This window comes from Triticum urartu, chromosome 3A (assembly GCF_056163025.1).
Source record: "Triticum urartu cultivar PI428250 chromosome 3A, HENAU_Tu73, whole genome shotgun sequence".
Taxonomy (NCBI): domain Eukaryota; kingdom Viridiplantae; phylum Streptophyta; class Magnoliopsida; order Poales; family Poaceae; genus Triticum; species Triticum urartu.
Genome location: NC_141875.1, coordinates 622,910,824 through 622,982,912, shown reverse-complemented (window position 1 = coordinate 622,982,912; position 72,089 = coordinate 622,910,824).

Sequence of the window (72,089 nt, the reverse complement as noted above, 5' to 3'; positions counted from 1 at the left end):
GCCAACACGGGACGATGATCGTCGCGCCGGATACGCCAAAAGCAAATCCGGCCGGGCCGAATACAGCAGACAAGACCCAAATGAACTGCGTCGGGATATAGCCCGGCACAGAGACACCGCACACCCCCTATGCTTCACTGATGAAGTTATGGATCATGAATTCCCGGAGGGTTTCAAACCCGTAAATATCGAATCATATGATGGTACAACAGATCCCGCTGTATGGATTGAGGATTTCCTCCTTCACATCCACATGGCTCGCGGTGACGATCTACACGCCATCAAGTACCTCCCACTAAAACTCAAAGGACCAACTCGGCATTGGCTGAACAGCTTGCCAGCAGACTTCGTCGGCAGTTGGGAGGACCTGGAAGACGCATTCCTTGACAACTTCCAGGGCACTTATGTGCGACCACTGGATGCTGATGACTTGAGCCATATAACTCAGCAGCCAGGGGAATCGGCCAGACAATTCGGGACTCAGTTCCTGACTAAGAAAAACCAATTATCGACTGTCCGGACGCATAGGCCCTCGCGGCATTCAAGCACAACATCCGTGATGAGTGGCTTGCCCGCCACATTGGCCAGGAGAAATCGAAGTCTATGGCAGCCCTCACAACACTCATGACCCGCTTTTGCGCGGGCGAGGATAGCTGGCTGGCTCGCAGTAACAACACATCCAGGAATCCGGGCACTCCAGATAACAAAGATGCCAACGGCAAATCACGACACAACAAACACAAGCGCCGCAAATATGGTGATAAAACCAATAATACGGTAGTTCATGCCGGGTTCAGGGTCTCAAAGCCCGATCAGCGGAAAGGGCCCCACAAAAATACAAATCCGGGTCCATCCAGTCTGGACCGCATACTCACTCGCCAATGCCAAATTCATGGCACCCCAGAAACGCCAGCCACCCATACCAACAGAGAATGCTGGGTCTTCAAACAAGCCGGCAAGGCAGGCGCCAAACATGAAAAGGGGTCTCAAAGCGACGATAGCAACGAAGAGCCCAGATTTCCGGACACAGGAGGGCAAAAGAAATCCCCCCCGTACTCAATCGGTGAATGTGGTAAATACCACCCAACCGGCCCACTTGATATAAGCTAGGGCCGGTCACCTTCAACCACACGGATCGTCCGGTTAAAGCCAATTGGGGCAATCCAGCCACACTAATCCTCGACCCAATAGTAGACGGGTTCCACCTCACTAGAGTCCTTATGGACAGAGGTAGCAGTTTAAATCTGCTTTACCAGGATACAGTGCGCAAGATGGGCATCGATCAGTCAGCGATCAAGGCCACTAAGGCCACTATCAGAGACATCATACCAGATATGGAGGTCAGCTGTATAGGCCCCATTTCCCTCGAGTGACTAGCAAGCACTGCTCGGGCGAACCGCGTTCGCTCGATCCAACGCGGTACCACACGGTGCCTACCGTCAGTTAACAATGCCCATCCACGCGCCATCATCACGGTTCATGGCAAGGCCGAATTTTCTTTCGATACCAACAAATATATCACTGCCTTAGCAGCAGGAACACCGAGCAGCACCTCGCAGCCGAACCTCGAGTCGATACCTAGGCTCCCGGACAATGTCAAGGGGCTCCTAACTACTTCGCGGAAGGATACTCTGGCTCGTCCAGGGTTCAATTAAACACTCCGGCAAAGGCCACGACCGGCCGAACTCAGCGGCTCAACCGCCCTCCGGCACGAAAACATTTCTTATATTTCCTTCGCAGGTCCACCTTTGCACCAACCAGGACGGACTCCACAGAGGCAGCTCGAACGCGCCTGGGGATCCTTAGACACTTCCCGCAGCGACCTTCCGGGTACAATACGGACCCGAACTCAACCTTTTCCCTCGGTCACCGCAGGTTCTGCTATCACAACTCCTTTTTTTATTATTTATCACATTACTTGTACCATACGCATAGACATATTATTTACACAACATGTGGATTCATATGATGTTTACCTGCTAGTTATTTCTTATCGAAATCATTTCGTCAAAAGGCATCCGTACACAGAGGTATGCCCTACATATGCCAGGGGCTTCGTCTTCCCCGTATCATGGCAATAAAAGTCCGAACACCTTCACGGAAGTTCGGCACCCCAAACTTATAGCATTATATGTATCAGCTCCGAATCATGTCTTGGGTCAATAGTTGGGTTTGCTCGGCTTCTATGTTTTGGTACCTTACGTTCCGCTATATCGGCTAAGGTAGCACTGGGAGAACTACTGCGATTGTGTCCCGGTTCTTCCGGACAAGCACCTCAGTAGAGAAAGCCGAAAACTGACTGTCATGATATGGAGAGAGCTGGTCAGCTGTTTGAGCGGTCACAAAATCTTTAAGAATTTCTCCCGCACAATGCCATAACCAATACAGCGTGCGATGGATCGTTTTTTCGATCAGGCTCTTATAGAGCCCCTAGTACGGTCTTCTGAACACAAGGGGCTGCGCCGACCATACTAAAGCTCCTCTGGCTAAGTGAGAGTGATAAAGCCCTATAGTCTGATTGCCTGGTTCGTTGTGCTGAGAACCTCCCTTGGAGGACCCAAAACTGGGATAAAGAGTGCTCAGGTTTATCCCAAACACCCCCGTACTCCTTACGCAGGGGCAGAAGCCGACGACTGGCCAACTCTCAACCTTAATATACAAACGGCCGCACAGGAGGGTAAACTCTTATATAACAGTCGACATATCAACGGCCTTGTTTAAACATTACAACGGACAATATGATCCACATTCAGGAAAATACACTGTCCCTGGTACATAGTGAAAGTGCTAGTGATCGACTAGAGGGGGGGTGAATAGGTGATTTTTATGAAAGTCTTCAAAACATGGAAGTTTCGAAGACAAACGATAGAAATAAACCTATTACCATGCAGCGAAAGGTAGACTACACTAGGCAAACCATAGTCAAGTATTCAATGAAGTGAAAGCACAATGACTAATAGCAGCTAGGCAGTAAAGATCAAGTAGGAAGATATTGTGAAGCCAATCAGAACAAGCAGTCACTCAATGAAGACAAAAGATAATGCAATCAGGCAATGACTTCACCAGGGCCAACAGTAAGTAAAGGAGTGGGAAGGATGAAACCAGTGACTCGTTGAAGACAATGATTTGTTGGACCAGTTCCAGTTGCTGTGACAACTGTATGTCTGGTTAGGGAGGCTGAGATTCAACTCAGAAGACCGCGTCTTCACCTTATTCCCCTTGAGCTAAGGACACCCAGTCCTTGTCCAATCACTCTGGTAAGTCTTCAAGGTAGACTTCCAAACCTTCACAGACTTCGTTCACCGATGATCCACAATGACTCTTGGATGCTCAGAACGCGACGCCTAACCGGCTGGATGATTCATAGTCCTCAAGTGTAATAAGTCTTCAGATCACACAGACAGGAAGACTTAAGTGATGCCTAACACTCTTTGGCTCTGGGTGTTTAGGGCTTTATCCTCACAAGGAATTCTCTCTCAAAGGCTTCGAGGTGGGTTGCTCTCAAACGATAAAAGCCGTGCACTAACTCTAAGCAGCCAACCGTTTATGGTTGTAGGGGTCGGGCTATTTATAGCCACTAGGCAACCCGACCTGATTTGTCCGAAATGACCCTGGGTCACTAAGGAACTAACATGTGTTCCAATGGTCAGATTTCAAACACACATGGCAACTTTACTTGGGATACAAGCAAAGCTGACTTATCTAACTCTGAATAAGATTTCCTCTCATAGTCTTCACTCGAAGACAAAGGATTTTGGTTAAGCATCACTTCAGTCATTCTAACTAGTTCTCTTGGACCCCACTTAACAGTACGGTGGTTCCTATGATTCATCAAAGAAAAAACAAAGAACGATGAAACTGCTAAGTCTTCGCGCTCCATAGTCTTCATGCGATGTCTTCTCTTGTCACAGTCTTCAATGTGAATGTCTTCACATACCACCTTTGACTTCAATGTCTTCATACATTTTTAGGGGTCATCTCTGGTAGGAAAACCGAATCAATGAGGGACTTCTACCTGTGTTATCCTGCAATTCTCACAAACACATTAGTCCCTCAACCAGGTTTGTCGTCAATACTCCAAAACCAACTAGGGGTGGCACTAGATGCACTTACAGTCTCCCCCTTTTTGGTGATTGATGACAAACTGGTTGAAGTTTTCAACGGGGAATAAAATATGTGAAATTGTAAAGGATAGGGTATTGTCTTCATAAGTTGCAAGGGCTCCCCCTGAAGATGTGCATATAAGTAATTTGCTTTTGGAATGCAAATGCACATGGCAGGTTGTACTTGTGGAGATCCTCTTCAACCTATGATGACAAGTCATTATGCAAGATATGATGTAACGAAGATAATGACGTCTGCAAAATGATCTAAGTGCGGAATTTATCGTCGCACATGCGGAATTTATCATCACATCACAGAATAGCAAATAAGTAGCAGACGACCATCGAGTTTAAGTGTTACAACTCAAAGAACCAAATGTATCAAAAACGAGAGTTGTAAGCACTTGGCAAAAGTAGCAAAAAGTAAATTAACCACCCATATGGACCCGCTTGAAGACTATCAACTCATATGCTTCTCCCCCTTTTGTCAGTGAGGACCAAAAAGGTTTGAAGACATAGAGCGCCTACTCGTTCCCATGAGGTGCAGGCGAGGCAGCAGGGTCGTCGTTGAGATCCGATGGTGCAGAGGAACTTGGTGCAGTGTCGACACATGCTGAAGTTGGAGGAGGTGAAGTTGCATCATCTTGGTCATCGATGACTCTGGCATTTACGGTCGCAGCTGAGGACGAGTATTCAGAGTCTTCAAGTGAGGGAGTCCGACACAAGTGAGCATTTCTGGGAGGAGTTGAGTCAAACTTGAAGCATTCGGTGAAGCCATCGTCATGCAGATCAGCTTCAGCACCGAGTAGGGTCAAACTCTTCCACGACCTCCGACAGGTTTCATGAGTGACAAAGGCATTCTTGGTGGCAAGATTGCGAATGCGGTTGACATCCACCAAGAGGCTTTGCATCTGACGCTTAAGCCAGTCGTGATGTTTGTCCTGTTTCTGATGCAGCGCGACTAGAAGCTCTCGGTCATTTAGGACACGAGATCGTCGTCGAGGCCTTTGTGCAATGGTGCTACCAGTGGCATCAGTTTGAGCATGAGGGGCACGTGTGTTACCAGCAAGGGGATAAACACAAGACACTGCTAGAATTCCTTCAATGGGCTGGGTGAAGCTTTGGTGATCAGCATTGTGAAGATAAATGGGATCCTTAGAAGGCTCTGGGTAAATGGCTTCAACTGACAGATCAACCTCGGGCAAGAATATAAGATGATTGCGCGCAGACGGCTGATAGTTGAAGGCTGAGTGACGCTTGATCAGACGCATGACCCATGGAGCATAGAATTTCAACCCAAAGATGTCGGAGCCAGACGCAGCCAACTGCCTGATGAAGAAGTCTTGAGCATTGAAGCTGATGCCATTGAAGATATAGAAAACCAAAGTCTTCATTGCTCCTTCAAGCTTCACTGCAGATGAGTGTCCTTTGACAGGCCATAGAGTCTTCCTGATGATGTGGTAAATGGTGCGAGGCAGGTACTCTAGGTCTTCAATGAAGAACTCAGATGGGTATTCAGCGTCGTGAGGCAGAGGCTTCATCATGCTCATCATTTGACTCATGTTGGGTTCTGGCTTCTGAAAGATGCTTTCCAAGGCATTTTGATGTTGTTGACAACCTGGTTCATAGTATTCACTAGGAGTGTGCAGGCCTGTGAGCTCAATGATATCAAGAGCTTTAGCTTCATGATGGACATTGCCTGTCATCCACTCAAGGACCCAAGTCTTTGGATCCCTGTTGTAGCCTCGAATATGAAGAGTGGCATAGAATTGAAGCAGCAATTCTTCGTTCCAGTGCTCCTCGTCAGTGACGAACCGCCACAGACCAGCATCTTTGAAACAATCCAATGCTTCTTCAAGGCAGGGCAGTCCAGCTATAGCTTCAGAGTCGAGGCGCATATGTGGAAACATGCGCCCTTGATTGTATAGGACACAGGAATAGTAGTTGCGCTGCTGATAGCTCCAGAACCGATCTGAGGAAATGCGCGGTCTGGTATAAGGGTTCTTGGAGCTGTTGAAGAAGGTATTATGTGCCACGAAGCCATTCGCATTGAAGACCCCAGGTGAAGTGGTAGTGCCTGGGAATCGTGGAAGTCTTGGCTTGGGCTTTTGGACTTGAGGCCTGTGCTCAACGTGGTACTCAAATTGTGGACCAGCAGCAGGCGGAGGAGTCAGAATGGGCCAGCGAACCATAACTGGCTGACCATGATCAAATGCCAGCTCCATTGTGTGAGGTCTTGGAGGGGGAACCGGGGCATTGGCATTGTCTTCATGGGCTTCAGGGGCCACATGTGCTTCAGGTGCTTGGACTTCAGGTGCTGCATTGACTTCTGGTGCCACATTGGCTTCTGGCGCCGTACTGGCTTCAGTCATGACAACGTCATTGGCGTCAGCGGTGATATTGGTGGCCGCCTCAGGGTTGTTGACCTCCACTTCAAAAGCTGGAGGGTCGGTCACGTTCTCCTCGAGAACAACATCTTGGTGAGACGGGGGTGTAGCAACTCTTGTAACTCTTGGGGCTTCTTCTTCATCATCTTCTTCATCGGCTGATGCAGCCGGAATATCTTCAGCCATTTTGGCTTCGGATTCAGATACGTGCATTTTGGGAGTGACTTGGGGCCTTGGTCCTTTGCGAAGCCTGCGTAATGCGGGCAACGCTTGTGGAGATGGAATGTGCTGGGCCTCAAAGTCATCAGCATCTTGCACTGATGGGGTAGCTTGCGGTTGGGGAGAGCTTGGAGTGTCTTGTCTCTATGGGTGATCAGCCCACGATGCATCCTGAGCAGTTGGCGTCAGAGGACGACCAATGCTGATGAGTTCGTTGTGCGTAAGCACAGGCGATGATACCAATTGGTGCTCGATCTGAGGAAGGACTTATCATCTTCAACATTGTCATGGTGACTAATGTCTTCAGCAGCGGTGGGGTCAACTGCTGGAATGTCTTCAGCTTCAGGAGCCTCTGTGGAAGCAGGCTCATGAATTACCATCCGTCGTTCTTGATGCGAAGAGGTAGGACGAGCAACCGAGATGGGCTCAACAATAAGGGTCTCTGTGGGAGCAGCCCGATCTTTCTTGGTTTTGCGCTTCTTCTTTGAGGGAGCGACATCAGAAGCTTTAGGATGTTTCCTCTTTCTGGCTTCAGCCTCGGCAGCCGTTGTCTTCTTTAATTATGAAGCCACTGTGGGGACCTTAGGCTTCGAGCCTATCATACTGGCTGGGAAGACAATGGGATGTGCTTCCTGCCTTGTTGCTTCGGGTTCGGCCACAGCTGGCTTCTTCTTCTTCTTTGCAGCCATCCTGGCATCGATGCCAGGACGCCCAAGAGCCTTGCGCTTTTCAGCTTCATTGTAGGCTTGCACGCACTTGTCAGCCAGACTCTTCATGCGCTCACGAGAACCTTTAGCTTCTTCGCGTTTCTTGAGAAAGGCTTCCTTGAGCTCGTGCAGCATAATCTTGAAGTTCTTGACATCTTGCACGCTGAGCTTTGCCATGTGCTGCTTGAACTGAGCTTTCTCATAGTCGATCTTTTGCTTCAGTTCAACGATGCACTGAGCTAGAGCTAGCTCAGAAGCAATGGCGCCAGTGAAAGAGACGCTGAGGCCAATTGGAAGTTGCAGATCGTCAAAGCTGAGATTGGGGGTTTCAAACCACTCATCAATGAAGTTGTGGATGATTGCCACGTCAAAGAGAGGCAAATCATTGAAGATTTCTGCTTCTTCCTTGCTCTTAATCAGTTGCTCAAGAGTGTCATCTGCAAGATCTTCATTGCTGGATAGATCAATGGCATCATTGCGCAGAATAGCAGCAGCAGTCAGTTCTTGGTTAGTGTGTTGCAAGGGCATCTTCACTCTGGAGGGATTGGAGATGCATGACAAATCTTCAGACTGCACACTGTGTTCAGGAGGTGCAGTGGCCAGAGGCTTCGCCTGTAGGACCTTTGGTCCAGGAGCAGGCTTTGAAGCTTTAGGCTTTTTCAGTTTCTTTGGCTTTGGTGGTGCAGGCGCTTCATCAAATTCATCGTCATCTGCAGGCTCATCCACGGCTGTCCCTTGAACCATGATATGAGTGATGAGACCTTCCAGGTTGTAGAAGGGCCCAACAAGATTGGGTTCAGCTTCGCGTGTGCCATCAGCACGAGGAGCAGAGGGGCCTGGATTGAAGTCTAAGCCTCGTGACTTCTTGTTCTCTTTGGCCGAGTTCCTGGCAAACTGAAGGTTGCGCTTGAATAGATTATCATCGCGGCACCACAGTAATGAAGATGGGTCTGCATCCGCAAGCTGCGGTCCACGGACCATGCAAGGATAGAAGCCTTGTTCAATGGCTTCAGCTCTGGACTTGGGTTGAATATTTTTGTATAGAATGTCTCCCCATGGTCGTTTGATGGTATTCTTCTCAGCATACTCCTGGGGTCACGAACCTGTACTTGAACCACTATTCTGCCCAATATCTTCGAATCCGTTGGATTCGAGTTTTTCGCTGATTGTAGTCCTCCTCTGGATCTGTCTTGTACAGCTCATAGAGGTCAGGAGGCAAATCTCTTGAGGTGTTGCCACGACGCTGTCTGCCACCCTTTCTTGTAGGTTTCTCTGGTGCCACGAAGCTTAAACTGAAGGGCTTCAACATGTTTAAAGGCGTCAAAGGCTTCCGCTTTCTGGTCAAACAGGAACTGGCTTCGGGAGAGTTAATGTGATGCTGTAAGAATTCTGCAAACGAATGCAGACGATGAGAACCAAGGGATTCTCCCACGGACATGTACCTGCGACAGCATTAAGGTGCGAGGGAAGGGGAAGAGGTCATATGCATTCTCAAAAGATTTTGAAGATAAATCAGTTTAGAAGACATTGACCTCATAGTGCGAACACATTCACTCATAGATAGAGAGTTGGTTCTAGATTTGCACGAATCCATGAATAAGTACAAGTGAGGAATCTAACTTCTTTGTGAAGCATAAGTGAACATACTAGGCATATTATGAGATGCAGTATGAAATAGATCCAACTTGTGTGAATAGAAACTTCTTGTGGTAGAAAGTGATGAATCTATAGGATCAAAGGGGGCCATAAAAAGGAAGTTTTATTTACCACACGAAGAACTGCTAGATGGAGTGGGAGAGGAGGCCGAGCAGTTCGATCGTCCGTGCCCTAACTTGGTGATGGAGGACACCTACGACGACTGCGGACAAGATGATGTCCGCGGCCGGCGTGAATACGGCGTCGGTGAGGTCGCGGCAGCTAAGCGCTTCGTCGCCAGCGTCGTCGAGGGATGGCGGTGGCGCTAGGGTTTGTGCGAGAGTGGAAGAAAGGATAATGACTATGGTGAGGCGTGTATTTATAGGGATAGGGACGGCACAGTGTTATTACACAGGTGCCCCTGGCGATTCACATCTGAAGGACACGTGGCTATCATGCAACATATCGAAGGTTGTTCCACGTTCCCACGCACGCCTAGATTGTCAGGTGGTCATTCCCACTTCTCTGGGTTTCAGGTGAAGGAATTAGCATTGAAAACGGACTTAATGTTTGTCTCTGTATCTTCTGCTGACAAGGACGCAGAGAAGACATTCGACAGTTTCAATAGAATGCATATGATTTGGACAGATAGAGTTTGAGATAGAAAGCATAGAGAGATTAGGGTCCGATCACATTCACTTAGTTCAAAAGATTCAACAAGGAAGACGTAGCTATAAGTGAATGCTGTAGAGGACAGAACACTAGTATGTATATATCAGAAGACAATCAAGTCAACATAGTGAAGATAATCATGAAGACAAGTTGAAATTGAAGACAAACCAAATGTGAAGACATAGAAAATGTAACGCCATGGGTAAAACACTTCAAACAGAAGAATTTGGTGGTGGCGTTACCCACCGTATAGGAAGTATTAGACCCAGACACGGCGCACAATTATCGTGGTGCTCCGAAGTCAAAATTCCACGTTAATGTATTCACACTCAGAATGTAAGTCTTCATTGATTGAAGATATACTTTACTTCGTGTGTTGCACATCTAAGTCATCAACATGCATAAGTGTTAGGATGTGTGCCTGATCACAGGACATTTGAGGATTCCAAGATATTTAGCTCACACCGTAACTTGCAAAACCTCTTCTCATCCAAGGGCTTCGTAAAGATATCTGCCAATTGCTCTTCAGTGTTGACGCATATGATATCAATATCTTCCTTCACAACATGATTTCTGAGAAAGTGATGACAAATTTCAATGTGCTTTGTCTTTGAGTGTTGAACTGCGTTGTTGGCAATCTTGGTGGCACTTTCGTTGTCGCAGTAGAGTGGCACTTGCTTCGGGTGAATGCCATAGTCTTTGAGTGTTTGCTTCATCCATAGAAGCTGAGCGCAGCAAGATCCAGCAGCAATGTATTCAGATTTAGCAGTGGAGGGAGATACATAGTTCTCCTTCTTTGAAGACCAACATACAAGTGATCGTCCCAGAAAATGACATGTGCCTGATGTAGACTTGCGATCCACCTTGTCACCAGCATAATCAGCATCCGAGAATCCAACTAGATCAAACTCTGAGCCCTTTGGATACCATAATCCTAGTGTTGGGGTGTGAGCCAAATATTTGAGAATTCGCTTCACAGCTAAGTGATGTGATTCCTTTGGTGCCGCTTGGAACCGGGCACACATGCAAACACTAAGCATGATATCTGGCCTAGATGCACATAAATAAAGTAAGGAACCAATCATGGAGCGGTATACCTTTTGATCAAACTCTTTACCATTGTTGTCGGGACCCAGATGATGTTTGGCTGGCATTGGCGTCGTGAAGCCTTTGCAATCTTGCATCCCAAATTTCTTCAGGAAATCTTTGAGGTATTTCTCTTGAGATATAAAGATGCCATTGCATTGCTGACGTATTTGAAGACCAAGGAAGAACTTCAGCTCACCCATCATGGACATCTGATATTGCTCTTGCATCATGTATCCAAACTCGTCAGTGTATTTCTGATTGGTGCAGCCGAAGATAATTTCATCCACATATATTTGGCACACAAACAGTTCACCATCATATGTCTTCGTGAAGAGAGTAGGGTTGAGGGAACCAGGTTTGAAGCCTTTGCTCTTCAGGAAGTCTTTGAGTGCGTCATACCAAGCCCTCGGGGCTTGTTTGAGGCCATACAGTGCCTTGTTGAGCTTGTACACCATGTCAGGATGTTTTGGATCTTCAAAGCCAGGCGGTTGTGCAACACACACTTCTTCATCAATCTTGCCATTGAGAAAAGCGCTCTTCACATCCATTTGATGCAGAAGAATGTTATGATGATTTGCATAGGCCAACAGTATGTGTATGGCTTCAAGTCTAGCCACAGGAGCAAATGTCTCATCGAAGTCAATCCCTTCAACTTGAGTGTATCCTTGAGCAACGAGACGAGCTTTGTTTCTGACAACTTGACCATGCTCATCTTGCTTGTTGCGGTATATCCATTTGGTGCCTATTATATTGTGCTTGCGAGGATCAGGACGCTTAACCAGTTCCCATACATTATTCAGCTCAAACTGTTGAAGCTCTTCTTGCATAGCTTGAATCCATTCAGGTTCCATGAAGGCTTCATCAACTTTCTTGGGTTCAGATGTTGAGACGAATGCGAAGTGTCCACAGAAATTTGCTAGCTGTGTTGCCCTTGAACGAGTGAGTGGACCTGGTGCATTGATGCTATCAATTATTCTCTCAATCTGCACTTCATTTGCAACACGAGGATGTACAGGACGAAGATTTTGCTCTTGCTGATCATTGTCATCGTTAGAAGGATTGTCTTCAGGCTGAGCATTGTCTTCAGGTTGATCAGGTGCGGAGATGATAAGTTCCTCTTCAGGCTGAGCTTCAGATGGTATGATTTCTCCAGTTCCCATAAGTTTGATTGATTCACTGGATGGAACTTCATCTAGCACATTTGGCAGGTGCTCTCTTTGCGAGCCGTTAGTCTCATCGAACTGCACATCCACAGTTTCAACCACTTTGTAGTGAAAGAGGTTGAAGACTCTGTAGGAGTGCGAATCCTTTCCATATCCAAGCATAAAACCTTCATGTGCTTTTGGTGCAAATTTTGAAGTGTGATGTGGATCCTTGATCCAGCACCTGGCACCAAATACTCTGAAGTAACTGACATTTGGCTTCTTGCCAGTAAGGAGCTCATAGGATGTCTTATTCAGAAGCTTGTGAAGATAAGCACGGTTGATGATATGGCATGCAGTATCAATGGCTTCAGGCCAGAATTTTCTTAGAGTCTTGTATTCATCAAGCATCGTCCGAGCCATCTCAATAAGTGTTCTGTTCTTGCGTTCGACGACGCCATTCTACTGTGGCGTGTACGGAGCTGAGAATTCATGTGTGATGCCCAAAGTATCAAGATATGTATCTCGCCCAGTGTTATTGAATTCAGTGCCATTGTCACTTCTGATGTGCTTTATCTTGACGCCATAGTTGTTCATGGCTCGATTGGCGAAGCGTCTGAAGACATCCTGCACTTCAGTCTTGTAGAGGATTATATGCACCCAAGTATATATTGAATAATCATCAACAATGACAAAGCCATAGAGACAAGCAGTAGTAGTAAGAGTTGAGTAATGAGTGGGACCGAAAAGGTCCATGTGGAGCAGTTCGAAGGGTTGAGTCGTTGTCATGATTGTCTTCGAGTGATGCTTGTCCCTCGTCATCTTTCCTGCTTCACAAGCACCGCATAAGTGATCCTTCTTGAACTTGACGCCCTCGATGCCTATGACATGCTTCTTCTTTGCAAGAGTGTGCAAGTTCCTCATGCCAGCATGCCCTAGCCTCCGATGCCAGAGCCAGCATTCTGAAGCTTTTGCTAGAAGACATACGGCAAGTTGTGGTCCTGCTAAGAAATCTACCACGTACAAATCATCTTTCCGATACCCTTCAAACACTAGAGACTTGTCAGATTCCATTAGAACAAGGCAACAATATTTTCCAAACATCACAATCATGTTTAAATCGCAAAGCATTGAGACAGACATTGAGTTGAAACCAAGGGATTCAACAAGCATGACTTTATCCATGTGTTGATCCTTTGAGATTGCAACTCTACCTAGACCCAATACCTTACTTTTACTAGTGTCAGCAAATGTGATGTGACTTTTGTCAGATGGACGTAAGGTTGAGTCCATAAGAAGGCTTCGCTTGCCAGTCATGTGATTAGTACACCCACTATCAATAATCCATTCTGAAGCAGCTGGTGTCGTACCCTACAGTGCAGTTAGGGGGATAGGCTTGACGAAGAGAATTGCGAAGCAAAAACATTTGACGGGCAAGTGGATTATGAAAGCTTAGATTGAGGTTAGGACTGATAGGGCAAGTAGCAAGCGACTCAGGAACAAAATACATAATAAGACCATTTGGGCATTTGATCTTGCGCCCTACAAGATGTTTAAGGTCCCCAGCAATAGCTTCAGACGATTTTGGTTTTCGGCTGGAGACCTTTCCCTGCAAAAGAGAGTTAAGCTTTCTTAGCCACCCACATCTTCAAGGGTGGCTTCGAAGCAATGAGTCTAAGTGCAGCATCTGAGAACTTTGGCTTTGGAGCCCTAGCAAAAAGTCTGGCAGGTGAATAATAGTACTCATAAGAATAAGCAGAATAGTTTTTGGTCTTATGAACATGGCGGTTTGATGAAACGCACTCATATTCATTGGCCTGAGTAAGGTTTCCCTGCAAAACATTTGCGTTAGTGCGACTCAGGTGAGTCCTCTGTCTATATGAAGCCTTTGGACCATATGAAGCCTGTGGTCTGGGGTTTGTCTTCTTCACTTGTCGTGTCATGACGACATTCACAGGAAGATTCTCCAAACACCTTTTGGGCACCCATACCTTCTTCATAGGTGGCCCATTCCTGCAGTTAGTACCAATATACCTGGCAAACACTTCACCATTCTGATTCTTAAACAGTTTATAGTTTGCATCAAAGGATTCATCAATAACAATGGGATTATCACAAGTGAAGCCAGATAGGGTGGATGGATCCACTGAAGGTCCCTTTGCAGCAACCTGAAAGTTCTAGTGATCGACTAGAGGGGGGTGAATAGGCGATTTTTATGAAGTCTTCAAAACATGGAAGTTTCGAAGACAAATGATAGAAATAAACCTATTACCATACAACGAAAGGTAGACTACACTAGGCAAACCATAGTCAAGTATTCAATGAAGTGAAAGCATAATGACTAATAGCAGCTAGGCAGTAAAGATCAGGTAGGAAGATATTGTGAAGCCAATCAGAACAAGTAGTCACTCAGTGAAGACAAAAGATAATGCAATCATACAATGACTTCACAAGGACCAACAGTAAGCAAAGGGAAGGGAAGGATGAAACCAGTGACTCGTTGAAGACAATGATTTGTTGGACCAGTTCCAGTTGCTGTGACAACTGTACGTCTGGTTAGGGAGGCTGAGATTCAACTCAGAAGACCTCGTCTTCACCTTATTCCCCTTGAGCTAAGGACACCCAGTCCTCGCCCAATCACTCTGGTAAGTCTTCAAGGTAGACTTCCAAACCTTCACAGACTTTGTTCATCGGCGATCCACAATGACTCTTGGATGCTCAGAACGCGACGCCTAACCGGCTGGAGGATTCATAGTCCTCAAGTGTAATAAGTCTTTAGATCACACAGACAGGAAGACTTCAGTGATGCTTAACACTCTTTGGCTCTGGGTGTTTAGGGCTTTATCCTCGCAAGGAATTCTCTCTCAAAGGCTTCGAGGTGGGTTGCTCTCAAACGACAAAAGCCGTACTCTAACTCTGAGCAGCCAACCGTCTATGGTTGTAGGGGGTGGGCTATTTATAGCCACTAGGCAACCCGACCTAATTTTTTCGAAATGACCCTGGGTCACTAAGGAACTGACACGTGTTCCAACGGTCAGATTTCAAACACACACGACAACTTTACTTGGGCTACAAGCAAAGCTGACTTATCCGACTCTGGACAAGATTTGCTCTCATAGTCTTCACTCGAAGACATAGGATTTTGGTTAAGCATCACTTCAGTCATTCTGACTGGTTCTCTTGGACCCCACTTAACAGTACGGTGGTTCCTATGACTCAACAAAGAAGAAAAAGAATGACGAAAGAACTAATTCTTCGCGCTCCATAGTCTTCATGCGATGTCTTCTCTTGTCATAGTCTTCAATGTGAATGTCTTCACATACCACCTTTGTCTTCAATGTCTTCTTACATTTTTAGGGGTCATCTCTGGTAGGAAAACCGAATCAATGAGGGACTTCTACCTGTGTTATCCTGCAATTCTCACAAACACATTAGTCCCTCAACTAGGTTTGTCGTCAATACTCCAAAACCAACTAGGGGTGGCACTAGATGCACTTACAATCTCCCCCATTTTGGTGATTGATGACAAAATAGTTGAAGTTTTCAACGGGGAATATAATATGTGAAATTGTAAAGGATAGGGGATTGTCTTCATAAGTTGCAAGGGCTCCCCTGAAGATGTGCATATAAGTAATTTGCTTTTGGAATGCAAATGCACATGGCAGGTTGTACTTGTGGAGATCCTCTTCAACTTATGATGACAATTCATCATGCATGAAAAGTATGTGAAGATAATGACATCCATAATGAAAAATTTACGTCTGCAAAATGATCTAAGTGCGGAATTTATCGTCGCACATGCGGAATTTATCATCACATCACAGAATAGCAAATAAGTAGCAGACGACCATCGAGTTTAAGTGTTACAACTCAAAGAACCAAATGTATCAAAACGAGAGTTGTAAACACTAGGCAAAATATAAAGCAACCGCCCATATGGACCCGCTTGAAGACTATCAAACTCATATGCTTCTCCCCCTTTTGTCAGTAAGGACCAGAAAGGTTTGAAGACATAGAGCATCTACTCGTTCCCATGAGGAGTAGGTGAAGCAGCAAGGTCGTCGGTGTTGTTAGGCAGTGCAGACGAACTCAGGGCAGTGTCGATGCATGCAGAAGTAGGGGGCGGTGAAGTAGCATCGTCTTCGTCATCGATCACTCTGGCATTCACAGTTGCCGCGGAGGAAGAGAACTCAGAGTCTTCAAGAGATGGAGTTCGTCGCAGCACAGTCCTTCTTGGAGGTGTTGAGTCAAACTTGAAGCGTTCAGAGAAGCCATCCTCTTGAAGATCATCCTCAGAGCACATAAGCGTCAGCCCTTTCCATGTACGCCAACAGGTTTCATGGGCAACAAAGGCATTCTTGGTGGCAAGATTGCGAATCCTGTTTACGTCCACCAAGAGGCTTTGCATTTGGCGCTTCAGCCAGTCATGATGCCTATCCTGTTTCTGATGAAGGGCAACCAGAAGCTCTTGGTCATTGAGAACACGGGATCGCTTCTTGGGCCGTTGGGCAATGGTGCTGTCAGTGGCTTCGGTGAGGGCACGGTGAGGTGCACGTGTAGTGCTAGCCAGAGGATAAACACGAGAGACTGCTTGAACTCCTTCAATGTTTTGAGAGAAGCTTTGATTCTCAGCATTCTGAAGACTAAGAGGCTCCTTGGCAGGCTCTGGATAGATGGCTTCAACTGACATATCGACGTCAGGCAGAAAGATCCGATGATTGCGAGCAGAGGGCTGATAGGTGACAGCTGAGTGTAGTTTGATCAGCCGCATTATACATGGAGCGTAAAACTTCAAGCCAAAAATGTTAGATCCTGATGCAGCAAGCTGGCGAATAAATAAGTCTTGTGCATTGAAGCTTTTGCCATGAAGAATATGAAAGACCAACGTCTTCATTGCGCCTTCTAGCTTGGCATGTGGAGAATGACCTTTGATGGGCCAGAGAGTTCGCCTTATGAAGTGATAGATATTACGTGGCAGATACTCAAGGTCTTCAACATAGAACTCCTTAGGATATTTAGCATCTGGAGGCAAAGGCTTCATCATGCTAAGCATCTGACTCATATTGGGCTCAGGCTTGTGGAAGATGCTTTCCATAGCAGCACTGTGAAGCTGACAACCAGGTTCATACAGATCTCCTGGAGTGGGCAGGCCAGTAAGCTCAATGATATCAAAGGCTTTGGCTTCATGATGAACATTGCCTATCATCCACTCAAGGACCCAAGTCTTCGGATCCCTGTTGTAGCCACGGATATGAAGAGTGGCATAGAATTGGAGCAGCAATTCTTCATTCCAGTGCTCCTTATCAGTGACGAACTGCAGCAAGCCTGACTCTCTGAAGCAATCCAGAGCTTCTTCCAAACAGGGCAGTCCAGTTATGGCTTCAGTGTCAAGACGCATATGTGGGAAAATGCAACCTTGATTGTACAGAATGCATGAGTAATAACTGCGCTGCTGATAACTCCAGAAACGATCAGAAGATATTCTTGCCTTGGTGTAGGGGTTCTTGGCGCTATCAAAGAAGGTGTTGTGTGCCTTGAAGCCATTGATATTGAACGATCCGGGTGTAGATGCAGTGCCTGGAAACCTGGGCAACCTTGGTATTGGCTTCTGAACCCGAGGCCTGTGCTCAACGTGATAGTCAAACTGAGGACTAGCAGCAGGCGGAGGAGTCAGAAAAGGCCATTTGACAGTGACAAGTTGGCCATAGTTGAATGCTTGCTCGATAGTGTGTGGCCTTGGTGGTGGAACAGGAGCAGTGGCATCAACAGAGGCGTCAGGCTGCACATCTGTTGCAGTTGCATCGTTGGCTTCATTGGCCTCTGACACATTGGTTGGTGCAGGCTCCACATTTGCTTCAGCCATGACTACGTCATTGGCTTCATTTGTGTTGGTGGTGGCAGCCTCAAGATTCTCAACCTCCACTTGATGAGCTGGAGGGTCGGGCACAGACATGTTCACTTCAGGAACAACTTCTTCAGAGTTTGGGGGTGTAGGGACATGATCTTCTTCTTGTTTGTCATCGGCTCATGCAGCCGGATTGTCTTCAGCACCTTTGGCTTCAGACTCAGAGACAGTCACAGTAGGAGTGGCATCTGGAAACACTTGATGTGCAACAGATTGGTGGTGCACTTATCCTTCTGGAACGCTCGGAAGAGGGACTTGAGACCTTGGTCCTTTGTGAAGCCTGCGTAGCGCTGGCGACGCCTGTGGAGATGGAGTTGGCTGGGCCTCAAAGTCATCCTCTTCTTGCACTGATGGGGTTGCTTGGGGAGATCTTGGAGTGTCTTGTCTCTGTGGGTGATCAGCCCACGATGCATCCTGAGCAGTTGGCGTCAGAGGACGACCAATACTGATGAGTTCGCTGTGCGTAAGCACATGCGATGATACCAGTTGGTGCTCGATCTGAGGAAGGACTTCATCATCTTCAACATTGTCATGGTGACCAATGTCTTCAGCAGTGGTGGGGTCAACTGCTGGAATGTCTTCAGCATCAGGAGCCTCTGTGGAAGCAGGCTCATGAACAATCAGTTGGCGCTCGTGGTGTTCAAATGCAGGGCGAACCATTGAGATAGGTTCAACAACTAAGGGCTCTGTGGGAGCAGCCCGATCTTCTTGGTTTTGCGCTTCTTCTTAGAGGGAGCGACATCAGAAGCTTCAGGATTTTTCCTTTTTCTGGCTTCAGCCTCGGCAGTCCTCATCTTCTTCAGTTCTGAAGCGGTTGACCTGACCTTTGGCTTCGAGCCAGTTATGCTGCTTGGGAAGACTATGCGAGGTTCTTCCTGCCTTGAAGGTGCAGATTGATCAGTTGAGGGCTTCTTCTTCTTTGCAGCCATTCTTGGGTCGATGCCAGGACGACCAAGAGCCTTGCGCTTCTCAGCCTCATCGTAGGCTTGCACACACTTGTCAGCCAGGCTCTTCATGCATTCACGAGAACCTTGAGCTTCTTCATGCTTTTTGAGAAAGGCTTCCTTGAGATCGTGCAGCATAATCTTGAAGTTTTTCACATCTTGCACGCTAAGCTTGGCCATGTGCTTCTTGAACTGAGCTTTCTCATAGTCGATCTTTTGCTTCAGTTCAACGATGCGCTGAGCTAGAGATAGCTCAGAAGCAATGGTGCCATGGAAGGCGACACTGAGGCCAATTGGAAGTTGCAGATCTTCAAAGCTGAGGTTGGGCGTGTCAAACCACTCATCAATGAAGTTATGGAGGATTGCCACATCAAAGAGAGGCAAATCATTGAAGATCTCTGCTTCTTCCTTACTCTTGATCAGTTGCTCAAGAGCATCATTTGCAAGATCTTCATCGCTAGAAAGATCAATGGCGTCATTGCGCAGAATAGCAGCAGCAGTCAGTGCCTGATCAGTACTCTTTCTCATCTCAGTCTTATTGGAGATACGTGATAGATCTTCAGACTGCACACTGTCTTCAGGTGGTGCAGTGGCCAGTGGCTTCGCATGTAAGACCTTTGGTGCAGGAGCTGGCTTTGAAGCTTTAGGCTTCTTCAGTTTCTTTGGCTTCGGCGGTGCAGGCGCTTCATCAGATTCAGCTTCATCTGCAGGCTCATCCACGGCTATCCCTTGAACCATGATATGAGTGATGAGACCTTCCAGGTTGTAGAAGGGCCCAACAAGATTGGGTTCAGCTTCGCGGGTGCCATCGGCACGGGGAGCAGAAGGACCAGGGTTGAAGTCTAGTCCCAATGTCTTCTTGTTTTGCTTAGCCGAGTTCTTGGCAAACTGGAAGTTGCGCTTGAACAAATTGTCGTCACGACACCATAGCAATGACGATGGATCAGCATCTGCAGGCTGTGGTCCACGGACCATGCAGGGATAGAAGCCTTGTTCAATGGCTTCATCTCTGGACCTGGGTTGAAGATTTCTGTATAGGATGTCTCCCCATGGTCGCTTGATGGCATTCTTCTCTGCATATTCCTGGGTCACAAACCTGTACTTGAACCATTGCTCAGCCCAGTACCTTCGAATCCTCTTTTGGGTCTGTCTTGTACAGCTCTGAGAGGTCATCAGGCAGATCTCTTGATGTTCCCCCTCGACGCTGTCGGCCACTGTCGGTGTCAAAACCGGCGGATCTCGGGTAGGGGGTCCCGAACTGTGCGTCTAGGCCAGATGGTAACAGGAGACAAGGGACACGAAGTTTTACCCATGTTTGGGCCCTCTCGATGGAGGTAAAACCCTACGTCCTGCTTGATTAATATTGATGATATGGGTAGTACAAGAGTAGATCTACCACGAGATCGAGGAGGCTAAACCCTAGAAGCTAGCCTATGGTATGATTGTTGATGTGTATGTTGTCCTACGGACTAAAACCCTCCGGTTTATATAGACACCGGATAGGGTTAGGGTTACATAGAGTCGGTTACAATGGTAGGAGATCTACATATCTGTATTGCCAAACTTGCCTTCCACGCCAAGGAAAGTCCCTCCCGGACACGGGACGAAGTCTTCAATCTTGTATCTTCATAGTCCAGGAGTCCGGCTGAAGGTATAGTCCGGCTATCTGAACACCCCCTAATCCAGGACTCCCTCAGTAGCCCCTGAACCAGGCTTCAATGACGACGAGTCCGGCGCGCAGATTGTCTTCGGCATTGCAAGGCGGGTTCCTCCTCCAAGTACTTCATAGAAGATTTTGAACACGAAGATAGTGTCCAGCTCTGCAAAATAAGTTTCCACATATTGCCATAGAGAGAATAATATTTACACCAATCTAATCTGCTGACATATTCCGTAGCGTGTCACACCATGGCCAAGCCTTTATCCGAGTCGTTTCATTATCCCACCTCAGCGCGTCATGCGAGGCGGTTTCCTTGGCACGTCTTGTTAAAGCAGAGATCGTGTCCCCTTATCCCGGGATTCTCATCAATACGGGCGTGGGTAACACAACCGCTTCTAGGACTCCTAGATTATAGGCAAGTCCAAGCGGACACGGAGAGGATGCTTGATATTCACCCTCTTTATAAAGGGGGCAAGGCTTTTATTTTTCCCTCCCGTGCTCAATCGAATCCTTCCCCCACCTCAAGCCCAAACGCCCGAAGTTCAGGTCAGGTGCTCCGAACCTCCAGTCATGTCCGGATCTAGACTTCAAGGCCGATGGATGCCTTCCTCCATCACGGAAGAAGACATCAAGAAGTTGAGGGAGGCCAGATATCTGACCGCCGAGATTTTGCATCGGCTGCCTCCCCAAGGGCAGCCCGTTCCCACCCCCGAACCCAACGAGAATGTCATGTTCGTCTCCCACTTCCTCCGAGTCTAGGCCTTGCTTTGGATCCGTTCGTCAGGGGTCTGATGTTTTATTACGGGCTAGACTTCCATGATCTAGCTGCGGACTCTTTTCTTCATATCACGACATTCATTGTCGTGTGCGAGGCCTTCCTCCGGGTCACCCCTCACTTTGGCCTCTGGCTCAAGACCTTTGAAGTGAAGCCGAAGATGATCGAGGGGCAACATGCAGCGTGTGGAGGTGCCTCAATACGCAAGATGACGGGAGCTCCGTAGCCCAAAGATTCCACCCCGGAGGTGTCTGAATTGTGGCAACAGGAGTGGTTCTACATCACGGCTCCTAGAAGTGCCAAGTGGGCGGCCGCCCCTGTTTTCTGCTCGGGCCCTCCATCACAACTGATGTCATGGATTAGCAGAGGTCCGAGCTGGGGCCCAGCCAAGGACGTGCCTATACTGCAAAGCCGCATTCGAGATCTCTTCAATGGAGATTTCAGTTTGGTTGCGGTAATACAAGTTATGCTGGTTCGTCAAGACCAGCCTTGCAAACGCCGGCCTCTTCGCCTATGGGAGTTCAATCCCGAGGGACCGCGCGTCATTCACAATTTTCTCGTCCTGACGCATGAGGAGATGTACAAGTCATTCTTCGGACCTCAGGTGGAGTGTCCGGAAATCTCCGAGGACGTGGGCCTGAGTAGTAATCGCGCCGCCGAACAGGTAAGGCATCTTCCGGCCGAACATAATATCTCTTCTTTGTTACGAAGTTATTTCTGAGAGTTTGCTTTTTGACCAGGACTGGCTAACAAAGGCGAAGTTGATTCGGTGTTCGGCCCCCCTCCCCGAGGGTTTGGAAAATCCGGTATTGGAAAAGATGCTCTAGACCGCACCTTGCCCGGAGCCCTTGAAGGAAGATACTGCGGAGGATAATGCGGGCGGACGCGGGCCCCCAACGCTACCCATTCTAGCCGAGGGAGCGAGCGTCTCCATGAGGGAAGGTGACCAGAAGAGGAACAGGACTGCGCCCGGGGATTCGGAAGACGAAGCTTCCAAACGGGAGAAGAAGTCTCCCACAGAGGGTCCTACTTTGGGGGGCGCCGTTGCCGCACAAAGTCCGCGGGGGGATCAATTCTCCTGCGAGTCGTAAGTGACCCGAAATACTTTAATAGTACAGATATGCCATCTTTTTCTTCTGAGAAGATAACCACTGCATATATTTTCGCAGTTCGGGCCTTAGCCCCTCTCAAATGAGCTCATCTTCGGGGGATCTTCTTCCAGAGATGGTGGAGAGCGAAACGCCTCCTCCGGACTCCTCCGCTCCGGAAGCGGGCGACCCTGAAATGTTGTCGCGGAGGGCCTCTCCGAGTCTGGTGAGGCCAGAAGATAATCCCGTTGACCCCCGAAGCTCTCAACGTCCGGCTCCCGAAGAGAGCATACAAAAGAGTCCGGCACCATCTAGTGTGCGATCGGATGTTCTGAGGGAGTTGGTGGGGCGAGCGGCCATCTCAGATGAACACCGTGTACTGATGAATACGGTGATGGAGAGAATATCGTCCGCCGAAAGCGGATTGCATGAAGCTTTTATGAGTCTACTGACAGGCTTTGAGGTACGTACAAGAATGTATGATAGTCCTGCACATGCTAGGTGTGCCCTGTGTAGATAGTAGCCCCGGAAACGACGACGAACAGAGGATCATATTCCCAGGTAATAACCATATTGCCTCTATGTGCAGGTGATGGAAGCTCCGGTGGCTAGCCGGACTAGCGAGTTTGCCCATTTAGAACGGCAGTTGGATGCGGCAGACGCCGACATTGAGCTTGTTAACAAAAGGCTTGACGAGGCACAGGGTAAGTGTCATTATCTGGTAGACGCCACAATAGGAAGAGTAGCATGATGCCTGTATCTTTAATATATTGTGACTGCAGATGGAGCTGCCACTGTTGAAGCCTTGCAGGCAGAACTTGCCCGAGCCAAGGAACAAGCAAGGTTGGGCAATGCGGCTGCTGTGAAGGCGGCCGAAGAGTTGCAAGCCGAGAAGGCCACGCATGGCGAGACCCGAGACAAGATGGCCAAGATGGCTATAGAATTAAAAGCCGCTGCCGACCGTTGCCGGGTTCTTGAAAAAGAAAACCAAGCGAAGGCATCGGACCTTGAAAAGGCTTCTGTGACGAAAAAGGATCTCCGCTCTGCTATGAGGGAAAAGAAGGAGGAGCTGCGGGAAGCCGGGGATATTGTAGCTGGGAAATCCTTTATGTTGCGGAGGAAATTCGGAGATCCACGGTATGCCCCTCTGGATCGGCTGTGGAGTTTGGAGGATGTGTATATGGATTTGGCGGCGAGCACTGCCGATGCGGCCAAGTACTTCCAGGGTCAGACAGATCATGGAGTAGACCGGCTGTTTTGGAGACAATTCCATTCTCCCGAGCGTCCACTTTCATTGACCGACCAATTAGCCGAATGGGCCGAACTAAACAGGTTGTCCGGACTCTCTATGAGGTCTGTTGTGGATCATTGTGGCCGGGAAGGTCAAAACCAAACAGCTATTTCAGCTTGGTGTAGCAGGTCCTTGATGTGGTGCCGTGCATTGATGCGATGAGGAGGTCGGCGTGCATAGAGGGCGCACGGATGGCCTTTGCCCGTGTTAAGGCATATTGGGCGGAGATGGATGCTACCAATGTTGCAACGCGGGATTCGGCTATAGGTCGAAAGGCTGCCGAGCACTACTTTGAAGAATGTGACGCCCCGAGACCCATTGCATCATCATGTCATCATGTGCATTGCATCATCATGTTTTCAAAACTTGCATTTGCCCATGTCTCCCCGTTCTCTCCGTTGTTCGTTCTGAGCCCAACCACACTCGCAGCGCCCGCGGCATGTCCGAAATATTATTTTCTAAGTGGCTGGAAAATGTTCTTGGAATGGGACGAGAGTTGACGTGTGGTCTTATTATAGTGTAGATAGACCGCCTGTCAAGTTTCATCGCATTCGGAGTTCGTTTGATAGCCCAACCATTAAACTATAGCGGCATAGTAGTCGGTCTATCGTCGGACGTTTTCGGTCTCCGAAAACTGTTGCCGGGCTTTCCCTCTCTTTCCTCTCTAGACCGTCTACACAGCCCACTACCTACCGTCAGGTCCAACCTAACCTCTCTCGTCAGCCCGCAGCCCCCATCGCGTGTGTCCGAAAGTTGTCCCGAATCTGACCCGGACTGTCTCCACCGTTGTGTCCGGATCATCCCCAAACATCTGCAAAACATCACCGTTTTCTCATTTGGATTTCCTAACCCATTTATTCTCGACCGTCGGATTTCAATCAGATGATCCAAACTCCCCTCTTTCCCTATATATATATAGACTCCCTAGTCCAATTTAGGACCTAACCCTAAATTTTAGGCCTCTTGTCCCATCGCCACCACCGCCACTACACCAAATCCCCATCGGATCTTACCCGGTCCAATCCAACCAGCAGCCGCCACCCTCCTTGGAATTCCCCCGATCAATTCCATCCAGCCAAGCCGCCGGAGCTCCATTCCCTCCGCGTCCACTCCATCCCCTGCCTCGCATGACTCCTCTCTGCACCCCCCTCGTCGAGCTCTGTCATCCTTAGCATGGAGACCGACGCCGCCGCAAGCACCATGGCGCTCGGCCTCACGCAGATTCTCCAGTCAGCACCGCTGCCTCCCCTGCGCTGCCTCCCGTGCCTGACGTTGTCCTGCGCCGTCGCCGTGGACCAACAGATGAGCCTCGCACCCATCTCTTCTCTTGTCCCTCCTTATGTTCTTCTCTCCTCCCTCTCTCACCGTCTCTCTCTGTTCATGCAACAGGGAGCCCCGAGGAGTTTGCGCCGGCCATCCTCGCCTCCCACGCCTGAAAGTCGTTGTCCTCGAGCTCCTCGAACCATTCCCACCTACCTCGTCGCCGGTGAGTGGCCGTCGTTCAGCAAGGTCCCATCGTGACATCCCCATTCCCTTCCCCGATTCGCTTCTCTCTCTGAAACTCCCTCTGTTTCTCTCTGGGCAGCAGCAACGTTAGAGCTCCTTTGTATTTGCCACCTAAAGCCCCTGCCTCAACTCCTCGTGCCTAGATCCGTTCGCCCTTGCTCCTTTCCTGCGGGATCTGGCATGATCCGGCGGAAAGAGCCCCACCGCGGCGACCTCCTGCTTCCTGTCGCCATGGACGCCATTGTTTCTGTTCTTCAGAAACGAGCAGTTTCGCCTGCCCCTTCGCCCGTGGCCGATTCGGCTGCTCATGTGGGCTGCAACCGCGGGCCAACCTTTTCTAGCGAGGCCCAGCACCCCCTTACGACTGGGCCAGGCCCAATGTGAGGCCACACCCCTGAGCGCCTTTTTTTCTGTCTTCCCTGCTATTGGGCCATGTTTAGTTTTGGCCCATATAGTGTTTTTTTCCTCTGGACAGATTTAATCTTTTATCCCAGGATTTACTGTTTTGCAGAAAAACCCTCATTGTCATGCATATAATAACTTATTAATCATGCATCATATGTAAATAATTTATATATGATATATGCTTAGAATTTTGTCTAGTTTCATAATATGCAACTTTCATCTATGTTTAAAATGTTTAAAACTGCTGGTTGCATTAATTTGCTCCTATGCCATGTTAAAATGCTTTAATTCATAACTTAATAACCGTAACTCGGAATTTAATAAACTTTATATGTAAATGGGGTAGAAAAATGCCAAGTTTAACATGGTGGATTTACTTTGCATGTTTAACAACTCTAAAATAATATTTAGGGCAGAACAGTACCAAATCTAAAATATGGACATGAGGATTTTCCGGAATTGTTGTTTGTTGTTCCGGCCTCATTTAAACTTGCCTAGATGTGTAGTTTTATTATGCTTCACATCTTTCCATGCTAACAACATTTAATCTTGTTGGGTACATAAACGAGAGCGAACTAAATAACTTGAATGTGGTGTTTCGTTAATATGCAACGGAGTTGCATATTGAGCTCCACTTAATTTGTAGGGTTGTTTGTGCACTTTGCCATGCCATGCCTCATTAAACCGGACATGCATCATACTTGGTTGCGCATCATGCCATATTTATGTGGTGGTTGTTTACTATGTTGTGTGCTTCTTTCCGGTGTTGCTTCTTCGGGTTGGTTCCAGTAACGTCGCGTTTGTGAGGACCCGTTCGTCTACGTCCGTTTATCTTCTTCTTGGACTCGTTCTTCTTCCTTGTGGGATCTCAGGCAAGATGACCATACCCTCGAAATCACTTCTATCTTTGCTTGCTAGTTGCTTGCTCTTTTGCTATGCCTATGCTGCGATACCTACCACTTGCTTATCATGCCTCCCATATTGTTGAACCGAGCCTCTAACCCACCTTGTCCTAGCAAACCGTTTTTTGGCTATGTTACCGCTTTGCTCAGCCCCTCTTATAGCGTTGTTAGTTGCAGGTGAAGATTGAAGTTTGTTCCTTGTTGGAACATGGAGATGTTGTTCCTTGTTGGGACATGTTTACTTGTTGGGATATCACAATATCTCTTATTTAATTAATGCACCTATATACTTGGTAAAGGGTGGAAGGCTCGGCCTTATGCCTGGTGTTTTGTTCCACTCTTGCCGCCCTAGTTTCCGTCATATCGGTGTTATGTTCCCGGATTTTGCGTTCCTTACGCGGTTGGGTGATAATGGGAACCCCTTGACAGTTCGCCTTGAATAAAACTCTTCCAGCAATGCCCAACATTGGTTTTACCATTTGCCACCTAGCCTTTTTCCCTTGGGTTTCGCGGACTCAAGGGTCATCTTTAATTTAACCCCCCCGGGCCAGTGCTTCTCTAAGTGTTGGTCCAACTGAGCGATGTCCGAGGCTACCAGGGGTAACTCTGGGCTGGCTTACCCAACGTCTGGCTCATCCGGTGTGCCCTGAGAACGAGATATGTGTAGCTCCTATCGGGATTTGTCGGCACATCTGGGTGGCTTTGCTGGTCTTGTTTTACCATTGTTGAAATGTCTTGTAACCGGGATTCCGAGTCTGATCGGGTCTTCCCACTAGAAGGAATATCCTTCGTTGACCGTGAGAAATTGTGATGGGCTAAGTTGGGACACCCCTGCAGGGTTTTGAACTTTCGAAAGCCATGTCCGCGGTTATGGGCAGATGGGAATTTGTTAACGTCCGGTTGAAGAAAACCTAAAGTTGACCTTAATTAAAATACATCAACCGCGTGTGTAACCGTGATGGTCTCTTTCCGGCGGAGTCCGGGAAGTGAACACGGTGTTGGAGTTATGCTTGATGTAGGTTGTTCTAGGATCACTTCTTGATCATAGTTTCACGATCATGCTTTGCCTTCTCTTCTCGCTCTCATTTGCGTATGTTAGCCACCATATATGCTAGTCGCTTGCTGCAGCTCCACCTCATACCTTTTTACCCTTCCCATAAGCTTAAATAGTTTTCATCGCGAGGGTGTGAGATTGCTGAGTCCCCGTGACTCACAGCTACTTCCAAAACCAGCTTGCAGGTGCCGTTGAACCGTGCAGATGACACAACCAAGCTCAAAGGAGGAGCTCGATGAAGATCGTGTTCTTTATGTTGTTCCATTTTCCAGTTGATCAGTAGTGGAGCCCAGTTGGGGTCGATCGGGGATCTGTGTAGCTTTTGGGGTAGTCTTCTTTTATTTTGGTTCTGTAGTCGGACCTTGCTTGTATTTGGACGATGTAATGCTTTATTCATGTAATTGTGTGAAGTGGCGATTGTAAGCCAACTATGTATCTTTTTCCCCTATTATACTACATGGGTTGTGTGAAGATTACCTCACTTGCGACATTGCTTTCAATGCGGTTATGCCTCTAAGTCGTGCTTCGACACATGGGAGCTATAGCCGCATCGAGGGCATTACAAGTTGGTAATCAGAGCCTTCCCCGACCTTAGGAGCCCCACTGCTTGACCGAATTTTGCGGACGAGTTGAGTCTAGAAAAATGTATTGAGTCATTTAGGAATTATATATCGGATAGTTTAGGAATTCTTTTTACTCCCCAGTCCCTTCATCGCTCTGGTAAGGCATCCTGACGTAGAGTTTTGACTCTTCTCTTCTCAAATTTTACTAAAAAAAAAATTAGGATCACGCGGGTATCTTGGAATCGTTCCGATGGTTTTGTGACGAGAACATTGTTCTTGGTGCCTCCTGTCATTTAGGGGTTGTGGCAGTGTCCCGGGGAGTTGAGCTCCGAGGTGTTGTCATCACAATTTTATCGTTGCAGTTCTGGAATACCTGAGTTTAGTTTCGCCGACATCGAAAATCTCTTTTATGCAGTTGTTGGTGAGATAACCTCGACGCCACCCAGTACTGGGGCGGGAGTTCGGGAGTATTGCCATAACTTGTATAACAGATGCTTTTCGATGGTTGAGGTAAATGATTTCCGAAGGTTTCTTGGTTATGTGTTGAAGGATGGATACAGCTGGTTCTTGAGGGTGCCCGTTTGATAGAGACCCAGTGCTCAAAAAATATTATGTTTGAGTGATATGTAATCTCATTGTAAGTGAAATGCTTTTATAAATTTTTATAAGGCTATTTTTATACTTTTTCCTGAAAGTAATATGATGCCTCCTGGGCGGCCGTTTATGTATACATGTGTATAACCTGAAAGATTGCAGCCGTCGGCTTCAACCCTCACGCATATAATGCGGAGGTGCTCGCAAAAACACGCATTCACACTTAACCCAACGTCTTGGTCCTATTAAGGAGGTGATAGCGGAGCGAGCGAGGCAGCCGGACTATTATGCTTTAGCACTTTCACTTAGCCATAGGAGTTTGACAGTGGGGCTACTAGATAGCCCCTGGTGGCTCCGCACTCTCCCGATATCGGGGTGCGTACATGCCTGGCCGGGAAACGGCCCTTCATTAAGGCAGAGGAATTCTAACATTCCCACAGGTCATCGAGTGGTTGACCAGTCTCACGCTATATCATGATAGTCAGTTTTCGGCTTTCTCTACTGAGGTGCTCGTCTGGATGAACCAGGGCACAATCGTAGTAGTTCTCCTGGTGCTAACTTAGCCGGCAAGGCGGAACGTAAGGCACCAAAACACACGAGCCGGGCAAACCCAACATTTGACCAAAGATAATGATTCGGAGCTGATGCATATAGGGCCAAACTCGCGACGCCGAATACTCCCTAAGGTATTCGGTCTTTATGGTATCAACCGGGCCTAAATAGTGGCCTTTGTAAGAAGCCCCGTGTGTCTAGGTACGTGCATTGTTCTGGCGTGGCCACATGCCAAGACGTCAGCATCCTTCTCAACGGTGGATATGTATCAACAAGAGACAGTAAAAAAGGTTTACGCATGGTCTTAATCTAAAAAGAATCCTTGGAGCGGGTCCCTGCTGCACGTCTGCGCCTGTGTCTCCGTTGTGCCGTATCCTGGATGGGTGTAGCACGATGATCGTCTATAAAAGAGAGGAAGTTAAGTGAAAAAGTTGTCGTGCAAAAGGATAGTTTTTAAAGAAACCATGTATAGTTCAAGATGATAAGAAATTGCCACTTGTCTGCGCGCGTTGAGCCCCTTGTATTGAGAAATAGGGGTGTGACCACTTATTTCCGTATAAATAGCGGCGCCGGACTTGATTAGTTATATCTGAGGTCTTGACGACCTATTGGATGCTTTGGTTTGTCTGGGCGCCTTTAGTGTACGGCGGCCAAGGCAGCCTCACTCTCTTCGGCGCACAGAGATCGCTTGATATTTCCGTGCACTGTAATGATGCCAGGTGGAGCGGGCATCTTGAGTGTGAGGGAGGCGTAGTGTGGTATTGCATTAAAGCGAGCGAAAGCTTCGCGTCCGAGCAGTGCTTGGTAGCCACTTTAAAACGGAGTGATGTGGAAAGTTAAATGCTCGCGACGGAAGTTATCGGGGGAGCCGAATGTAACTTGCAGGAGGAGGGAGCCCGTACAACGAGCCCCTGGGCCTGGCGTTACTCCTTTAAAGGTAGTATTGCTATGGCGAATTTGTGTTGGGTCTAGCCCCATCCCGCGGATTGTATCCTGATATATTAGGTTTAGGCTACTGCCGCCGTCCATCAAGACCCTTGTGAAGTGATATCCGCCAATTACTAGGTCTAATACCAGGGCAGCCCATCCTGCGTGTCGGATACCTGCTGAGTAATCGCGATGGTCGAAAGTGATCGGTTGAGATGTCCAGTGGCAGGACTTCGTGGTGATAGGCACTTGGGTATACTTTCCTGGGAGTGCCGCCTTGTTTTTTTCCTTGATTACGTGTAACACGTTTACTGTTTTGACTTCTGGTGGAAATTGCTTTTGTTCCCCCGTGTCTTGCTTGGGGGGCTCGTCCTCGTCTTCACTTGGTGTATTCTCCCCCTTGTGTACGGCGTTGAGCTTGCCGGACTGCTTGAAGACCCAACATTCTCTGTGGGTATGATTAGCAGGTTTACCAGGGGTACTATGAATCTGACATACTTGGTCCAGAATTTTATTGAGGCTGGACAGTTCGTCCCTGGTGCCTTTAGGGGGCGGCTTTTGACCTGGCCGAGAGCTTTTGAATCCGGCATTTACTGTCGTGCCCTTCGTGCTGTCTTCTTTATTCCGGCGTTTGTTATTGATGTTGCGCCGTGATTTCCCGTTTCCATCTCTAACTTCAGATGTACTAGGATCGCTGGTGCTGCATCTGGCTAGCCAGCTATCCTCCCCCGCGCAAAAGCGAGTCATGAGGTTTGTTAATGCGGCCATCGTTCTCAGCTTATTTTGGCCGAGGAGTCTGGCGAGCCATTCGTCACGGATGCTATGCTTGAAAGTTGCTAAGGCTTCGGCGTTCGGACAGTTGACAATCTGGTTCTTTTTAATAAGAAACCTGTTCCAAAGCTTTCGAGCTGACTCTCCGGGCTGTTGAGTTATATGAGTCAAATCGTCCGCATCCGGAGGTCGGACATATGCCCCTTGAAAATTTGCCCGAAAAGCGTCTTCGAGCTCTTCCCAACTTCCAATGGAGCTTTCGGGGAGGCCTTTGAGCCAGTGACGAGCTGGCCCTTTGAGTTTGAGTGGTAGGTACTTGTTGGCGTGGAGATCATCTCCTCGAGCCATATGGATATGAAGGATGTAGTCCTCAATCCAGACCCCTGGGTCTATTGTTTCGTCGTATGCCTCTATGTTTACGGGCTTGAATCCCTCTGGAAATTCGTGGTCCAGCACCTCATCGGTGAAACATAGGGGGTGTGCGGCACCCCTGTAGCTGGGTGTACCACGTTGTTCGGATGCTTGTTGTGTTGCATTCTATGCTGGGGTGCGCTTGCGTGGTCCATAGATGGATCTGGTTGCGCCGTCCTTTGGGTGCGAGCCCTCGTATGGGTCGCGTATTGTATTGTGAGCGGCGTTGTATGCCGCTCTGTGTTGGTAGAGGGGTCGTCTATCCGGCCAGGTGGCTGCTTTAATATTTGGTTGTGGGGGTTCTGAGGCCTCCTCATCGAATTCGGGTAGCAGCTTCCGCTTTGGGTAGCTTTTGGAGGGGCCTTTGTCGCTGTACCTTGCTGCAGTGCTGAGTATTTTACTCCGTCTGAATTGGAGTGTGTCTTGTGCGGCCTTGAGCCTTTGTTTCTGCTTTTTCAGGCTCCTCGCGGTGGCAACAAGCCTTTTACGGGCAGTCTGTTGCTCCGGGTGTTTATCCGGCGTTATGTGTCCGGACCATTATCCTTGATAGGGTTTGTTTGTTCGGTTTGATTATCCGGATTGCCGTCGTCCGGCAGCGGTTTGGCCTGCTCCAGCGCTGGGTCTGTGTGATCGCTATTTCTGTTGAGGCGGGATTTGGGGCGGTGCTTGCGTCGCCGCTTTGACTGCTTTTTGAGGGAACAAGCCTTCGGTGCGTCCTTCCGCTCCTCGTCGTCATCTTTTGGTGCGTCCACCATGTATACGTCATATGACGAGGTGGCATTCCAGGGCCCAATAGGCGCTGGTTCTTCATTGTCTCCTTCATCGGCGTCCATACCGTCGATGTCTTCGGAGTCGAAGTCGAGCATGTCGGTTAAATCGTCGATAGTGGCTACAAAGTGGGTGGTGGGTGGGCTTTGAATTTCTTCACCATCCGCATCCCAATATCGCTGACCGTAGTCCGGCCAGGGCTCTCCTGATAAAGAGAGAGACTTTAGTGATTTTATAATATCGCAAAAGGGCGAGTGCTGAAAGATGTCTGCGGCAGTAAACTCCATGATCGGCGCCCAATCGGATTCGATTGGCAGAGGCGCAAAAGGTTCGGTGTCCGGAGAGGAGTCCGACTCCTTGGAATCATGAGTCTTGCGGAGTGCGGGGCTGGTGTTCGGCTCAATCGCCGTTGGGATCGCAGCCCCCCGAGGCGGCGTCCAACCACCCATCCTCGATCGGTGCAGTTGGCTCCGAATTAAGAGTCAAAGCCGATGCGGGTGCGGCCTCCAGGGCACTGTTTGGCAGCAGAGCTAGATCATGCTCGTCGTGACAGTGCGGCGCGCTCGGCAGTGGCTCAAATCCGTCGAAGATCAAGTCCCCGCGGATGTCAGCCGTGTAGTTTAAACTTCCAAATCTGACCTGACGGCCGGGGGCGTAGCTTTCGATCTGCTCCAGACGGCCAAGAGAATTGGCCCGCAGTGCGAAGCCGCCGAAAACGAAGATCTGTCCGGGGAGGAAGGTCTCACCCTGGACTGCATCGCTATTGATGATCGTAGGAGCCATCGAGCCTGATGGCGACGACATAGAGGAACTCTCAACGAAAGCACCAATGTCGGTGTCAAAACCGGCGGATCTCGGGTAGGGGGTCCCGAACCGTGCGTCTAGGCCGGATGGTAACAGGAGACAAGGGACACGAAGTTTTACCCAGGTTCGGGCCCTCTCGATGGAGGTAAAACCCTACGTCCTGCTTGATTAATATTGATGATATGGGTAGTACAAGAGTAGATCTACCACGAGATCGAGGAGGCTAAACCCTAGAAGCTAGCCTATGGTATGATTGTTGATGTGTATGTTGTCCTATGAACTAAAACCCTCCGGTTTATATAGACACCGGATAGGGTTAGGGTTACATAGAGTCGGTTACAATGGTAGGAGATCTACATATCCGTATCGCCAAGCTTGCCTTCCACACCAAGGAAAGTCAGTCCCGGGCACGGGACGAAGTCTTCAATCTTGTATCTTCATAGTCCAGGAGTCCAGCTGAAGGTATAGTCCGGCTATCCGAACACCCCCTAATCCAGGACTCCCTCAGCCACCCTTCCTTGCTGATTTCTCTGTAGCCATGATCTTCAAACTGAATGGCTTCAACATGTTCAAAGGTTTCAAAGGCTTCCGCTTGCTGGTCAAACAGGAACTGGCTTCGGGAGAATTTATATGATGCTGTAAGAATTCTGCAAATGAATGCAGACTATGAGAACCAAGGGATTCTCCCACGGACATGTACCTGTGACAGCATTAAGGTGCGAAGGAAGGGGAAGAGGTCATATGCATTCTCAGAAGATTTAGAAGATAAGTCAGTTTAGAAGACATTGACCTCATAGTGCGAAGACATTCACTCATAGATAGAGAGTTGGTTCCAGATTTGTACGAATCCACGAATAGGTACAAGTGAGGAATCTAACTACTTTGTGAAGCATAAGTGAACATACTAGGCATATTATGAGATGCAGTATGAAATAGATCCAACTTGTGTGAACAGAAACTGCTTGTGGTAGAAAGTGATGGATCTATAGAATCAAAGGGGCCGTAAAAAAAGAAGTTTTATTTACCACACGAAGAACTGCTAGACGGAGTGGGAGAGGAGGCCGAGCAGATCGATCGTCCGTGCCCTAACTTGGCGATGGAGGACTCCTACGGCGACGGTGGAGAACACGATGTCCGCGGCCGGCGTGAAGACGGCATCGGTGAGGTCGCGGCAACTAAGCGCTTTGTCGCTGGTGTCGTCGAGGGCGAGCGGTGGCGCTAGGGTTTATGCGAGAGTGGAAGAAAGGATAATGACTGTGGTGAGGCGTGTATTTATAGAGACAGGGACGGCACAGTGTTATTACACAGGTGCCCCTGGCGATTCACATCTGAAGGACACATGGCCATCATGCAACATATCGGAGGTTGTTCCACGTTCCCACGCACGCCTGGATTGTCGGGTGGTCGTTCCCACTTCTCCGGGTTTCAGGTGAAGGAATTAGCATTGAAAACGGACTTAATGTTTGTCTCTGTATCTTCTGCTGACAAGGACGCAGAGAAGACATTCGACAGTTTCAATAGAATGCATATGATTTGGACAGATAGAGTTTGAGATAGAAAGCATAGAGAGATTAGGGTCCGATCACATTCACTTAGTTCAAAAGATTCAACAAGGAAGACGTAGCTATAAGTGAATGCTGTAGAGGACAGAACACTAGTATGTATATATCAGAAGACAATCAAGTCAATATAGTGAAGATAATCATGAAGACAAGTTGAAATTGAAGAAAAACCAAATGTGAAGACATAGAAAATGTAACGCCATGGGTAAAACACTTCAAACAGAAGAATTTGGTGGTGGCGTTACCCACCGTATAGGAAGTATTAGACCCAGACACGGCGCACAATTATCGTGGTGCTCCGAAGTCAAATTCCACGTTAATGTATTCACACTCAGAATGTAAGTCTTCATTGATTGAAGATATACTTTACTTCGTGTGTTGCACATCTAAGTCATCAACATGCATAAGTGTTAGGATGTGTGCCTGATCATAGGACATTTGAGGATTCCAAGATATTTAGCTCACACCGTAACTTGCAAAACCTCTTCTCATCCAAGGGCTTGGTAAAGATATCTGCCAATTGCTCTTCAGTGTTGACGTGTATGATATCAATATCTTCCTTCACAACATGATTTCTGAGAAAGTGATGACGAATTTCAATGTGCTTTGTCTTCGAGTGCTGAACTGTGTTGTTGGCAATCTTGGTGGCGCTTTCGTTGTCGCAGTAGAGTGGCACTTGCTTCAGGTGAATGCCATAGTCTTTGAGTGTTTGCTTCATCCATAGAAGCTGAGCGCAGCAAGATCCAGCAGCAATGTATTCAGATTCAGTAGTGGAGAGAGATACACAGTTCTGCTTCTTTGAAGACCAACATACAAGTGATCATCCCAGAAAATGACATGTGCCTGATGTAGACTTGCGATCCACCTTGTCACCAGCATAATCAGCATCCGAGAATCCAACTAGATCAAACTCTGAGCCCTTTGGATACCATAATCCTAGTGTTGGGGTGTGAGCCAAATATTTGAGAATTCGCTTCACAGCTAAGTGATGCGATTCCTTTGGTGCTGCTTGGAACCGGGCACACATGCAAACACTAAGCATGATATCTGGCCTAGATGCACATAAATAAAGTAAGGAACCAATCATGGAGCGGTATGCCTTTTGATCGAACTCTTTACCATTGTTGTCGGGACCCAGATGATGTTTGGCTGGCATTGGCGTCGTGAAGCCTTTGCAATCTTGCATCCCAAATTTCTTCAGGCAATCTTTGAGGTATTTCTCTTGAGATATAAAGATGCCGTTGCATTGCTGACGTATTTGAAGACCAAGGAAGAACTTCAGCTCACCCATCATGGACATCTGATATTGCTCTTGCATCATGTATCCAAACTCGTCAGTGTATTTCTGATTGGTGCAGCCGAAGATAATGTCATCCACATATATTTGTCACACAAACAGTTCACCATCATATGTCTTCGTGAAGAGAGTAGGGTTGAGGGAACCAGGTTTGAAGCCTTTGCTCTTCAGGAAGTCTTTGAGTGTGTCATACCAAGCCCTAGGGGCTTGTTTGAGGCCATACAGTGCCTTGTTGAGCTTGTACACCATGTCAGGATGTTTTGGATCTTCAAAGCCAGGCGGTTGTGCAACACACACTTCTTCATCAATCTTGCCATTGAGAAAAGCGCTCTTCACATCCATTTGATGCAGAAGAATGTTATGATGATTTGCATAGGCCAGGAGTATGTGTATGGCTTCAAGTCTAGCCACAGGAGCAAATGTCTCATCGAAGTCAATCCCTTCAACTTGAGTGTATCCTTGAGCAACAAGACGAGCTTTGTTTCTGACAACTTGACCATGCTCATCTTGCTTGTTGCGGTATATCCATTTGGTGCCTATTATATTGTGCTTGCGAGGATCAGGACGCTTAACCAGTTCCCATACATTATTCAGCTCAAACTGTTGAAGCTCTTCTTGCATAGCTTGAATCCATTCAGGTTCCATGAAGGCTTCATCAACTTTCTTGGGTTCAGATGTTGAGACGAATGCGAAGTGTCCACAGAAATTTGCTAGCTGTTTTGCCCTTGAACGAGTGAGTGGACCTGGTGCATTGATGCTATCAATTATTCTCTCAATCTGCACTTCATTTGCAACATGAGGATGTACAGGACGAAGATTTTGCTCTTGCTGATCATTGTCATCGTTAGAAGGATTGTCTTCAGGCTGAGCATTGTCTTCAGTTTGACCATTGTCTTCAGGTTGATCAGGTGCGGGGATGATAAGTTCCTCTTCAGGCTGAGCTTCAGAAGGTATGATTTCTCCAGTTCCCATAAGTTTGATTGATTCACTAGATGGAACTTCATCTAGCACATTTGGCAGGTGCTCTCTTTGTGAGCCGTTAGTCTCATCAAACTGTACATCCACTGTTTCAGCCACTTTATAATGAAAGAGGTTGAAGACTCTGTAGGAGTGCGAATCCTTTCCATATCTAAGCATAAAACCTTCATGTGCTTTTGGTGCAAATTTTGAAGTGTGATGTGGATCCTTGATCCAGCACCTGGCACTAAATACTCTGAAGTAACTGACATTAGGCTTCTTGCCAGTAAGGAGCTCATAGGATGTCTTGTTGAGAAGCTTGTGAAGATAAACACGGTTGATGATATGGCATGCAGTATCAATGGCTTCAGGCCAGAACTTTCTTGGAGTCTTGTATTCAACAAGCATCATCCGGGCCTTCTCAATAAGTGTTCTGTTCTTGCATTCCACGACGCCATTCTGCTATGGTGTGTACGGAGCTGAGAATTCATGTGTAATGCCCAAAGTATCAATATAAGTGTCTAGACCAGTGTTCTTGAATTCAGTGTCGTTATCACTTCTGATGTGCTTGATCTTGACGCCATAGTTGTTCATGGCTCGATTGGCGAAGCGTCTGAAGACATCCTGCACTTCAGTCTTGTAGAGGATTATATGCACCCAAGTATATCTTGAATAATCATCAACAATGACAAAGCCATAGAGACAAGTAGTAGTAGTAAGAGTTGAGTAATGAGTGGGACCGAAGGGTTGAGTCGTTGTCATGATTGTCTTTGAGGGATGCTTGGCCCTCGTCATCTTTCCTGCTTCACAGGCACCGCATAAGTGATCCTTCTTGAACTTGACGCCCTCGATGCCTATGACATGCTTCTTCCTTGCAAGGGTGTGGAGGTTCCTCATGCCAGCATGCCCTAGCCTCCAATGCCAGAGCTAGCATTCAGAAGCTTTTGCTAGAAGACATACGGCAAGTTGTGGTCCTGCTAAGAAATCTACCATGTACAAATCATCTTTCCGATACCCTTCAAACACTAGAGACTTGTCAGATTCCATTAGTATAAGGCAACGATATTTTCCAAACATCATAATCATGTTTAAATTGCAAAGCATTGAAACAGACATTAAGTTGAAACTAAGGGATTCAACAAGCATGACTTTATCCATGTGTTGATCCTTTGAGATTGCAACTCTACCTAGACCCAATACCTTACTTTTACCAGTGTCAGCAAATGTGATGTGACTTTTGTCAGATGGACGTAGTGTTGAGTCCATAAGAAGGCTTCACTTGCCAGTCATGTGATTGGTACACCCACTATCAATAATCCATTTTGAAGCAGCTAGTGTCGTACCCTACAGTGCAGTTAGGGGGATAGGCTTCACAAAGAGAATTGTGAAGCAAAAACATTTGACGAACCAGTGGATTATGAAAGCTTAGATCGAGATTTGGACTGATAGGGCGAGTAGCAAGCGATTCAGGAACAAAGTACATAATAAGACCATTTGGGCATTTGATCTTGCGCCCTACAAGATGTTTAAGGTCCCCAGCAATAGCGTCAGACGATTTTGGTTTTCGGCTGGAGGCCTTTCCCTGCAAAAGAGAGTTAAGCTTTCTTAGCCACCCACATCTTCAAGGGTGGCTTCGAAGCAATGAGTCTAAGTGCAGCATCTGAGAACTTTGGCTTTGGAGCCCTAGCAAAAAGTCTTGCAGGTGGACAATAGTACTCATAAGAATAAGTAGAATAGTTCTTGGTCTTATTAACATGGCAGTTTGATTAAACGCGCTCATATTCACAGGCCTGAGTACGGTTTCCCTGCAAAACATTTGCGTTAGTGCGACTCAAGTGAGTTCTCTGTCTGTATGAAGCCTTTGGATCGTATGAAGCCTGTGGTCTGTGGTTTGTCTTCTTCACCTGTGGTGTCATGATGACATTCACAGGAAGATTCTCCAAACACCTTTTCGGCACCCAGACCTTCTTCATAGGCGGTCCATTCCTGCAGTTAGTACCAATATACCTGGCAAACACTTCACCATTCTGATTCTTAAACGGTTTATAGTTTGCATCAAAGGATTCATCAATAACAATGGGATTAGCACAAGTGAAGCCAGATAGAGTGGATGGATCCGCTGAAGGTTCCTTTGCAGCAACCCATGTGGTTTTGGGGTACTGCTCAGGTTTCTAGTAAGAACCATCAGCATTCATTTTCCTTTCGAACCCAACACCCTCTTTCCTAGGGTTTCGGTTCAGGATCTGCCTTTTGAGGACATCACATAGTGTCTGATGCCCTTTGAGACTTTTGTACATCCCTGTTTCAAGAAATGTCTTCAACCTAGCATTCTCATCGGCAATAGTAGTGGTATCCTCAGCAGACGGGTTAGTTACCACATCAACAGTTGAAGATATTGCAACAGTAGCAGCAGTAGAACACTCGGCAACAGAAGTAGCGTTGTCACGCTCGATGCATTTAAGACATGGTGGTTCAAATCCTTCCTGAGCGGAACTGACCTCTTCGGTGCGAAGTGACTCGTTTTCCTTTTGAAGATCTTCATGAGCCGCTCTCAATTTCTCAAGATCTTGCTTCCTTTGAAGATAATCATAGGAAAGCTTTTCATGAGTTGTTGAGAGCGTTTCATGACGACTTTCAAGTTCCTCATACTTAACGTGAAGATTTTTTATGTCTTCAATTAAGGACTGAGATCGAGTCATTTCAGCGTCTAACAGATCATCGCTTTTGTCTAACAGTTTTTAAATATGTTCCATAGCTTTCTGTTGTTCAGTTGCAATTTTAGCAAGTGTTTTGTAGCTGGGTTTTGAACGACAATCAGAGTCATCTTCACTAGATGTTTGATAGTGAGTAGTGCGTGTGTTTACCTTGGCACCGCGTGCCATGAATCAGTAGGTAGGAGCTGAGTAGTCCTTGTCATTTGCATCGGTGTCGGTGATGAAGTCATTGTCTTCAGTGTTGAAGATGGACTTGGCAACGTATGTTGTAGCCAGACTTGCAACGCCAGAATCGGACTCCTCCTCACACTCCACCTCCGCCTCCTCAGAAGCAGACTCCTCCTCTGAATCCATTTCCTTGCCAACAAACGCATGTGCCTTTCCAGATGAGCTCTTCTTATGTGATGAAGACTTTGAGGAAGACTTTGAGTATTTCTTCTTCTTGTTGTTGTCAGAGTCATATTCCTTGCTCTTCTTCTTGTTGTTGTTCTCATTGTCCCACTGCTGACACTCAGAGATGTAGTGGCCAGGTTTCTTGCACTTGTGGCATGTTCTCTTCTTGTAGTCATGGGAAGAAGCTTCATCATTCCTTGAGCTTGATCGTGAAGACTTTCTGAAGCCTTTCTTCTTGGTGAATTTTTGGAACTTCTTCACAAGCATAGCAAGCTCCTTTCCAATGTCTTTAGGATCATCAGAACTGCTGTCAGATTCTTCTTCAGATGAGGAGACAGCTTTTGCCTTCAAGGCACGAGTTCGCCCATAGTTGGGACCGTAGATGTCTCTTTTCTCAGAAAGCTGAAAATCATGTGTGTTGAGCCTCTCAAGTATGTCAGACGGATCGAGTGTCTTGAAATCAGGACGTTCTTGAATCATCAGGGCTAGGGTGTCAAACGAGCTGTCAAGTGATCTCAGGAGTGTCTTGACGACTTCATGCTTGGTGATATCAGTGGCGCCGAGAGCTTGAAGCTCATTTGTGATGTCAGTGAGTTGACCAAACGTGAGCTGGACGTTATCATTGTCATTTCTCTTGAAGCGGTTGAAGAGGTTGCGAAGGACACTGATTCTCTGATCTCTCTGGGTTGAGACGCCTTCATTGACCTTGGAGAGCCAGTCCCAGACTAGCTTAGATGTTTCCAAAGCACTCACGCAGCCATATTGTCCTTTGGTCAGATGACCACAGATGATGTTCTTGGCAGTGGAGTCCAGTTGAACGAACTTCTTGACATCAGCAGCGGTGACACCTTCACCAGCCTTGGGAACGCCATTCTTGACGACATACCATAGGTCGACATCAATGGCTTCAAGATGCATGCGCATCTTATTCTTCCAGTAGGGATATTCAGTTCCATCAAAGACGGGGCAAGCAGCGGAGACCTTAATTATCCCTGCAGTCGACATAGCTAAAACTCCAGGTGGTTAAACCGAATCACACAAAACAAGGGAGTACCTTGCTCTGATACCAATTGAAAGTGCTAGTGATCGACTAGAGGGGGGGTGAATAGGCGATTTTTATGAAAGTCTTCAAAACATGGAAGTTTCGAAGACAAACGATAGAAATAAACCTATTACCATGCAGCGGAAGGTAGACTACACTAGGCAAACCATAGTCAAGTATTCAATGAAGTGAAAGCACAATGACTAATAGCAGCTAGGTAGTAAAGATCAGGTAGGAAGATATTGTGAAGCCAATCAGAACAAGCAGTCACTCAATGAAGACAAAAGATAATGCAATCAGGCAATGACTTCACCAGGGCCAACAGTAAGTAAAGGAGTGGGAAGGATGAAACCAGTGACTCGTTGAAGACAATGATTTGTTGGACCAGTTCCAGTTGCTGTGACAATTGTACGTCTGGTTAGAGCGGCCCGGCGCTCGGCGCGGGCCCGACGAGCGTCAGACATGGACGCGATGGTCGGAGGAGAACGGGGTGGTGGAAGACGAATTCCGGCGCACCCCTACCTGGCGCGCCAAATGTCGGATTTCGGGTTCCGGCAGCCCTTGAGGTTCGAACACTGGGGTGCGCGCGGAGATTTCGCCTTCTACCTACCTGCACCCCTCCGCCTCGCTAACATCTAAGCTATGGAAAGAACAACACAAGAGACACAGGGTTTATACTGGTTCGGGCCACCGTTGTGGTGTAATACCCTACTCCAGTGTGTGGTGTGGTGGATTGCCTCTTGGGCTGATGATGATGAGCAATACAAGGAAGAACAGACTCGCGAGGGTCTGTTCTTGGCTGGGGCGATGAACTGCTGGGAGGAGTTCAATCACCCTTCTCTCTCTCTCCCTCTTCTCGATTCTCTCTTTGATTTCGATCCGATCTCCCCTCTACCCTGTGGGTGGCTAGTCCTATTTATAGGCAAAGGACCTGGGCCTCTTCCCAAATATTGAGCGGGAAGGGCGCCAACAATTGGCCATTTCGAAGGGGAACATCTGGTACACTTATCCTGACTAAAGTTGGTCCTCGCCTGCCAAAGGCTCTGGTGGTGACGCTAGCTTGGGCTCCACAATGACCTCCTCCCTGCCGTTGGACTGGTCTTGGTCTCGTTGCACCGAAACGGGTGCCTTTGCTTGATGCTCTCGCATGCGCTTGCTCCCTTTGCACCAAAGAGGAAAGGAGGACACTGCGCGGGCTGGCGCCCACCTGGCACCCTTGGTCGTCATGGCTTGCGTCACGGGCACCTCGTGAGGTACCCCGCCTTGATCTCTCCGCCTCCTCGCGAGCCAGCCTGATGAGGCCATGCCTGAGGAAGCTCCGTGTCGTCCGCCCCGCGAGGCTTGACCCCTCGCGAGGGTCTTGGGTCTGTGTTGATGAAGATGGGCCGTGCTGGGCCCCTCCTCGAGCCACGCCACAGGCCGCAGGCAGGCAAGTCTGGGGACCCCCGTTCCCAGAACGCCGACAGTAGCCCCCGGGCCCAAGGCGCGCCCAGACTTGGCCGTGAAGGGAGGCGAAAGGGCAAGAGCGAAGTGCCGCGGGCCCTAACAGCCTGCGGCCTTGGGCGCCGTGTGGCGGTTGATTGGACGTGGGCGTCTCCACATCCCCACGGCACCTCGGCAACTGCGCGGATTGGACAAGTCCCTGCATGCAAAGCGGGTCATGATTACCTGCGATCATGGGGGCCGACGGTTGGCCCTCGCCGGCTATAAGTACGGATCAGCGTGCGCCCTTCCAGTTCATCCCCCCTCGCTTCTCCTTCTTCTTCATGGCCCCGTCGAGGAGGTTCTCGGCTTCAGAGAAGGGGAAGGCTCGCCAGGTTGAGCCTGCCTCTCCCCCGCCCAAGCGCGACTGAGGGCGCCCTCGCAAACATCGTGTGGCCACCATGGCAGCTCCCCACGGCCGTGGAGACGATTTCCAGCACGGTGACGGGCGGACTACTGCGGCCGGGGGGCGCGCTTTGGTCGCGCGTTCCCCTAGGCCGCGCTTTCGCGCTGCAGAGGTGCTGCCAGAGTTCGTTGTGTGGTCGGCGGAGCCGACTAGCACCCGGCTTCAACTTCCTCGCTTCCTCCTCGGCGAGCTCCCGGCCGGCGCCCCGGGCGGCCTCTGGCTTCAGGCAGACGACTTCTGCAGCCGGGCCTCATGGGCTTCACTGGAGGTCTCCGCAGCCGGGAGCCTGGCCTTGACCCGCGGTTGGCAGACGTTTGCCCACGCACGTGGCCTAAGCCGTCAGTGCACCCTGCACTTCAAGTTTGACGGCGATGCCACCCACTACGTGAGGGTGTTTGGGGAAGATGGTCGCCGCGCAGGGTGCTGCCCTAAGGACGACGACCGCGGCCGCGAACCCAACCCCGGCGATGATGGAGAGGACAGCGCTCGCGTGATTGGCGGCGCTCAGGGTTCCCCAAGCTTCACCGGTTCTTCTTCGGGCGGCGACTCTTCTAGCGGTGGCCGCGGTCAGCCTCCACGCCGTCGTACCTGCTTGGGAGGTGGTAGCGTGTCTGCCCGCCGTCGCGCCTTGGTGAAGCGCGAGAGGGAGTCTGCCTGAGCCCCGGAGGCAGCTCGAGTCTTCCCTGCAGGCCGGTGTGAGGCGAGTTGCGCCTAATTTGCTCTTTCTTTTCCTTTTTCCTGCGTAAAAAGACAGTAGCGTGGAGCCCCGCGGGGCCGTGTTTGGGTTATAGCTGTTAATCATCGCTTTGCTTCCGTTATCGTGCCTTCCGGCTACGTGCCCGCGCGTGGATAGTTCCCGGCCCCAGCCGTGGGGGGGCGACCGACCCAGGCCCTATGTTTGTGTCGCGGTGCCCGTGGGGCACGGACTGGAGGGGTGCTCCTGTAATGGACCCAGGTCGCGAAACCTTTGAACGACTAGGACAGGAACACTCGCGAGGGCGCTCGGCTGCCACCCTCGCGAGGCCTTGCATAAGAGAAATCGAGGCAGGAGAGTGAAAAGTCGAAGAACCACAAGCCAAAGACGGCAACAGCTTCAATAAAACTTCGAATGAGAATGAACAAGCCAACTGCGGAAAGCAAATGAAAAAGCCGCGTCCGGCACCTAATCTAGTCTTCGACGTCTTCTCACCAGCGCGGAGCTAAGTGCTGCCACTGGGCGTGGGAGGGAGCCCCAGGGCCTGAGGCCGGCGCTCCTGAGACTCCGGGGCGTGTACAGCCCCAACTCATTATTACGTGAGAGTGTCAAGGGCGGCGAGCTTCATAGGCGTTGGCCTTCTTCACAGGCTCCGGGCCTTTCTTGGGGGAAGCAGGCTTCACGGGCATTTGCCCTCTTCACAGGCTCCGGGCCTTTTCCAAAAGGCGACAGCTTCACAGGCATTCGCCTTCTTCACAGGCTCTGGGCCTTTTCCAAAACGCGACAGCTTCACAGGCATTCGCCTTCTTCATAGGCTCTGGGCCTTTTCCAAAACGCGATAGCTTCACAGGCATTCGCCTTCTTCACAGGCTCTGGGCCTTTTCCAAAACGCGACAGCTTCATAGGCATTCGCCTTCTTCACAGGCTCTGGGCCTTTTCCAAAACGCGACAGCTTCACAGGCATTCGCCTTCTTCACAGGCTCTGGGCCTTTTCCAAAACGCGACAGCTTCACAGGCATTCGTCTTCTTCACAGGCTCTGGGCCTTTTCCAAAACGCGACAGCTTCACAGGCATTCGCCTTCTTCACAGGCTCTGGGCCTTTTCCAAAACACGACAGCTTCACAGGCATTCGCCTTCTTCACAGGCTCTGGGCCTTTTTAGGGGTAGAACCTCCGGAGGTGCTGGGTGTTCCATGCGTTCTGGACCGGCACCCCCTCCTAAGTCTCCAAGCGCGCGGAGCCGGGCCTGGAAACACGAACAACCTTGAACGGGCCCTCCCACATGGGAGAGAGCTTGTGCAGTCCCTCCCTGGAGAGAACCCGCCTGAGCACGAGGTCTCCTACCTCGAGAGTTCTGGGGTGGATGTTGCGGCAGTGATATCGTCGCAGCGCTTGTTGGTACCTCGCCGCTCGCAGCGCGGCTTCTCGGCGACGTTCCTCCCCCAGCACGAGGTCCATCCCCCGCATGGCGTCCTGCTGCACCTCGTCGAACGCCAGGACCCACGCGGAGCGACATCTGACCTCGTGAGGGAGGACCGCTTCGGCTCCGTAGACCAGGAAGAACGGGGTCTCTCCAGTCGGCTTGGTCGCGGTTGTGCGGATGGACCACAACACGGACTGAAGCTCGTCGTACCAACCTCTGTCGCAGGCCTCCAGCTTCTTCTTGAACGTCCTAGTCTTGAGGCCCCTCAGGACCTCTGCGTTGGCTCGCTCGGCCTGGCCGTTGCTTCGGGGGTGCGCCACCGAAGCGTAGCATATCTGCGTTCCAAGGTTAGCACAGTATGTTTTGAAGAGGTTACTAGTGAATTGCGAACCGTTGTCTGTGATGATGCAGTTCGGCACCCCGAACCGGCTCACGATGCCCCTGATGAACTTGACCACGGAACCCGCGGGGATGGTGCGGACGGCCTCTACTTCAGCCCACTTGGTGAACTTGTCCACGGAAACGTAGAGGTAGCGGTAGCCCCCTGGCGCCCGAGGAAACGGGCCCAGGATGTCCAGCCCCCAGACTGCGAATGCCCACGAAAGGGGTATAGTCTGCAGGCCTCCTGCCGGCTGATGGATCTGCTTGGCGTGGAACTGGCAGGCCTCACAAGCTTTCACTAGTTCGACGGCGTCATTGAGTGCGCTGGGCCAATAAAACCCACTGTGGAAAGCCTTGCCGACGAGGGTCCGTGATGATGAATGATATCCACAGTCTCCGCCGTGTATATCTTCCAGCAGTTCCTTTCCTTGCTCCCTGGAGATGCAGCGCAGGGGTACATCGTTTGGTCGCTTCCGGTAGAGTTCTCCATCCTTGATGCAGTATGCCGTGGCCTGCCGTGCCACACGCTCCGCTTCCTCCTCCTTCTCCGGCAGGGTCCCTTGTGTTAAGTAACTCCGGAGCTCCGTGATCCAGCACCCCTCCTGAGGTTCCATCATCAGGAGCAGGCGTACTCCTGAGGCCGGGCCACAGACCGGGGCTCCTGAGGCAGGTGGCTGGGGGAGCTCCTCCCGAGGCTGAGCCGTGTTTGACAATGACGGCAGGGCTGAGGGCTTGAAGAGCCGCCCCTCGAAGACGCCAGGCTCCTGAGGTAACCGCCTGGATGCCCGTTTGACGATGTCGTCGGCCTCCTGATTGGTGCCATGGGGCACATGCTGCAACTCCAACCCCTAGAACTGCTTCTCCATCCTGCGGACCTCCGCAAGGTAGGCTTCCATGTGCTCATCTTTCGGCCCGTACACCTTGTTGGAGAAATTGACAAGGAGCTGCGAATCGCCCTTGATGGTGAGGCGTTTCACCCCCAGGGCAGCTGCGGCCTTCAAGCCCGCTATTAAACCTTCATACTCCGCTATGTTGTTGGAGACCTTTTCACCTTGCTGGAAACAGAGCTGTGCAACGTAGTAGAGCTTGCCCTGAGTGGGCGATATAAGCACCGCCCCAGCCCCAGCGCCATGCCTGGAGAACGCCCCATCGAAGTACATGACCCAGCCTTCTGGCGCCTCGCTCCCCGGGGAGAGGGACTGATCCTTGTCGGCCTTGATGCCTGGTGCCTCCGTCCATTCTGCCACAAAATCCGCTAATGCTGCTCCCTTGTTGACTCTGGTCATGCTGAATTCGAGCTGAAATGCTTGCAGTTCTATGTTCCACTCAGCGACCCTTCCAGCTGAGTTAGGGCTCCTGAGCACTCTCTCCAGGGGGTATGATGAGACGACCTTGATGGGCTGACCCTGAAAATAGTGCCGCAGCTTGCGCGAGGCCACCAGTAGCGCAAGGAGGAGCTTCTGAGGCATGGGGTACCGTGATGAGTCCGCCACTTCCTGGCATCTTGAGGACGTTGTAGCCGTGGTGAGTTACGGCCATGAACTTGGCCAGCGCTGGGTACCCAAGGATGGCGTTGTACGGCAGGAGAATGTGAGCGACATCGAAGTCGATGAGCTCGGTGCGGTAGTTGTCGCGCGCCCCGAAGGTGACAGGGAGGCGGACCTGCCCAATCGGGGCCATGGAGCCGTCGGTGACTCCAGAGAAAGGCTTGGTTGGCTGAAGCTGGTTGTAGGGCACTTGGAGATTGTTGAATGTTTCCACGGACAGGACATTGAGCCCTTCCCCGCCATCGATGAGGGTCCTGGTGACCACCACGTTGATGATGATTGGGGAACAAAGCATCAGGAGGACTCCGGCTGTGGCCGCACACTTGAGCTGATCTGCTGAGCTGAACATGATGGCGCACGCCGACCACCTGAGAGGGCGCGTGGCTTCAAACTTGGGGAGGACTGCATTCACTTCGCGGGCGAACTGCTTGAAGATGCGTTGGGAGGCTGGGGCTTGAGCCCCGCCCAGGATGCAGGTGATCGCGCGCGGCTCCTGGAAGCCCCCAGCCCCCTCGTCCTGATGGCGGTCCTAGTTTCTCCTTGGCTGCGGCGGCAGCGGAGGGAGGCCTGCACTGCCTGGCAGGCGATCCTCGCGAGGCTGATCCCTCCGGCTCCCTCACGAGGCGGGTCTTGCCAGCGATCCTCGCGAGGTCGATCGTGCCACCCTTGGCACGGGCAGCGGTCTTCCCAGCGTCCTGCGTTCCTTCCTCCTCCTCGACCGTAGCCCCGGTCACCGCGGTCGGGGCGACGGCCGATCCTTCCTTCTTGCACGGCTCGGAGCTCTTGACATTCGTTGGTGTTGTGGGTGTGGAGGTCGTGGTACACACAGTACCGACTGCCCTTGGAAGATTCGGGCTGATCTCTGCCCCGCTTGGTGTCTGGTTCTGCCGCGAGCACGGCAGCCCCCTTGCGCTTCACATCCTTGGCCTTGGGATTCTTCTCTTCTGGGTCCGCGACAGGCAGCTCGAGGAGGGAGAGACGCCCTTCTTCATCCCTGGCACACTTGGTTGCCAAGTTGAACAACTCCAAGGAAGTGCACAGGTCTTCGTGCATCGCCAGCTCCTCCTTCATCTTGACATCGCGCACGCCGTCGGAGAAGGCTGAGATGATGGCCTCCTCGGTCACCTTGGGAATCTTGAGGCGTGCGTTGTTGAAGCGCTGGATGTACTTCTGCAGGGTCTCTCCGGGTTGTTGCTTGATGCGATGCATGTCGCTCACGGCGGGTGGCCGGTCGTGAGTACCTTGGAAGTTGGCGATGAAGCGGGTGCGCATCTCGTCCCAGGAGAAGATCGTGCCTGGAGCCAAGTTTAGGAGCCAGGTGTAGGCCCCATCCTTGAGCGCCATGGGAAACCAGTTCGTCATGACCTTCTCGTCTCCGTTGGCAGCTTAGATGCTCAGCTCATAGAGCTGGAGGAACTCCGCAGGGTCGGCCGTGCCATCGTAACGAGGAGGCAGGTCTGGCTTGAACTTGCCGGGCCACGCAACGCTGCGTAGCTCGGTGGTGAAGGCACGGCAGCCTGCTGTGGCCACGGGAGGCCTTGGGTGACGGAGAGCTTGGTCTTGCATGTCCCCACGCGCTGCAGCTGGGAGCAGCGCGGGGTCTTGACGTGCGGGAGCAGGAACATGGTCGCGACGTGCTGGAGCAGGGAGCGCCCGGGCAGCTTCTTGCGGGCGAGGGACTTCTTGGCAGCTCTGCTCTTGCCGCGCTGGCACCTGATGGAGCGGATTCCGCCCAGGGGCCACGCGCCTTGGAGCCATGGCACCTTCTTGAGGAGGAGGCGGCTGGGGCGCCCCCGGAGCTTCGTCGCCCGCGCAGGGCGGGGTGCGGTGCAGCGGAACGGACGGCGCAGGAGAGCCCCCTGCGGCGTGGACGAGCTCGGCGACGCGGCCGAGCCATTCTTCGTAGACGTCGTCGACGGGGCGGTAGTGTAGGAGCTCATTTGCCGCGATGAGCGCAGCTCGAGCCTCCATGGGTGCGCGGAGCGCACGGGACGAAGAACCAGCTGGGGTGAGTGAGGGAGTAGCGGTGCGGCCGTCTTGCCGCACGGACGGATGCTGAGACGACGCTTGCTGCTCGTCCCCCGCCCGGCCAGTGGCGGCGTTGACGGCAGGTGACTGGGAATGGTGAGGACGCCCGCCGACAGGAGCCGTCTGGGCGACGCGGGAAGCGAGAGCGGCCCGGCGCTCGGCGCGGGCCCGACGAGCGTCAGACATGGACGCGATGGTCGGAGGAGAACGGGGTGGTGGAAGACGAATTCCGGCGCACCCCTACCTGGCGCGCCAAATGTCGGATTTCGGGTTCCGGCAGCCCTTGAGGTTCGAACACTGGGGTGCGCGCAGAGATTTCGCCTTCTACCTACCTGCACCCCTCCGCCTCGCTAACATCTAAGCTATGGAAAGAACAACACAAGAGACACAGGGTTTATACTGGTTCGGGCCACCGTTGTGGTGTAATACCCTACTCCAGTGTGTGGTGTGGTGGATTGCCTCTTGGGCTGATGATGATGAGCAATACAAGGAAGAACAGACTCGCGAGGGTCTGTTCTTGGCTGGGGCGATGAACTGCTGGGAGGAGTTCAATCACCCTTCTCTCTCTCTCCCTCTTCTCGATTCTCTCTTTGATTTCGATCCGATCTCCCCTCTACCCTGTGGGTGGCTAGTCCTATTTATAGGCAAAGGACCTGGGCCTCTTCCCAAATATTGAGCGGGAAGGGCGCCAACAATTGGCCATTTCGAAGGGGAACATCTGGTACACTTATCCTGACTAAAGTTGGTCCTCGCCTGCCAAAGGCTCTGGTGGTGACGCTAGCTTGGGCTCCACAATGACTTCCTCCCTGCCGTTGGACTGGTCTTGGTCTCGTTGCACCGAAACGGGTGCCTTTGCTTGATGCTCTCGCATGCGCTTGCTCCCTTTGCACCAAAGAGGAAAGGAGGACACTGCGCGGGCTGGCGCCCACCTGGCACCCTTGGTCGTCATGGCTTGCGTCACGGGCACCTCGTGAGGTACCCCGCCTTGATCTCTCCGCCTCCTCGCGAGCCAGCCTGATGAGGCCATGCCTGAGGAAGCTCCGTGTCGTCCGCCCCGCGAGGCTTGACCCCTCACGAGGGTCTTGGGTCTGTGTTGATGAAGATGGGCCGTGCTGGGCCCCTCCTCGAGCCACGCCACAGGCCGCAGGCAGGCAAGTCTGGGGACCCCCGTTCCCAGAACACCGACAATGGTGTTCATCAACGATGGAGGCATCTCATAGCGCCAACAACAAAGCATCCGACACTTCTGGATGGACAGAGGTTGCCGGCAGAATCTTTTTCCCCACGTCTCCGGCTCCTGCGGTTCGACCTCCAGGCGCCGCCTTCACGGTTTTTTCCTTTTCTCCTTGGCCGGGGTCCTGTCGGGGCGAGGCCTCAGTGTTTGGCACCTGTTTGGAGAAAGGGTCCTTCGGGGGTGTCCCGCTCTCCACAGCGTTTGAGCTCGGCAAGTCCTCTGATGAGGATTGTTCGGTACGGGACTTCGCCGAACTACAAGAAATATATAGCCTAGGTTAAAAACTAAGCCACGATGAGTCTAGACACTTAAATGTATTCGGATACTCACGAGTTCACCAGGGGCTGGGCCCTGGGATCCCATGTCGTGCCGCTGTCGGCGGCGGCAGGAGACTCCTCTTGACGAGGAATCTTTCCTCTTTTGGGTAGTTCGGCCTCCAAGGATGTGGAGGCCGTCCTCTTCCTTCTTCCCTCTACAGGGGATTCATCTCCCTCCTCCTTTTTGTCCTCCTCAAGGGCGGAATGGGCATCAGAGCCTTTGGGTATTGTGCCCAAAGTGCCGCGACGATGAAGGCCGCCCCGGGTCTTTTTAGCCTCCTTCTCGGCCGTCTTCTTCGGCACCTTGTAAGGCGCCGGGACCAGCATCTTCGTCAGAAGTGGGATGGCCGGGTCTTCGGGCAGCGGGGCCGGACAATGGATCCGCTCCACCTTCTTCGTCCAGTGAAAGTGCAACTATCCCTAGGTGGTTTTGGTAATTCATAACAACATATAGCTCATTGAGCTATTGCTATTCCAAGATGATTATTTCAGGAAAGCTCAATGATTGGCATGGCATGGATGTGAAAGTGGAACCCTCAAAATGCTAAGGACAAAGGATTGGCTCAAGCTCAAAAGCTCAAGACTCTTCATTTTATATTTTAGTGATCCAAGATCACATTGAGTCTTTAGGAAAAGCCAATACTATCAAGGAGGGATGAGGTGTTGCTTAATAAGCCTCTTGCTTCATGTGCTTAGTGATATGCTCCAAAACCCTCAACTACTTTCCCATATCCACATATGACCTAAACCCTAAGCCAAACTCGGTCCTACCGATTCTTTCTATCCGGCGCCACCGAGTTTCACTTGTCATAAGCCACTGCCAAACCCTAGCAAATCGGTTCTACCGATAGGGATCTCGGTCTCACCGAGATGGGATTGCAAACTCTCTGTTTCCCTTTCGTAACTTTTCGATCTCACCGAAAGAGCGAATCGGTCCCACCGAGATTGCAATGTAAATTCAGTGTTTCCTTTTTGTAACTTTTCGGTCTCACCGAAAGAGCAAATCGGTCCCACCGAGTTTGCCTGACCAACTCTCTGGTTAGCTTATTACCAAAATCGGTCCCACCGAGTTTGTGTAATCGGTCTCACCGAGATTACGTTATGCCCAAACCCTAACCATATCGGTCCTACCGAGTTGCATGTCAGTCCCACCGAAAATCTCTAACGGTCACTAGGTTTACCTTTTCGGTCCGACCGAGTTTGTTGATTCGGTCCCACCGAGATTGGAAAACTGTGTGTAACGGTTGGATTTTGTGTGGAGGCTATATATACCCCTCCACCTCCTCTTCATTCATGGAGAGAGCCATCAGGACACATACACAATTCCAACTCATATGTTCTGAGAGAGAACCACCTACTCATGTGTTGAGACCAAGATATTCCATTCCTACCATATGAATCTTGATCTCTAGACTTCCCCAAGTTGCTTTCCACTCAAATCTTCTTTCCACCAGATCCAAATCCTATGAGAGAGAGTTGAGTGTTGGGGAGACTATCATTTGAAGCACAAGAGCAAGGAGTTCATTACCTACACACAATTTGTTACTTCTTGGAGAGTGGTGTCTCCTAGATTGGCTAGGTGTCACTTGGGAGCCTCCGACAAGATTGTGGAGTTGAACCAAGGATTTTGTAAGGGCAAGGAGATCGCCTACTTCGTGAAGATCTACCGCTAGTGAGGCAAGTCCTTCATGGGCGATGGCCATGGTGGGATAGACAAGGTTGCTTCTTCGTGGACCCTTTGTGGGTGGTTGCTTCTTCGTGGACCCTTCGTGGGTGCAGCCCTCTGTGGACTCGCGCAACCGTTACCCTTTGTGGGTGGAGCCCTTCGTGGACTCGCGCAACCGTTACCCTTCGTGGGTTGAAGTCTCCATCAACGTGGATGTAGGATAGCACCACCTATCCGAACCACGGGAAAAATATCCGTGTCTCCAATTGCGTTTGAATTCTCCAAACCCTTCCCTTTACATTCTTGCAAGTTGCATGCTTTACTTTCCGCTGCCAATATACTCTTTGCATGCTTGCTTGAATTGTGTGATGATTGCTTGACTTGTCCTACAATAGCTAAAATCTACCAAGAACTAAAATTGGGAAAAGGTTAAGTTTTTATTTGGTCAAGTAGTCTAATCACCCCCCCCCCTCTAGACATACTTTCGATCCTACATCCAGCTCTGGGAAAGTCGAATAAACACGCGTCAAGCACGTCCATTGGGTCATGCGGATGGAAAAGTTTGATAAACTCACCGAGCTTGCAGGGCGGGACAGTTGGTACCCGCGGTCTTCGGCGGAGTCCGGCCATGATTTGCTGGACTTAAAAAGCACCTTCCAAATATCCTCGTGCGACGAGCCGAAGAGCCTTCTCAAGGTTTGGTGCCTGGCCGGATCAAACTCCCATAAATTGTGAGTCTGGTGTTGACAAGGCAGTATCCGGCGAACTAACATCATCTGGACTACGTCGATGAGTTCAATGTTCTTATCCCCCATATCCTTAACGTGCGTCTGGAGCACCGACAATTCGTCGGACGAGGACCAATCCAGTCCTTTCTTGACCCAGGACGTAAGCCGCAGAGGGGCGCCAGATCGAAACTCGGGAGAAGCGGCCTGCTCCTTGCCGCTCGGCTCAGTGATGTAAAACCACTGTTGTTGCCACTCCTTGACAGAATCATTAAAGGTTCTTGTTGGCCATATGACATTGGGCATCTTGCTCACCATAGCGCCCCCACTCTCGGCGTGCTCGCCGCCCACTACCTTAGGCTTCACATTAAAGACCTTCAGCCATAAACTGAAGTGTGGCGAAACGCGGAGAAAAGCCTCGCACACGACAATGAATGTCGAGATGTTGAGGAAGGAATTAGGGGACATGTCGTGAAGATCGACCCCATAATAGTGCATGATACCGCAAACGAATGGGTGGAGGGGAAATCCCAGCTCGCGGATAAAGTGAGGGAGGAATACAACCCTCTCGTGGGGTTCTGGAGTGGGGACGATCTATCCCGCCGTCGGCAGACGGTGGCAAATTTTCTTGGCCAGATACCTGGCCTCCCGAAGCTTTTTGATATCCTTCTCTCGGGCAGTAGAGGCCATCCATTTGCCTCTTGCTCCGGATCCAGACATCTTTGGAAGACCTCTTGTGGGTAGAGGAGGTGAACGCTCGCGCGTTAGAGCCTGAGCGGAATGGAATGAGTTGGGAAGAAGGTATGGGTGAAGAGGGTGAATTCTTGTCCCTTTATAAGGGCGGAAGAGGCGATGCGCCTCCCCCCTCGCTTGGTAAAACCTCTTATTCCCCAAGCACCGTAAGTAATGGCGCGGTTGGGTTACCCACATCTGTATTGATGAGAATCCCGTAATAAGGGGACACGATCTCTGCTTTGACAAGACGTGTGAAGAAAACCAACCCATGTTATATGCGGTGCGGGTTGAGAAAAACGGTTCGAATAATGACCGAGCCCTGACATGATGTCGTGCTATCAGAACGCGTCAGCAGATTAGATTTGTGGAAATATTATTCTCTCTGTGGTAGTATGTGGAACTTGTTTTGCAGAGCCGGACACTATTCTGGTGTTCAAAATCTTCTATGGAGTATTCGGAGGAGGAACCCGCCTTGCAATGCCGAAGATAATACTGCGCGTCGGACTCATCATCATTGAAGCCTGGTTCAGGGGCTACTGAGGGAGTCCTGGATTAGGGGGGTCTCCGGACAGCCGGACTATATCCTTTGGTCGGACTGTTGGACTATGAAGATACAAGATTGAAGACTTCGTCCCGTGTCCGGATGGGACTCTCCTTGGCGTGGAAGGCAAGCTAGGCAATACGGATATGTAGATCTCCTCCCTTGTAACCGACTCTGTGTAACCCTAGCCCTCTCCGGTGTCTATATAAACCAGAGGGTTTAATCCGTAGGACAACATACAATCATACCATAGGCTAGCTTCTAGGGTTTAGCCTCTACGATCTCGTGGTAGATCAACTCTTGTAATACTCATATCATCAAGAACAATCAAGCAGGACATAGGGTATTACCTCCTTCAAGAGGGCCTGAACCTGGGTAAACATCTTGTCCCCTGCTTCCTGTTACCATCCGCCTTAGACGCACAGTTCGGGACCCCCTACCCGAGATCCGCCGGTTTTGACACCGACAGTCACTTGCGAAAGTGAGATCTGATAGAGATAATAAGATAAATATTTTTGGTATTTTTGTGATATAGATTGGAAAAGAAAGATTGTAAAATAAATAGTAAACTAGAGTTGTAGATTGGAAACTTATATGATGTAAAGTAGACCCAGGGGCCATAGGTTTCACTAGTGGCTTCTCTCAAGATAGCATGTATTACGGTGGGTGAACAAATTACTGCCGAGCAATTGATAGAAAAGCGCATAGCTATGATGATATCTAAGGCAATGATCATGAATATAGGCATCACGTCCGGGACAAGTAGACCGAAACGCTTATGCATCTACTACTATTACTCCACATATCGACCGCTATCCAGCATGCATCTAGAGTATTAAGTTCATAAGAACGGAGAAACGCTTTAGGCAAGATGACATGATGTAGAGGGATAAACTCAAGCAATATGGTATAAACCCCATCTTTTTATCCTCGATGGAAACAATACAATACGTGTCATTTCCCTTTCTATCACTGGGATCGAGCACCGCAAGATTGAACCCAAAGCTAAGCACTTCTCCCATTGCAAGAAAGATCAATCTAGTAGGCCAAACCAAACTGATAATTCAAAGAGACTTGCAAAGATATCAAATCATGCATATAAGAATTCAGAGAAGAATCAAATAATATTCATAGATAATCAAGTTCATAAACCCACAATTCATCGGATCTCGGCAAACACACAGCAAAAAGAGTTACATCGAATAGATCTCCAAGAAGATCGAGGAGAACTTTGTATTGAGATCCAAAGAGAGAGAAGAAGCCATCTAGCTAATAACTATGGACCCGAAGGTCTGTGGTAAACTACTCACACATCATCGGAGAGGCTATGGTGTTGATGTAGAAGCCCTCCGTGATCGAATCCCCCTCCGGTAGATCGCCGGAAAAAGCCCCAAGATGGGATCTCACGGGTACAGAAGGTTGCGGCGATGGAAAAGGTTTTTCGTTGCTATCCCCGAAGGTTTCAGGGTATAAGAGTATATATAGGTGAAAGAAATAGGTCGGTGGAGCTGCGAGGGGCCCACGAGGGTGGGGCGCGCCTGGCCCCCCCTGGGCGCACCCTCCTACCTCGTGGCCGCCTCACTGCTTCCTTGATATCCACTCCAAGTCTCCTGGATCACGTTTGTTCCAAAAAAAGATCCTCGCGAAGGTTTCATACCATTTGGATTCTGTTTGATATTCCTTTTCTGCGAAACACTGAAATAGGCAAAAAAACAACAATTTGCACTAGGCTTTCGGTTAATAGGTTAGTCCCAAAAATAATATAAAAAGGTATATTAAAGCCCATTAAACATCCAAAACAGATAATATAATAGCATGGAATAATCAAAAATTATAGATACGTTGGAGACGTATCACGGTGCAAGCATCTCGGAGTTGGAATATACGCTTTCATAAGGTGATCAAAGCATATGGTTTTATACAGACTTACGGTGAAGCCTGTATTTACAAGAAAGTGAGTGGGAGCTTTGTAGCATTTCTAATATTATATGTGGATGACATATTGTTTATTGGAGATGATATAGAATTTCTGGATAGCATAAAAGGATACTTGAGTAAGAGTTTTTCAATGAAAGACCTCAGTGAAGTATCTTATATATTGGGCATCAAGATCTATAGAGATAGATCAAGACACTTAATTGGACTTTCACAAAGCACATACCTTGATAAAGTTTTGAATAAGTTCAAAATGGATCAGTCAAAAAAGAGTTCTTGCCTGTATTACAAGGTCTGAAGTTGAGTTAGACTCAAGACCCGACCACGGCAGAATATAGAGAGAGAATGAAATTCATTCCCTATGCCTCAATCATAGGTTCTATAAAGTATGCCATGCTAAGTACCAGACTTATTGTGTGCCTTGCCATGGTTTTCACAAGGAGGTACAAGAGTGATCCAGGAGTGAATCACTAGACAACAGTCAAAATTATCCTTAAAGTAATAAGGAAATGTTTCTCGGTTATTGTGACACCCTCGATTCAATCATACACTAATCATACAAGCAAATGTGTACAATCAAGATCAAGGACTCATGAGAAGATATCACAACACAACTTTACACACAAAATAAAATAATACAAGCTTTATATTACAAGCCAGGGGCCTCGAGGGCTCGAATACAAGAGCTCGATCATAGGCGAGTCAGCGGAAGCAACAATATCTGAGATCTGAGTACAGACATAAGTTAAACAATTTTCCATAAGATGGCTAGCACAAACTGGGATACAGATCGAAAGAGGCGCATGCCTCCTGCGTGGGATCTCCTAACTACTCCTCGAAGCCGAACTCCATGTAGAAACATCCTTGGGATCCTCTGGCTCCTGGACTCCATCATCTGGTTGCGACATCCGAGAAGAAAAAGAAAGGGGGGAAAAGAGGGAGCAAAGCAACCGTGAGTACTCATCCAAAGTACTTGCAAGCAAGGATCTACACTACATATGCATTGGTATCAATGAAATGGGTAGTATCTGTGGACTGAACTACAGAATGCCAGAATAAGAGGGGGATAGCTAGTCCTATTGAAGACTACGCTTCTGGTAGCCTCCATCTTGAAGCATGTAGAAGAGAGTAGCAAGAGCAGCATCAAGGAACACCGCATAGCATAATCCTACCCGGCGATCCTCCCCTCATCGCCCTGTGGGAAAGCGATCACCGGGTTGTATTTGGAACTTGTAAGAAGTGTGTTTTATTAAGTATTCAGTTCTAGTTGTCATAAGGTTAGAATACAACTCTGGGTCGACATTTTACCGAGGGACACGACTATTCGAATAGATAAACTTCCTTGCAGGGGTGCACCACATTACCCAACACACTTGATCCGTCTGGCCGGGCACACTTTCCTGGGTCATACCCGGCCTTGGAAGATCAACACATCGCATCCCTACCTAGGCACAACAGAGAGGTCAGCACGCCGGTCTAAATCCTATGCGCACAGGGGTCTGGGCTCATCACCCATTGCACACCTGCACATTGTGAACGCGGGCGGTAAGCAGACCTAGCCTCCCTAATACAAGAGCAGGCGTTCCAGTCCAATCCGGCATGCACCGCTCAGTCGCTGACATCAAGAAGGCTTCGGCTGATACCACGACGTCGAGTGCCCATAACTGTTCCCGTGTAGTTGGTTAGTGCGTATAGGCCAGTGGCCAGACTCAGATCAAATACCAAGATCTCGTTAAGCATGTTAATTGAAGTCTCCACGGATGCCGACCAGGGCCAGGCCCACCTCTCTCCTAGGTGGTCTCAAGCTACCCTGTCGCTCTGCCACAAAGATTCACCCAGGGGGCCATCGGGACAAAGGCCCTTTCAGCCCCCAATCCGTGAATCACTCGCGGGTACTCTACGAGCCGACCCGTCTTTAGTCATCACAGGTATCATGTATAAGATATATAGTATATACCCGTGATCACCTCCCTAGTGAGCACGTCCCGATAGTATAGCTTGGCAGACGGACAAGAATGTAGGGCTACTGATGGAATACTAGCATCATATACTAAGCATTTAGGATTACATGTAAGGGTAACAACTGTAGCAACAATGACAGGCTATGCATCAGAATAGGATTAACCGAAAGTAGTAACATGCTACACTACTCTAATGCAAGAAGTAGAGAGAAGGATAGACGATATCTCGTGATCAAGGGGGGGGGCTTGCCTGGTTGCTCTGGCAAGAAGGAGGGGTCGTCAACAACATAGTCGATTAGGGCACCCGCGGCCAGGGGAGGGCGAGCTACGGCGCGGCTGCGGGAGGCGGGTGGCTGCGGTGGTCGGCGAGGGGTGCGGGGAGCGGGGGGCACGGGCCTGAGTGGAGGCAACCGAATATGGGCGCCGCAGCGGCGGGCACGGCAAGCAGCTGCGGAGGCGGTGACAATAGCTAGATGCAGGGCCGGCGAGCAGGTGGAGGAGCGGCATGGGGTGGCTACGATGCAGGGGCAGCGAGGCCACGGCACGGGCAGACCTGCGCGGCCGCGAGTGCATGCATGGGTGCTGCGGCGGGAGACCGCGGGCGGGGTCTGCGATGGTCGAGCTCGGCCCGAGGGGGAGCGCTGGCGAAGCGGGCTCGGCCGGTGCCCATGGGGCATGGGACGCTGGGCATGGCGGAACGACGCGTGCGGACTGCAGGCTGCGGCGGCGGCAACAGATGCAAGTGGCGACATGGAGGAGAAGGGGAGGGGGTGGCCAGAGCATGCAGGGCGTCGCCAGGCAGCGGCGGTCGGCTCTCGGACGTGGCGGGGAGCAAAGCTAGGGGGTGCTATCTACGACGCAGCGAGGGGGAAACGTCAAGGAGCTTAGCGGTACCTGTAGGGGTGCAAAGATGGGCTCGGGGGAGGCTTGGAGCAGACGTACGGCGGCGATGATCCACGGCGGCTGAGGGCGTCGATCCGTGAGAGGCAGGGGGTCCTGAGCTTGAATGCGTCCATGTAGTCGACGAAGATGACAAAGGCGGTGCTCCCGGCGCAGTCTCAGGCGGCGGGGAGGGCAGTGGCCACGAGGATGAGGTTGGCCATGGCGACGTGGTTCGGCTGCGGGCGTGGTGGAAGAAAGCGGCGCAGGGGAAGGGGGAATGGCGCTAGGGTTTTGGGGGAGGGGGTCAACGCTGTTTTAACCATCAAGGGAGCCGTGGGATGGCCGGCACGTGCCAAGGCGCCATGGATGCCCTCCACGCACACCCTGCTTGCATCCCTGTAGCTGGAGGTAGAGGAAAATGGAGGTGGGCTGGGCTTCAGTGTGGGGTGTTGGGCCAAAGTGCACATTGACTTTAGTCTTTTTTAGTACTCTTTGCTATTTTGTATTTTCTGCTACTGTTTTGCGTCAAGTTGGGCCACCAAATGATTTTTGCTTTGAACTAAACTTTGCACATAAATCTAACACAATAGCTAAAGGTGGCAGAAAAAAGTTTGGGTTCTATTAGAATTCATTTGATTTTGTTTTGAATTTAAAGGTGATGGGTAGGTGTTGTTGGGTCAATTCAAAAATAGCTAGGGGCATTTTTAGAGTTCCGAATAATGTTCGCTTCTACATGATAATTCCTTAGTGAATATTTGCAACCCAACGAACATTTTTGTTTTACCGTTAATTCAAATAATAATTTCACTTGGAATTTATATTTGAATTTGAATCGGGTTTGGATCAAAGTGAGGTTTAGCAAATTAACTGCAATGACATGGCACCATTAGGAGGGGATCACTGTAGCTTAATTATCTGGGCGTCACAATTCTCCTCCACTACAAGAAATCTCGTCCCGAGATTTACATGGTGGAGTAATGGGGAAAGTTTAGGTTACGAAATTCTAACGATTCTCCTCGGTCTTGATTGCTCTTCTCGAAGAGGTCGACCCACTACGTTGATGTCTTCATTTCTCTGCTTCAAGTCATCATGATGAAGCCGTCGTCCTTTCTTCGAAAATTCTGTCGTACTTACGAATAGGTAAGGGGCTGCTCTACAACGATAGAATGGTATAAGGGGAAATCATTTGGGGCTATCCCAGGAATGAACACATGAGTATCTCTCGAGTTGAACGAATGAACCATATCGAGAGCCAAGTAATATGGTACCATAAGAAGTTTCAGGCGGAGAGACAATCGTTCGTTGCCTGAAATAGAGTGTGAAAGGGATTCAAGGCAACATGAATAAGTATTGTGTTTAATACCAGAATTGATGATCACATGGAAGGTGGCTCGTGAATTACATACGAAGCCAAGCATGAGGAATAACTTTGTAAACGGGTGTGTATAGGAGAGTCAGGTTCCGATCCTGTGGAACTGTGGGTTATGGGCCCACTGTCGGTGTCAAAACCGGCGGATCTCGGGTAGGGGGTCCCAAATTGTGCGTCTAAGGTCGATGGTAACAGGAGACAAGGGACACGAAGTTTTACCCAGGTTCGGGCCCTCTTGATGGAGGTAATACCCTACGTCCTGCTTGATTGATATTGATGAGTATGAAGGTTACAAGAGTTGATCTACCACGAGATCATAATGGCTAGAACCCTAGAAGTCTAGCCTGTAAGATTATGATTGCATCTACGGACTAAACCCTCCGGTTTATATAGGCACCGGAGGGGACTAGGGTTGTACAAAGTCGGTTACAGAGAAAGGAATCTTCATATACGAACGCCAGGCTTGCCATCCACGCCAAGGAGAGTCCCATCCGGACACGTGAGAGAGTCTTATGTCTTGTATCTTCACGGCCCATCAATCTGGCCCATGTCCAACAGATCGGACGCCCGAGGACCCCTTAATCTAGGACTCCCTCAGTAGCCCCTGAACCAGGCTTCAATGACGAGGTGTCCGGCGCGCAGATTGTCTTCAGCATTGCAAGGCGGGTTCCTCCTCCGAATACTCCAAAACAGCCTTCAAACACAAAAAACGTGTCCGGCTCTACAAAACAAATACCATACACAACCACAGAGAGTATAATATTTTACAAGTCCAATATGCTGACAATTTTTGTAGCGTGACATCACGTCCCTGCCCGGTCATTATTTCAAACCATTTTTAGCCTCCCGCTCCATGTTTTAAGATGTAGTTTTATTGGCACATCTTGTCGAAGCAGAGATCGTGTCCCCTTATTACGGGATTCTCATTAATTCAGGCATGGATAACCCAACCGTTCCGTTGGCATGATCACTTGGGAATAGGCGGGCTTTAAGGCCTATGAGGAGGCGTTTGATATTCATCGCCTTTATAAAGGGGCACAACCTGTCTTTTTCCTCCATGCCTACCTCCTCCTCAACCTTTCCAACCTCGAGTTCCAGCACCCAGGAGCCTCCCAGTCATGTCCGCACTCAGCCCTCAACGCCGGTGGGTGGCCTCCTCTGTCACAGAGGAGGATATTGTGAAGCTCCGAGCGGCAACATACCTGACCGCGGAAATCCCCCATAGGCTCCCTGCTAAAGGACGGGTTATTCCTACTCCCAGATTCGGCGAGAGGGTCGTATTCATCTCCCACTTCCTCCGGGGGCTAGGGTTCGCTCTCCATACCTTCGTTCGCGGACTCATGTTCTATTACGGGCTACATTTTCATGATCTAGCTCCAAACTCCTTTCTTCACATCTCGGCGTTTATTGTCATGTGCGAGGCCTTTCTCCGTATTTCCCCACACTTCGGTTTATGGCTCAAGACCTTTAATGTGAAGCCGAAGGTAATCGAGGGGAAGCAAATAGAGTGTGGTGGTGCTACGGTGAACAAGCTCACGAATGCTTTTTGGCCCAAAGGCTCTTTCACGGAAGCGTCCAACCTATGGCAGCGGGAGGGGTTTTACATCACCGAACCCCGTGGAACCAAGTGGGCAGCTACACCTGTGTTCCGATCTGGCCCTCCATTATAGGTTGCATCATGGATTAATAAGGGGCTGGATTGGGGATCAATTAACGAAGTGTAGACGTTAGAAAGCCGCATCCGGAGCCTCCTCGAAAAGGACACCGACCTCATCAACGTAATCCAGGTAATGCTAGTCCGCCGGGTCCTACCGTGCCAGCGACGGCCCCTTCGCATGTGGGAGTTCAATCTGGAAGGACCACGGACCCTTCATCACTTCTTCGGCACGACGCACAGAGGAATGTGGAAGTTGTTCTTCGGGACACGAAAGCAGTGACCGGATACCACCAAAGACATCGGCCTTGACTACAACCATCCGGATACCTCGGTAAGCACTCGACTCCTGAGCACAGCTTAGTTAACTATCCCGTAGTACAGAAAAAGCCATCTTCGAACAGGGCTGGGTAAAGAAGGCGGAATGAATTAGGTGTTCGGCCCCTCTTCCCGAAGACTCAGCCGATCCTGTGTTAACAAGGATGCTGGCTCCGGCGCCATATCAAGTGTCGGCGAAGGAGGACAAGGAGGAGAGCAAGAAGGCCAAAGGTGGCCTCCGTTCTAAAGGTACAGCAGACACCATGTCCGGGGAGATTGGAAGTCCCTCTTCCGAAGACAAAAGGGAAGGAGAGGCTGACAACCCTTCCCCCGATGGGAGGAAAAGGACCGCCTCCGAAGATTTGGAGGTAAAGGCTTCCAAGCGAGGGAAGATGTCCCTGTCAGGCAGTTCGGGTTCAGAAGACGACATCGTCGCGCAGTTCCTCCGTAAGGACAAGATCTTAGCCGAATCGTAAGGGAACAAGGGTGTCCTGAACATATCCCCTTCCTTTCTGCTTACCAGGATAACATTTTTAAAATACATGTTTGCAGTCCCGCACGCAGTCTTCCTCAACAGTCCTCCTCCTCGGGGGAACTTCTTCCTGAGATGATGGAAAGCGAGACACTTCCACATACCTTCTCGCCCAATAGGGCGGATGACTTCGAGGTGTCGTCCCGCAGGATCTCTCCCGATCAACAAGCGGTGTAAGGGACAATGAAGACCACGCCCGAAGGTGATACTTCGGTAGTCCAGGGTCCGGGGTGTGCAGCCCCTTCGAAGACCAACAATAAAGGCCCCGGACTATCCGGCTTACAGCCAGAGAAGACTCTAGGGTCGAGTAAACATATCCCTTCGAAGGGAGTCCGTACTCCCGCATCGGCTCCAAGGAATCGGGAGGCGCCGGATACATTGATGGACATGTTGCAACATGCGTCCATTTTGGAGGAACATCGTACCTTGATGGGTACGTGATGACCCACAAGTATAGGGGATCTATCGTAGTCCTTTCGATAAGTAAGAGCGTCGAACCCAACGAGGAGCAGAAGGAAATGATAAACAGTTTTCAGCAAGGTATTCTCTACAAGTACTGAAATAAGTGGTAATAGATAGTTTTGTGATGAGATAATTTGTAATGAGCAACAAATAACAAAGGTAAATAAAGTGCAGCAAGGTGGACCAATCCTTTTTGTAGCAAAGGACAAGCATGGACAAACTCTTATATAAGGAAAAATGCTCCCGAGGACACATGCGAATATCGTCAAGCTAGTTTTCATCACGTTCATATGATTCACGTTCGGTACTTTGATAATTTGACATGTGGGTGGACCGGTGCTTGGGTGTTGTTCTTACTTGAACAAGCATCCCACTTATGATTAACCTCTATTGCAAGCATCCATAACTACAACAAAAGTATTAAGGTAAACCTAACCATAGCATGAAACATATGGATCCAAATCAGCCCCTTACGAAGCAACGCATAAACTAGGGTTTAAGCTTCTGTCACTCTAGCAACCCATCATCTACTTATTACTTCCCAATGCCTTCCTCTAGGCCCAAATAATGGTGAAGTGTTATGTAGTCGACGTTCACATAACACCACTAGAGGCTAGAAAACATACAGCTCATCAAAATATCGAACGAATACCAAATTCACATGACTACTAATAGCAAGACTTCTCCCTTGTCCTCAGGAACAAACGTAGCTACTCACAAAGCATAAACATTTTCATAATCAGAGGGGTATTAATATGCATATAGGATCTGAACATATGATCTTCCACCAATTAAACCAACTAGCATCAACTACAAGGAGTAATTAACACTGCTAGCAACCTACTAGTACCAATCCCGGACTTGGAGACAAGAATTGGATACAAGAGATGAACTAGGGTTTTGAGAAGAGATGGTGCTAATGAAGATGTTGATGGAGATTGCCCTCTCTCGATGAGAGGAGCGTTGGTGATGACGATGGCGATGATTTCCCCCTCCGGGAGGGAAGTTTCCCCGGCAGAACAGCTCTGCCGGAGCTCTAGATTGGATCCGCCAAGGTTCCGCCTCGTGGCGGCGGAGTTTCATCCCGAAAAGTTGCTTCTTATTTTTTTCTTGACGAAAGACTTCATATAGGAGAAGATGGTCATCGGAGAGCCACCAAGGGGCCCACGAGGTAGGGGGCGCACCCTAGGGGGGGCGCCCCCCACCCTCGTGAGAAGGGTGTGGGCCCCCTGGTCTTCATCTTTGGCGAGGATTTTTCATTATTTATTATAAGGTGTTCCATGGAGTTTCAGGACTTTTGGAGTTGTGCAGAATAGGTCTCTAATATTTGCTCCTTTTCCAGCCCAGAATTCCAGCTGCTGGCATTCTCCTTCCTTATGTAAACCTTGTAAAATAAGAGAGAATAGCCATAAGTATTGTGACATAATGTGAAATAACAGCCCATAATTCAACAAATATTGATATAAAAGCATGATGCAAAATGGGCGTATCAACTCCCCCAAGCTTAGACCTCGCTTGTCCTCAAGCGAAAAGCCGAAATCGAAAAATATGTCCACATGTTTAGAGATGAAGCTGTCGATAAAAATAAAATACGGACATGAGGGCATCATGATCATTCTTATAACAGCAACTTATATAATTCTTGTCATATGATCTCTAATGCTAGAGTAATAATTCAATCACAATATCAATATGAATCGTAAACTTCATTGAAAACTAACAAACTACAATCTCGGTCATTGAAGCAATTGCAATTTATCATAACATAGGAAAGAGTCAATGTATAAGAGCTTTTCAGCAAGTCCACATACTCAACTATCATATAATCTTTCACAATTGCTGACACTCACACAATACTTATGGGTATGGAGTTTTAATCGGACACAGAGAAAGATAGGGGCTTATAGTTTTGCCTCCCAATGTTTTACCTCAAGGGTAATGTCAACAGTAATAGTTCATGAAAACTCACATCCAATTAGCCATATATGCCAGGATCTTTCCAACATACTATGCTTGCCAAAGGATAAAATGAAAAAGGGAGAGGTGAAGATCACCATGACACTTGCATAAGTTAGAAGATAATGATAAAAGATAGGCCCTTCGCAGAGGGAAGCAGAGGTTGCCATGCGCTTTTATGGTTGGATGCACAAAATCTTAATGCGAAAGAACGTCACTTTATATTGCCCCTTGTGATATGAACCTTTATTATGCAGTCCGTCGCTTTTATTACTTCAACATCACAAGATTGTATAAAGCTTATTTCTCCCACACCAATCAATCATACATATTTAGAGAGCAATTTTTATTGCTTTGCACCGATGACAACTTACTTGAAGGATCTTATTCAATCCATAGGTAGATATGGTGGACTCTCATGGCAAAACTGGTTTAAGGGTATTTGGAAGCACATGTAGTATCTCTACTTGGTGCAATGAATTTGGCTAGCATGAGGGGTAAAGGCAAGCTCAACATGTTGGAGGATCCAAGACAATATAATTTATCTCAGATGTAAGAAAACATAACCCATTATGTTGTCTTCCTTGTCCAATGTCAACTCTTTAGCATGTCATATTTTAATGAGTGCTCACAATCATAAAAGATGTCCAAGATAGTATATCTATATGTGAAGACCTCTCTTTATTTATTACTTCCTATTAATTGCACCGATGACCAAAACTATGCTTGTCAACTCTCAACAACTTTTATTCTTCATACTTTTTCTATGTGAGCTCATTACTCTCCATGAGATCCATATGATCTCTTTGTTTCTTTTTATTTCTTTCTCCTTTCTTTTATTCACTTAGGATCATGGCAAAATAATCAAGCCCTTGACTCAACACTAATCTTTATTATATAGCTCACGGAATCGATTACATAGAAGGATAATAAAGCAAAACTCACAACTAGATCATGCCATAAACTTTATTCTACTAGATCAAAATACTACTAATAAGATCGAACTAAGGAAAACGGTAAAGATAAAAGTGATGGTGATGCGATACCGGGGCATTCCCCCAAGCTTGGCAGTTGCCAAGTGGAGTGCCCATACCCATGTTATTATATCTCCTTGGTTGGTGAAGAAGGTGGAGGTGTTGTTGATGATGGATAGTCGCACATCGAGCGTAGAAGGTCTTCTAACTTGCGGATAATGCCCTTGAGTGCGATGATACGCTCCTTCAACAAAATATTTTCACGTGCGAGATACTTATTTTGTATACGAGCCAACTCAATCATCTTGAAAGCTTCGATTTTTGTAGGGGTAAGGAGATTATGATCCAGTTGAAGGGTGTCTTCTATTGCTGGAACTTGGTCCTCCACGGCCTTATTGATCCCTTCATCCTTGTTGATCTCCATAGGTTCTTCTCTCTTCAGCTCTATCTTCATTAGCCAAGCATCGTTGTCCTCATGGTTGGAGTAGGAGGGAGACGACATAGTGCCTGGCCTTGACAACCCTGACAGAAAACAGCTCAAAACAAAGACAGGAGATTTTTGCGTGATACGGGAGTCAAAACCTTCGGGAGAATATATAGTGAATTTTTACCGACCAAAATACGTATGGTGCAAGAAAACGGAGTCCGGAAGGCACACGAGGTGCTCACGAGGTAGGGGGCGCGCCCAGGGGGGTAAGGAGCGCCCTCCACCCTTGTGTCCTTCCCGGACTGCTACTTAATTTTCTATTTTTCTAAATATACCAAAACGGAGAAATATTGCCTTAAAAATTGTTTTGGAGTTGGTTTACTTACCGTACCACATACCTATTCCTTTTCGGAGTCTAAAACGTTCTGGAAAGTGTCCCTTATGTATTCCTCTGGGGTTACGGTTTCGATGATATTGGTTTCAACATTTATGGGATTACCTGAGATATAGTGTTTGATTCTTTGACCGTTTACCACCTTCGGATTTGTGCCTTCGAAGTTGTTGATTTTTATGGCACCAGAATGATAGACCTCCTCGATAACATAGGGGCCTTCCCATTTAGAGAGAAGTTTCCCTGCAAAAAATCTTAAACGAGAGTTGTATAGCAATACATAATCACCTACATTAAACTCACGCTTTTGTATCCTTTTGTCATGCCATCTTTTAACCTTTTCTTTAAACAACTTGGCATTTTCATAAGCTTGGGTTCTCCATTCATCAAGTGAGCTAATATCAAATAACCTCTTTTCACCGGCAAGTTTGAAATCATAGTTGAGCTCTTTAATAGCCCAATATGCCTTATGTTCTAGTTCGAGAGGTAAGTGACATGCTTTTCCATATACCATTTTATACGGAGACATACCCATAGGATTTTTATATGCAGTTCTATAGGCCCATAATGCATCATCAAGTTTCTTGGACCAATTCTTTCTAGACCTATTGACAGTCTTTTGCAAAATTAATTTGAGTTCTCTATTACTCAATTCTACTTGACCACTAGATTGTGGGTGATACGGAGATGCAATTCTATGATTGGCGTCATATTTAGCAAGCATTTTACGGAAAGCACCATGAATAAAATGTGAACCACCATCAGTCATTAAATATCTAGGGACTCCAAACCTCGGAAAAATAACTTCTTTAAGCATTTTAATAGAAGTTTTATGATCAGCACTACTAGTTGGAATAGCCTTTACCCACTTAGTAATGTAATCAACAGCAACTAAAATATGTGTATATCCATTAGAGGCAGGAAAAGGTCCCATATAATCAAAGCCCCAAACATCAAACAGTTCAATAACAAGTGAATAATTCATAGACATTTCTTGACGTCTACTAATATTACCAATTCTTTGACATTCATCACAAGAAAGGACAAACTTACGGGCATCCTTGAAGAGAGTAGGCCAATAAAAACCGGATTGCAATACCTTATGTGCAGTTCTATCTCCCGCGTGGTGTCCTCCATAAGTTTCGGAGTGGCACTTGCGTAGGATCTGTTCCTGTTCATGCTCAGGTACACAACATCTAATAACACCATCTACTCCTTCTTTATAAAGATGTGGGTCATCCCAAAAGTAATGTCTCAAATCATAGAAGAACTTTTTCTTTTGTTGGTATGTGAAGCTAGGTGGTATAAATTTAGCAACTATGTAATTAGCATAATCAGCATACCAAGGGGTACTACGAGAAGTACTTATGACATTTAATTGTTCATCAGGAAAGCTATCATCAATAGGTAGTGGGTCATCAAGAACATTCTCTAACCTAGATAAGTTGTCTGCAACGGGGTTCACAGCTCCTTTTCTATCAACAATATGCAAATCAAATTCTTGTAGCAAGAGAACCCATCTAATAAGTCTAGGTTTAGAATCTTTCTTCTCCATAAGATATTTAAGAGTAGCATGATCAGTGTGGATAGTTACTTTAGAATCAACAATATAAGGTCTGAACTTATCACAAGCAAATACAGCTGCTAAAAGTTCTTTTTTAGTAGTAGCATATTTCTTTGAGCATTGTCTAGAGTCTTACTAGCATAATTGATAACATTTAATTTCTTATCAACACTTTGCCCTAGAACATCACCTACAGCATAATCGCTAGCATCACACATAATTTCAAAGGGTAAATTCCAATCAGGTGGCTGAACAATAGGTGCAGAGACTAATGCTTTCCTAAGTATTTCAAATGCTTCTACACAATCATCATCAAAGACAAATGGTATATCTTTTTGTAATAAATTAGTTAGAGGCCGAGAAATTTTCGAGAAGTCCTTGAAGAACCTCCTATAAAATCCGGCGTGACCAAGGAAACTTCTTATACCTTTGATGTCCTTGGGACATGGCATCTTTTCAATAGCATCAACCTTGGCTTTATCAACTTCAATACCTCTTTCAGAAACTTTATGCCCCAAGACAATACCTTCATTAACCATAAAGTGGCACTTTTCCCAATTCAAGACAAGATTAGTTTCTTCACATCTCTACTAAACTTGATCAAGATTGCTCAAGCAATCATCAAAAGAAGATCCACAGACGGAAAAGTCGTCCATGAAAACCTCACAAATCTTTTCACAAAAGTCAGAGAATATAGCCATCATGCATCTTTGAAAGGTAGCAGGTGCATTACATAAACCAAAAGGCATACGTCTATAAGCAAAAGTACCAAAAGGGCATGTAAAAGTAGTCTTTGATTGATCTTTAGCCGACACAGGTATTTGAGAGAAACCAGAATAACCATCTAAAAAGCAGTAATGTGTATGTTTGCATAATCTTTCTAGCATTTGATCAATAAAAGGTAAGGGGTAATGATCTTTCTTAGTAGCCTTATTTAATTTGCGGAAATCAATTACCATCCTATAACCTGTAATAATTCTTTGTGGAATCAATTCATCTTTATCATTAGGAACAATAGTAATACCTCCCTTCTTAGGGACACAATAAACATGACTTACCCACTGACTATCAGCAACGGGGTAAATTATACCTACCTCTAGAAGCTTTAGTATTTCTTTTCTTACCACTTCTTTCATTTTAGGATTCAGACATCGTTGAGGATCACGGACTGGTTTGGCATCTGCTTCCAAATTTATTTTATGTTGACATAGAGTGGGACTAATGCCCTTAAGATCATCAAGAGTATATCCAATAGCAGCACGGTGCTTCTTCAGAGTTTTCAATAATCTTTCTTCTTCATGCTCTGAAAGGTTAGCACTAATAATAACAGGATATATCTTATTTTCATCAAGATAAGCATATTTAAGATTATCAGGCAACGGTTTAAGCTCCAACACGGGATCACCCTTAGGTGGAGGAGGATCCCCTAGGATTTCAATAGGCAAATTGTTTTTTAGCATAGGTTCTTGTTTAAAGAATACTTCATCTATTTCCATTCTTTCATTCATAAACATATCATTCTCATGGTCTAGCAAATATTGTTCTAAAGGATCATTAGGAGGTACGGCAATAGAAGCAAGACCAATAATTTCATCCTTACTAAGCAATTCTTCTTCACGGTGTTGTTTACTAAATTTAGAGAAATTAAACTCATGAGTCGTATCATCCAAGCCAATAGTAACAAGATTCTTTTCGCAGTCTATGCTAGCTTTAACTGTATTCAAGAAGGGTCTACCAAATATAATGGGACAAAAGCTATCTTGTGGAGAACTAAGAACAAGAAAATCAGCAGGATATTTAGTTTTCCCGCACAAGACTTCAACATCTCTAACAATTCCCATTGCTGAAATAGTATCTCTATTGGCAAGTTTAATTGTGACATCAATATCTTCTAACTCAGCAGGTGCAATTTCATGCTTGATTTCTTTATACAAGTCATAAGGTATAACACTAGCACTAGCACCCATATCACATAAGCCATGATAACAATGATCTCCTATTTTAACAGAAATAACAGGCACGCCTACCACAGGTCTAAGTTTATCTTTAGCACAAGGTTTAGCAATTCTAGCAGTTTCACCGCAGAACTGAACAACATGCCCATCAATATTATCAGACAAGAGCTCTTTAACAATAGCGATATTAGGTTCAACTTTAACTTGCTCAGGAGGTGTATGTGTTTTAATATTGCTTTTACGAACCACAGTTGAAGCTTTAGCATGATCCTTTATCCTAACAGGGAAAGGTGGTTTCTCAACATAACAAGTAGGAACAATAGGATCATTATAAGTGACAGTATTTTCTTCAACTTTAATAGGTGCAGCTACTTTTACTTCTATGGGAGGATGATATTTAAACCACTTCTCCTTAGGGATATCAACATAAGTAGAAAAAGATTCACAGAAAGAAGCTACTATCTCAGAATCAAGTCTGTATTTAGTGCTGAACTTACGGAAAATATCGGTATCCATAAAAGATTTAACACAATCAAACTTAGGTGTCATACCTGACTCCTTACCATTGTCGAGGTACCAATCTTTAGAGTTGCGTTTAATTCTATCTAATAAATTCCATCTAAATCCAATAGTCTTCATCATAAAAGAGCCAGCACAAGAAGTATCGAGCATGGTGCAATTATTTTCAGAAAGCCGAGCATAAATTTTTTGAAGAATTGTTTCTCTTGGAAGCTCATGATTGGGGCATGGATATAACATTGATTTAAGCCTCCCCCAAGCTTGAGTCATGCTTTCTCCTTCGTGAGGCCAAAAATTATATATATAATTGCGATCACGATGAACAAGATGCATAGGGTAATACTTTTGATGAAATTCCAATTTCAATCTTCTATAGTTCCATGATCCCATATCATCACATAGCCTATACCATGTCAATGCATCTCCCTTCAAAGATAAAGGGAAGACCTTCTTCTTAGCAACATCATCGGGAATACCTGCAAGCTTAAATAATCCACAAACTTCATCCACATATAGTAAGTGTTCATCAGGATGCTTTGTTCCATCTCCTGTAAAAGGATTAGCTAGCAGTTTTTCTATTATACTCGAAGGATACTCATAAGGAATTTCATTTTCAATAGGTTCAGTAGGTTGAGGAGCAACTCTTTGCTCTACTGGTCGGGGTGAAGATACCCCGAACAAGCCCCTCAGCGGATTACTTTCCATAGTAACAAGTGACAGTAAATTTCAGCACACTATATAAATTTTTCCTTACCAAATTCCACCTACCAAAGGCGCTTCACTCCCCGGCAACGGCGCCAGAAAAGAGTCTTGTTGATCCACAAGGATAGGGGATCTATCGTAGTCCTTTCGATAAGTAAGAGTGTCGAACCCAACGAGGAGCAGAAGGAAATGATAAACGGTTTTCAGCAAGGTATTCTCTACAAGTACTGAAATAAGTGGTAACAGATAGTTTTGTGATGAGATAATTTGTAACAAGCAACAAATAACAAAAGTAAATAAAGTGCAGCAAGGTGGCCCAATCCTTTTTGTAGCAAAGGACAAGCCTGGACAAACTCTTATATAAGGAAAAGTGCTCCCGAGGACACATGGGAATATCGTCAAGCTAGTTATCATCACGTTCATATGATTCGCGTTCGGTACTTTGATAATTTGACATGTGGGTGGACCGGT